Source organism: Trachemys scripta, chromosome 12, assembly GCF_013100865.1.
Source record: "Trachemys scripta elegans isolate TJP31775 chromosome 12, CAS_Tse_1.0, whole genome shotgun sequence".
NCBI classification, from domain to species: Eukaryota; Metazoa; Chordata; order Testudines; family Emydidae; genus Trachemys; species Trachemys scripta.
Genome location: NC_048309.1, coordinates 34,190,133 through 34,262,221, shown reverse-complemented (window position 1 = coordinate 34,262,221; position 72,089 = coordinate 34,190,133). Strand labels below are relative to the sequence as shown.

At 43.2% G+C, this 72,089-nt stretch overlaps 1 protein-coding gene across 2 annotated transcripts; it reads left to right on the top strand.

Annotated features, from left to right (window-relative positions):
* The first annotated feature begins 12,751 nt into the window (after window positions 1-12,751).
* On the top strand, window positions 12,752-69,559 carry LOC117886341 (cytosolic phospholipase A2 gamma-like). 2 transcript variants are annotated; one of them, XM_034788056.1, is made up of 16 exons: window positions 12,752-13,121; window positions 28,601-28,757; window positions 29,079-29,195; window positions 36,720-36,871; window positions 38,888-39,086; window positions 42,664-42,781; window positions 46,145-46,285; window positions 49,752-49,805; window positions 52,115-52,180; window positions 56,201-56,239; window positions 57,313-57,432; window positions 57,805-57,930; window positions 59,808-59,903; window positions 62,502-62,656; window positions 64,036-64,204; window positions 68,559-69,559. In XM_034788056.1, the coding sequence occupies exons 2-16, from the start codon at window positions 28,734-28,736 to the stop codon at window positions 68,723-68,725; spliced, it is 1,743 nt and encodes a 580-aa protein (XP_034643947.1). In that variant the 5' UTR covers window positions 12,752-13,121; window positions 28,601-28,733; the 3' UTR covers window positions 68,726-69,559. The 2 variants fall into 2 exon arrangements, with proteins under 2 accessions (XP_034643947.1, XP_034643948.1); XM_034788057.1 differs by lacking the exon at window positions 56,201-56,239.
* The last annotated feature ends 2,530 nt before the right edge of the window (window positions 69,560-72,089 follow it).

Genomic DNA, 72,089 nt, shown 5'->3' with positions numbered 1-72,089 from the left:
CCCATGAGAACCAGGGCCTGTGATCTAGTAACTTCTGTTAGTTGCCAGAAGAAAGCCTTGTCCACCTCACCCCCCTGGTCTGGTGGTCTATAGCATACTCCAACCATGACATCACACTTGTTGCTCACACTTCTAACTTAATCCAGAGACTTTCAGGTTTTTCTGCAGTTTCATACTGGAGCTCTGAGCAGTCATACTGCTCTCTTACATACAATGCAACTCCCCTCACTTTTTCTGCACTGCCTGTCCTTCATGAACAGTTTATATCCATCCATGACAGTACTCCAGTCATGTGAGTTATCCCACCAAGTCTCTGTTATTCCAATAACATCATAGTTCCTTGACTGTGCCAGAACTTCCAGTTCTCCCTGCTTGTTTCCCAGGCTTCTTGCATTTGTGTATAGGCCCTTAAGATAACTCGCTGATCATCCCGCTTTCTCAGTATGAGACAGAAGTCCTCCCCTCTTATGCTCTCCTGCTCGTGCTTCCTCCCGGTATCCCATTTCCCCACTTACCTCAGGGCTTTGGTCTTCTTCCCCCAATGATCCTAGTTTAAAGCCCTCCTCACTAAGTTAACCAGCCTGCTTGCGAAGATGCTCTTCCCTCTCTTCATTAGGTGAAGCCCGTCTCTGCCTAGCACTCCTCCTTCTCGGACCACCATCCCGTGGTCAAAGAATCTAAAGCCTTTTCCCTAACACCACTTGTGTAGCCATTCGTTGACTTCCATCATTCGACGATCTCTACCCGGGTCTTTTCCTTCCACAGGGAGGATGGACGAGAACACCACTTGTGCCTCAAACTCCTTTATCCTTCTTCCCAGGATGGTCTGAAATGTTAGCAATTATCTTCTTCATCACCATCCTCTTCCTCCTTATCACCAGGGGCCATCATTCTAGCCCCTTCCAAGAGTTACATCTTTTCTCTCCCCTACTGTCCATAGGCTGGGATGCAACTTTAATAATATGTTATGTTGACGCCACTATATCTAATGAATATTCAGTAGGTTTTTTTCCACTTTTACTTATATGTATTTTCTCATCCTACTAATGTTGAGGTTTATATCCATCCATGACAGTACTCTGCTGCCTATTACTTTCATTTGGTGGCCCCTAGTTCTTATATTATGGGAACAAGTAAATAACTTTTCCTTATTCACTTTCTCCATACCACTCATGATTTTATATACCTCTATCATATCCCCCCTTCGTCTCCTCTTTTCCAAGCTGAAAAGTCCTAGGCTCTTTAATCTCTCCTCATATGGCACCCGTTCCAAACCCTAATCATTTTAGTTGCCCTTTTCTGAACCTTTTCTAATGCCAGTATATCTTTTTTGAGATGACGAGACAACATCTGTACACAGTATTCAAGATGTGGGCGTATCATGGATTTATATACGGGCAATAAGATATTCTCCGTCTTATTCTCTATCTGTTTTTTAATGATTCCTAACATCCTGTTTGCTTTTTTGACTGCCGCTGCACACTGCGTGGATGTGTTCAGAGAACTATCCACGATGACTCCAAGATCTCTTTCCTGATTAGTTGTAGCTAAATTAGCCCCCATCATATTGTATGTATAGTTGGGGTTATTTTTTCCAATGTGTATTACTTTACATTTATCCACATTACATTTCATTTGCCATTTTGTTGCCCAATCACTTAGTTTTGTGAGATCTTTTTGAAGTTCTTCACAGTCTGTTTTGGTCTTAACTATCTTGAGCAGTTTAGTATCATCAGAAAACTTTGCCACCTCACTGTTTACCCCTTTCTTCAGATCATTTATGAATAAGTTGAATAGGATTGGTCCTAGGACTGACCCTTGGGGAACACCACTAGTTACCCCTCTCCATTCTTAAAATTTACCATTTATTCCTACCCTTTGTTCCCTGTCTTAATCAGTTCTCAATCCATGAAAGGATCTTCCCTCTTATTCCATAACAACTTAATTTACATAAGAGCCTTTGGTGAGGGACCTTGTCAAAGGCTTTTTGGAAATCTAAGTACACTATGTCCACTGGATCCCCCTTGTTCACATGTTTGTTGACCCCTTCAAAGAACTTTAATAGATTAGTAAGACATGATTTCCCTTTACAGAAGCGATGTTGACTTTTGCCCAACAATTTATGTTCTTCTATGTGTCTGACAATTTTATTCTTTACTATTGTTTCAACTAATTTGCCCGGTACTGATGTTAGATGTACTGGTATGTAATTGTCAGGATCACCTCTAGAGCCCTTTTTAGCCAATGTAACACCAATATTTATCTTCCAGTCATTGGGTACAGAAGCTGATTTAAAGGACAGGTTCCAACCATAGTTAATAGTTCCACAATTTCACATGTGAGTTCTTTCAGAAATCTTGGGTGAATTGCATCAGGTCCCGGTGACTTGTTACTGTTAACTTTATCAATTAATTCCAAAACCTCCTCTAATGACGCTTCAATCTGTGATAATTCCTCAGATTTGTCACCTACAAAGGATGGCTTAGGTTTGGGAATCTGCCTAACATCCTCAGCCATGAAAACTGAAGCAAAGAATTCATTTAGTTTCTCTGCAATGACTTTATCATCTTTAAGTGCTCTTTTTTATCTAGATCGTCCAGGGGACCCACTGGTCGTTTAGCAGACTTTCTGCTTCTGATGTACTTAAAAAATATTTTGTTCTTACCTTTTGAGTTTTTGGCTAGCTGTTCTTCAAACTCCTTTTTGGCTTTTCTTATTACATTTTTACACTTAATTTGGCAGTGTTTATGCTCCTTTCTATTTACCTCACTAGGATTTGACTTCCACTTTTTAAAAGTTGCCTTTTTATCTCTCACTGCTTCTTTTAAATGGTTGTTAAGCCACAGTGGCTCTTTTTTAGTTCTTTTATTGTTTTTTGTTTGTTTGTTTGTTTTTAATTTGGGGTATACAGTACATTTTAAGTTGAGCCTCTAGGATGGTGTCTTTGAAAAGTGTCCATGCAGCTTGCAGGGATTTCACTTTAGTCACTGTACCTTTTAATTTCTGTTTAACTAACCTCTTCATTTTTGCATAGTTCCCCTTTCTGAAATTAAATGCCACAGTGTTGGGCTGCTGAGGTGTTCTTCCCACCAAAGGAATGTTAAATGTTATTATATTATGGTCACTATTTCCAAGCAGTCCTGTTATAGTTACCTCTTGGACCAGATTCTGTGCTCCACTCAGGACTAAATCGAGAGTTGCCTCTCCCTCTGTCGGTTCCCATACCGGCTGCTCCAAGAAGCAGTCATTTAAAGTAATGACAAATTTTGTCTCTGCATTTCGTCCTGAGGTGACATGTACCCAGTCAATATGGGGATAATTGAAATCCCCCACTATTATTGAGTTCTTTATTTTGATAGCCTCTCTAATCTCCCTTAGCATTTCATAGTCACTATCACTGTCCTGGTCAGGTGGTCGATAATACATCCCTACTATTATATTCTTATTAGAGCATGGAAATACTATCCATAGAGATTCTATGGAACATGTGGATTCATTTAAGATTTTTACTTCATTTGATTCTACATTTTCTTTCACATATAGTGCCACTCCCCTCCCTCCCCCCGCATGATCTGTTCTGTCCTTCCAATATATTTTGTATCCCGGAATGATTGTGTCCCATTGATTGCCCTCACTCCACCAAGTTTCTGTGATGCCTATTATATCAATATCCTCCTTTAACATGAAGCACTCTAGTTCACCCATCTTATTATTTAGACTTCTAGCATTTATGTACACGCACTTTAAAAACTTGACACTTTTTATTTGTCTGCCCTTTCCGATGTGTCAGATTATTTTTTATGTGAATGTTTCTCATCTGATCTGGCCCATACTTTATCCTCTTCCATCCTCTCCTCCTGACTAAAACCTAGAGAATCTCTATCAATAGACTCTCCTCTAAGAGAAGTTTCTGTCCGATCCACGTGCTCCTCTGCAGCAATCAGATTTCCCCAATTTCTTAGTTTAAAAACTGCTCTGCAACCTTTTTAATGTTAAGCACAAGAACACCCCGGCCTAGCACATGATCAAATGGTTTGACAAAAGTGATTAGTAGTGATATTTTGTCTGAAACATCAGGAGTAAAAGTACAAAGAGAGGGTGTGAATAGGGATGTTTTGTCTGAAACATCAGGAAAAAAGTACAAGGGGAGGTAACAAACATGTCATGAAACACGTAAACCAACACGTTTAGTTGTTGTTTAACCCATAACAACATAAGTTGTTTAACCCATATTGTTTGTCTCAGTCTATAAATGTTGGGATAACTTGCCTTAACCCTTTGTCTCGCCTAGAGGAAAATGGAAAGTCCCACTATTAACTGAGCTGGTCCATTGTAATGGGCATACATGTGTTAGTGGTCCTGTAGAGTCTACGGGATACTAGGACCATGCTTCGTTAACAATAAACCTGGCCGTGCGCCTTCACTATAGAATCAGAATCTGGCGGTCTGCTTGGGCATTTCAGTTGAGGTCTGCTGTGTCGGTTATTTGCGCAGAGCCAGCACAGCACGGAGAGAGAACACACACACAACCAAATGACAAACAATATCCTTCACCCCTTGCTCAAGTGGACGTGTGGATACTACTTTCATGTTCCTTGTGGTATCCCTTACTGGAGCATTCTAACTCCTACAATTGAGCAAGTGCTCCTTAGTTCTTAACATCTAAAGGTAACCATTGACCTATGCCCAGGGTTACAGCTTACTTAACCACACCTATGCTAGTTTATGCTTCAGCTAATGTCTTACACAATATAGGACACTATAGGTTTCTTGTGGTACAGCTGAATATAATAAAAGCAGCTAAATATAATGATAATGAAGGCAAGCTAGTCCTTTGGGCTACAGACCCCCCTCCTCTTGATTGGGTGATTGTTAACGAACCCTATCACACACAATGTAATAGATAACAGATAAAGGGGAATTGGCACATGCCCAAATAGTATGTGTGTATAAGTGTCTTTGGGGTTTGACATAAAATTTGATCCTGTGACCTTGAACTCCAATTGACTATAAAATATCTTTGATATTTGGTTATTACAATACTGGAATACTGGCCATGTCCACTATATGTCACCCTTCTCATAAAAACCTCTTATTTAGTTATCCTGAGAGAATCAGACGATGATGGATTCTGTTGGAGCATTCCTTCCAGCCACCCCGTGGGGCGTCCACCTTAAACATATTATACCCACCAATATATTGACCCCCCTTTTCAGAGCAACAGGCCATCGGTGGAGTTTTCCAAGTTGGGTGATACACTACCAGAGGAGGTACATGGATGAAGTCATTGTAGACATTGTCTTCAACGTGATCTACTGAGTGGATAGCTGCCAAGTGACCAAACACATACTCATCTGGACTGAACATAGGCAAAGAGGTGCCATGATGTAATCTTTGTTAAATAAGAGTCTTAATTAGGGTGCAGTGTCACAGAACCCGTACCTGAATTGCTCCCAGTGGCACTCTCTGACCAGAATTAAGCAAGTGGCTCTGCCTGTTCCATGTTTTAAAACAGTTTAAACAATACAATTTAGCAAACTGTTAATCCTTGATTAAATGTGGGACCCTTTCCCATTCTAAAATTATAGGTTATTACCTAATACCTATTGTGAAGGTGCTTAACACATTTACTGTATGCAGAACTAATGTATGGCACACTGTACACACTACTACTCATTGTACAGGTGTAGCCATATCCAACCCTAGAGTTTTTGATTAGAGAACAGACCGTTTTCCAGGTTAGTAAGGGTGGCATGGTTACATCCACTAGCTCATAGCTGAGGGTTGCACTTTTACTTGGTATGCCCTTGTTAGATGCATCAGTTTAGGCCATAAACTCAAGGCTGTCCATGATTTAATTATTAGTCTTCGCAAAGTTTTGTATATTGCCATCTGAGGACAAGATCATATTGCTTCAAAGATGATACCAGTGCACAAAAGGGTGTATTTGCACTAGTGCACCAAAGGTATACTGATAGTCACCTGCTGCCCCTTGCTCCAGACCACAGTTACTCCAGCATTAGAGTTCACCAACTGGAGGTTTACCCCAAAGTCTGTTTTCTTAGCTTCCTTTACATGGTACGCACATTTTAGTTTGTGAGTCTGCCTTTAATTGGCCGGGTGCCTCCCCAAACCAACTGTCAAGACATAAAGGCTGCTGCAGAGGAGGAACAATGCTGTCAGCTACATGGTGCTGTGAGCTGGCTTTGGCTTAGGTCTCCTCTGAGGATATGGTATTGTTGCTGGATACCTGTAAGAACATGTTCCTTTGCTGTAAACAACTCGATAGGACTCATCACCATGTAATTCTGATAGGTTTCCATACCCATTTTATGTTTTATGTCCTGCCCCTCGTCCCGTTTCCGGTCATGGACACATTTGGTGTCATCGGCCATTTTGAAAAAAAAACTTATCTTTTTTTATTTTTGCATTGGGGAATGTTCGGAGTCCTTGCTTGCCTGTGTTTTGACAGGTTTGGCTGGGTTTTGCAGGAAATATTAAAGAAAAGAGAAATTAAAAAGGTTTTTTTTTTTTTAAAAATTAAGAATAGAGTTGAGAAAAGCAAGATAACATTTGTCATTAAGCACATGGCAGTAGGAGGAGCAAACAGGGTTTTATAAAGTGCTTTAGAGAAAAATCAGAGTTATTTTGAAATAAATTAAAGAAAAGCAAAAGCTCTGTTAAATAAAAGGAAAAAAAAGTAGGTTAATAAAAAGGAGAGGAAAATAAAAAAAGAGAAATTAAAAAGGATTATTTTGAAATTAAAGATGCAAATTAAAGAAAATAAAATTTCTTTCTTAGGTTGAGAGAAACATTAGTAAGCACATGGTAGAGAGAGAGAGAGAAGAGGAGAAAAGATAAGGAACACGGGGCAGAGGGAGGAGCAAAGAGGGTTTTACAAGTTTAGAAAAAAGGGTTATTTTGAAATAAAGTCTAGAGTTGAGAAATTAAAGAAAGGAAGGATTTTAAAGAAATTAAAGAATAGATAGAAAGCCTGGGTTAGGGAACACAGGGCAAAGAGATTTTAAAGGAGAGAGAGAGGGCAAAGCAGCGAGCGTATCTAAGCAGTTACCTCAAGTGAAATGATAACTTTTCAGGGGCAGGGACCCTAAGTGGCAAACCATGCTGGACCAGTCAGAACCTGTTCTACAGCTTTGTGTTAGAATGAATTCTTCCTGAGCAATCATATCATTCCAAGATTTTAAAACAAGAGCCACCACCTCCTCCTCCCCCTGTTTGGAAATGTAAGAAACTCTTTTCTTAATTCTTTTGCTAACAGCGAAATAAAGATGTTCTATTTCTCACATAAAAAGAAGTACACCGGATTGATTTTTAAAGTTTTGCCCATAGGAAAACTTCTGTAAAGAAATTATACAAAACATCAGCTAATTAAAAGGAAAAAGCAGCTTATGTGAAAGAATTAACTTTTTTCCCCCCTTTACAAGAGATAAGGAGCCTGCTTTTCCATACCTCACAACCTTCCCCCCCACACACACACACCCTTATTTAATTTCCTGGAAATTAACTTTAGCTGTAAGCTTTATAAAGGGAGAATGTCATATGCCCATTTTAATTCTTTTGCTAACATGAAATAACATAACTGCATGATAGGAATAAAGCTATATTAGCAGATTTTTGTACTGGATGACACTAAGAAAACAGCTTATAGAAAAAGAGGCTACTTTTTAAAAAAAATTAAAAGGAAAAGCTTATATTTTACAAGACCCTGTTTTTCCCCACCACTCAGAATTTTTCTTTCCTAACCCTTATTTCATTTACTGGAAATTGACCCTAGCCGTAAGCTGCATAAAGGGAGAATGTCATATCCCCAGCATTTACAATAACATTTTAAAGGAGAGAAATTATGAAGCAGCAGGTTCCTCCCTCCTTTTTTCCTAGAAGAAAACTGTGCAAAGGAGGTAGATAAAAACTGACCCCTCAACCTTGTTATTCAAAGAAACCGCCCTCCCCCGCCCCAGCACCTCCCCCGCTTTAACACTTTTGCTAAACATGCAGTGTTTAATTATATCAAATAAAGTTTGCCGTTAAAGTTTTCACAAATGCACCAATCTTTAAAGTTTTGCCTAAAGGCTTTAGATTTATACAACAGACAAATTAGCTCATGTAAAAGAGTTAACACTTTTTACCACAGATAAGGAGTCTGTTTTTCCCCACCACATACACTTTTTCTTTCTGAATGTTTTTTTAAATATAAACCAAGGACAAATAAATGTTTAAAATATTAATTAAAGGGAACAGGCATGTAGATTTCTTTGTTTTAGTTTTGTTAAAGATACTTGTGAAAGTTGTATTAAACTTCCTTATTTCATTTACTGGAAACCAACTTTAGCTTTGTAAGGCATGAATATCATTTACAGTAAAAGTTTAAGAGGAATGAATAACTGCATGAAGGAGTAAGAAAAATATCCCCCTCCCTTGTTATTTGAAGCTGATAACTACTGCAACAGAGATGATAATTACTTAATGATGAAAATTAAATAACCTTAGCATTGGCCTGCTAAACCCAGGGTTGTGAGTTCAATCCTTGAGGGGGCCACTTGGGGATCTGGGGCAAAAATCAGTACTTGGTCCTGCTAGTGAAGGCAGGGGGCTGGACTCGATGACCTTTCAAGGTCCCTTCCAGTTCTAGGAGATGGGATATCTCCATTAATTAATTTATTTATTTATTTAATTATCTCTTTAAGCTTTCATTATTTAATTTTAAGCCTATACTATCACTGTAGCTTTTAAAAAAGTTTGTTGCTTCAAATAGGCCTCACTGCATATGAAACATTCCTAAAAGAGGCCTTGTTATGTTACAGCTCATTCCATGCTGTATTTTCATGCTAAACATATAAAGAACTTTATCTGATATGATTAAACACTGCATGTTTAGCAAAAGTGTTAAATGGAAGGGATAAAAATCAGGAAGGTGGGTGCGGATAGGCTATATCTGAACTTCATGCAGTCACAAAACCTTCGCTTTTGTTGTTTTAAAAATTTCATAAAGATTTCTTCCTAATTAACATTATTTTGTTTCAGTAGTTATCAGCTTCAAATAACAAGGGAGGGGGATATTTATTTATTCATTCATTCCTCTCACACTTTTATTGTAAATGATATTCACCCTTTACAAAGCTAAAGTCAGTTTCCAGTAAATGAAATAAGGAAGTTTGAGATCACTTTCACAAGTGTCTTTAACAAAACTAAAACAAAGAAATCTACATGCCTGTTCCCTTTAATTAATGTTTTAAAAGTTTGTTTGTTCTTGTTTTCAACTTTGAAAAACATTCTCAAAGAAGGAAGTGTGTGTGGTGGGGGGAAAAAAATCCCTGGTAAAAAGTGTTAACTCTTTTACATGAGCTAATTTGTCTGTTGTATAAATCTAAAGCGTTTAGATGAAACATTAAAGACTGGTGCATTTGTGAAAACTTTAACAGCAAACTTTATTTGATATAATTAAACACTGCATGTTTAGCAAAAGTGTTAAATGGAGGGGGGGGAAGTCAGGGGTCGTTTTTTTGAATAAGGGTGAGGGGTCAGTTTTTATGTACCTCCTTTGAACAGTTTTCTTCTAGGAAAAACAAGAGGGAGGACCATTGCTACATAATTTATCTCCTTTAAAATTTTATTATAAAACAGTTAAAAAGAATGGATTAAATGCATTGTAAATGGTTATATTGCTATTTTTTTTACAATTGACATTCTTGTACACAGGATTTTTTTTCTAGACTAAAATCTTTGTGTCACAGAGTTGATAATTATTTAGTGATGAAAATTAAGTAAACTTAGCATCTCTTTAGGTTTTCATTATTTAATTTTAAGCCTTTGCTTTTGCTGCAAAAAGAAACACCTTTAAGAAACATGCTACTTCAAATTGGGCTCGCTGCATGCTTTTTTTTTATCAAAACACATATGTAAACACATATGTCATTTCACTAGGGGCAGCTGCTTGGGTAAGCTCACTCTCTCTATCTTTCTCTCTCTCTCCTCTTTAAAAATCTCTTTGCCCTGTGTTCAGTGACACAGGCTCTCTATCTATTCTTTAATTTCTTTGAAATCCTCTCTTTCTTGAATTTCTCAACTCTATGTTTTATTTCAAAATAAGCCTTTTTTAATAAACTTTTTAAACCCTCTTTGCTCCTCTCTCTCCATGTGTTCCCTATCTTTTCTCCTCCTCTCTTTGCCTATCACGTGCTTACTAAACTTTCTCTCAACCTAACATAGAAATCTCTATTTTCTTTAATTTGCCTTTTTTCTTTAATTTATTTCAAAATAACCCTTTTTAATTTCTCGCTCTATTCTTTATATTTGAAAAACTCTTTTCTTTCATAACCTTTTGAAACAACTTCCTCTCTATACTTTAATTTCTTTAAATCCTTTTTCTTTATTTTCCTCTTTCTTTATGAAACCTTATTTTTTTCTTTTATTTAATAAACCTTTTGCTTTTCTTTTTTTCAAAATGACCCTTTTTTCCCCTTCTTTAAAGCACTTTTAAAAACCCTCTTTGCTTCTCTTACTGACATGTGCTCAGTGACACAGGTTCTCTTGTTTTTCTCAACTCTATTATTTATTTTTAAAATCCCTTTAAAATTTCTATTTACTTTATCTTTTTCCCTCCCAAACTCAGCCTATCATGTCAAAACACAGGCACACAAGCACCCTTAACATTCCCCAATACAAAAATAAAAACATTTTTTTTCAAAATGGCCAACGGTGCCAAGAGTACACATGACCGGAATTAGAACCAGAGGGTGGAATAGAAACCATAAAAGTGGCAGGGAAACCTGATAAAATTACATGGTGATGAGTCCCACTTAGCAGTTTACTACTTCTCTTTCCCAGCACAACATTGTGGGACTTGATGTTATGGGTATTTACTAGCTTTAAAGTTGATAACTTCTGTACTTTCACTATCCCTGAAAACCTGAGGTGTTTATGACAGCCTATTTTCATTATACTCCTTCATTTGACAAATAACTTAGCTTAAAGGGTTCACTGCACCTTTATAATGAACTATTACTTTGTATAAAACCACCTAGTGATTTTACATACTTGAAGGGTAGATAATCTGAGCAGTGAACCCTCAAAACAAAATACCAGTATAACACAAATACTACAAGGGCAAAATTCAAAACAGATAGTTAACAAGACTCCATCCCATTATATTGAGCAGTTTGACACACAGACTAGAAATATGCTGCAAATATGTCCTGGAAATGTGTTTGGCACATAAGGTTGAATTCACCCCATCCTAGACAAAGCATTGTGGACCAGGGTGCTCGAATGTGTCTCCAATGTAAATGAAGCCAGGAGAAACAAAGAAAGTACATTTACATAAAAGGTAAACAACACCATTAAACTAGCAAGTGGGGGCAATAGCCACTTAGCTATCACAACAGAGATAGAATTATTAAAATGGCATCAGCTCTCTGGTGCACACTGAATACCAGAGGAGTTTCCTGACTTTGAAAACAAAAGACAAAACTTTGAGGTTATAAGCAGAGAGAAAAAGCCATTTTGGCACCCTTCACCTGAAGAGACAAAGAAACCAGCATTTTGAGGTCCATGTGTGGTCTCCTGGCTAAAGGACAGGCCAGCCACCCTGGAAGAAAGACTATAATGAGTAAGATTGCCAACCCTCAAGGATTGTCCTGGACTCTCCAGGAATTGAATATCAGAGGGGTAGCCATGTTAGTCTGAATCTGTAAAAAGCAACAGAGGGTCCTGTGGCACCTTTGAGACTAACAGAACTACTGGGAGCATAAGCTTTTGTGGGTAAGAACCTCACTTCTTTTGCTGGACAGTAGATAACCCCTGCTGGGGCAAACTAGTATTTCACACTTGGTAATGCTTCCTCCTGACTGGGTTTACCGTTCAAGAGCAAACACTTTTACAATTACAGGGCAGGGGTCAGCACCACCATGTTGTGTGACGGACATTTGACAAAATTACCGGACTTAGTGACGGACATTGGCAGGGAGTTATGTCATTCAGTTATTCAACCCGTAAAATAGGACACAATTTTCCACACCAAAAACAAAAAACCAGTAACCTAGCTAGCTAGCTAACAATAACAATAATAATAAATTCGACTTACTTTAGTGTTTTTAATGTACCTCGCTGTCACAGCTACATCGAAGTCCTTTGTGCTCATTGTTGAAGTTGCAATACTTAGACAGGCATCAACCCAACTGTTCTCAAGGCAATTCTTATATTAGGATATTCTTATATCCTTGCAAACATATGTGAACAAAAAACAAAGACATCATGTGTTGCTTCTGCCCAACCAGATGGGTTTGTCAGTATAATGAGAAAAGATAAGAAATAGAGCTAAAGTGTTGCTGGTTTTGGTGGGAGACTAGTATACGACTGCATTAAATCCTACCTCAAGACAAGGTCAAGCAACCAGTTGGAAGGGGTGAGGGGGATGGGGAAGGTTTAAGAAACACTAAAAGCCAAAGATAAGCCTGGCCTTAGCCAGTACACAACCTCACTCCCTACCCCTCCCATGGGGTACAAAAGAGGTGGTACCAAAGCCCCTAGACTCACAACCCTCCAAACCAGAACATGTCCATAAATTGTAAGGGGTGGGGCCAGGAGCCTGCACCACTAGTATGATAAAGCCTGCTAAGAAAGACAGGGGCGGGGTTAGGACAGGAAAAGCTCTAATGGGCTACATAGCTATGAATTATGTTTGCTTGGAAACCCCAATAAACTTCACATTGCTTGCACTTTCGACTCTGGCCTTCTTCTTTCTGTCTGCCTGACAGGAATGAAGAGAGTGTGAGGGGAAGCCTTAACAAAAAGTATGTGACCAAAAATGACCCTAGGCCACAAGATTATGGGGGAAAAAATGTACCAATGAGAGATCTTGCAAAATATTAACAGTAAGAGTCATTTTTTTTTTGCTTACAAGTCACATTTTTCTAACACATGCCCTAACCTCAAGTTGCACTATGTGCATAAATGCTAATGAGATATAATCAGAATCATATTATAAAAAGAGGGTGCCCAGATCAGGAAAATTGAGCTCCCTATGAAGAACTCCAGCTGGACTATCCCTCTACTGAGGATCAATCCGTGAAAGACCCATCAGACCCTAACATTGTCTAGGAGATGTGAGTATAACTATATTTGTAACTTGTGCATAGGTCTGTGTAGAATTTCTATAAGCTCAGGTAATCATAACTTTAATTGTAACTTTAATAAAACTTTTAAAACAGACTAGACCTTTTACTTGTAAATGTCTGTGTGGTCTCTAGCCTTGGTCTTTATGTGTTGCTAGAGACTCTAAATCTGAAGCAAGTAGCAGAGGTGACTTTCACTCTGTTAAGCTTGAAATTATAGCCACTGTAGAGCCAAAGCCACAGTGGTATAATACCACATTCCAAAATTCACTTTAAATAAAATAAAAGGCTACAAATTGGCTCATGGCTCCAGAGAATACAGAAAGTATGATGGAAAGAAAGGCCACTTTAGACCGTATGGGTGTAATTAATTGAAGATAAATTATTTCATGTAGGTAAAAAGGACTGTGTTCTGCTTACAGTGAGATTGGGCAGCAAATCCAAGATATCCCAAAGATAGAGAGTGAGAAAGATATATGTACAGAGATGCAGTTTCCTCCTGTATATGTTATTAATGTAATACCAGATAACCCCATTTCCCATATCCCAGAAGCCATGGTGGAACCTGGGAAAGAACAGCCAATATTAGGACATAGCTTTCCATTGGGTAAGTGGGGCTGAGGGTCTAAGAGCAGACAGGAATAACAGAATAAACACTCAGGCAAGTTAGAAAAAGAGGAAGTATCAGATACAGACACTGAGACAGGCACTTCGGGGGGGGAGTGAAAGGGGGAGTTGAAGAAGCTGTCTGCAGTGAAGAAAGGGAAGGTCTGTTACAAAAAAGTTTACCGAGGAAGAAAAAGTCAGGAGGTGCTTCAGTCTCATTCACAATTATGCCGCTTATTACAAGAAACCCAGGGAACTATAGAACTTGCTGTAAGTACATGAAAGGAAGCAATCTTAGATATAAATGCCTCCCATGAAAGATGAAAGTCTGTGCAATTTGTGACCCTAACAAATGAGTCTAATACCTTTAAGTCAATTGAGCCAGAAGCAATAAGGAAGAGAACAAGTGGCATACTTCATTCTGATTCCCATCTGCCCACTTTACACCAAAAGGCTTGGCCAAAAACAGAATCCCCACAGGACAACCTGCCAATGCCAGACCTTCACAAGGTGCAGGCACCTACCCCAACCAAAACAAAGTATAAAAGGTTAGAACAAAACTTCCCACCTACATTTTACACTGTAGAAGCTGCCTAAACTTGGGGGATACCAGTTCCTTTGAAAAAAAGAGGAAAAGGAAATCCCCAATATAACTATAAAGGAGGAACAAGAATCAACTTCTAAATTGGAATCTTCAGGATTGAATAGCCATGCCTTCCCAATAGCAATAGTAACAAATGCAAAAACACTACATGCCATTGAAAAGATGATAGGGCCAATGAAAAAAGGAGATAGAGTTGCAATACATGCAGCACTTTGTGGAATACATTGCCACCAGAATTTCAAGAAGGGGAAAAATCATTTACAGGCACTGTACATCTGTTAGAACAGAATATGAACCCAGGATAGGCAGGGGTCACCCTGATAGCTAATCTGAGACAACAGGAGGGAGAATCCCCATATGTGTTTCATAATAGATTATATGCAGCTTGGAAATCTAATGAAATGTCTGGAAAGGAAACGGACCCTCAATATATTGATTTGTTAATTAACAATGCTTCACCAGCAGTCTGAGGAAAGGTTATGATCAATGATTTAGATAATGGCATAAAGAGTACACTTATAAAGTTTGCGGACAATATCAAGCTGGGAGGGGTTGCAAGTGCTTTGGAGGATAGAATATAAAATTTAAAATGATCTGGACAAACTGGAGAAGTGGTCTAAAGTAAATAGGATGAAATTCAATAAAGACAAATGCAAAGCACTCCACTTAAGAAGGAACAATCAGTTGCTCACATACAAATTGGAAGTGACTGCCTAGGAAGGAGTACCGTGAAAGGGATCTGAGAGTCATGGAGGATCACAAGTTAAATATGAGTCAACAGTGTAACGCTGTTGCAAAAAAAGCAAACAACTTTCTGGGATGTATTAGCAGGAGTATTGTAAGCAAGACACAAGAAGTAATTCTTCCATTCTACTCCATGCTGATTAGGCCTCAACTGGAGTATCGTGTCCAGTTCTGGGTGCCACATTTCAGGAAAGATGTGGACAAATTGGAGAAAGTCCAGAGAAGAGCAACAAAAATTATTAAAGATCTAGAAAATATGAGCTATGAGGGAAGATTGAAAAAACTGTGTTAGTCTTCTCCTTTCCAGATTAAACAGAGGGGGGACATAATAACAGTTTTCAAGTACATAAAAGGTTGTTACAAGGAGGAGGGAGAAAAACTGCTCTTCTTAACCTCTGAGGATAGGACAAGAAGCAGTGGGCTTAAAATGAAGCAAGGGCGGTTTAGGTTGGACATTAGGAAAAACTTCTTAACTGTCAGAGTGGTTAAGCACTGGAATAAATTGCCTAGGGAGGTTGTGGAATCTCCATCATTGGGGATTTTTAAGATCAGGTTGGACAAACACCTGTCAGGGATGGTCTAGATAATACTTAGTCCTGCCTTGAGTGCAGAGGACTGGACTAGATGACCTCTGAGGTCCCTTCCAGTTTTATGATTCTATGATTATATAATGCATGTACACCCCAAGAGTACCCTTCCAGATATTTTGGATGAATTGTCTAAGCTTATAGTTATATTCAAACCCAACTGAAAAGTTCCAAGAGAATTCATCCTCCTATAGCAACTGTTCAAGGAGCCTCAGGTAGAACAAATATTAAAGTAGAAGGCCTACAACATGTGGCAGAAGGCCAACAAGATCACTCAAGAGGGTTGGGTAATAATATTAGAAACTGATCATATCCAAGAGGTGCCATACCATGCCGCCCCCAAACTCAAAATCCATGATATAACAATCACAGGCACCTAAATGAAGGAGCGCTTGCCACTTCACACTCATCACTATCTTCACCAACTACAGTATGAGACAATTCATACCTGACAATAATCATTATCATCACCTCCCAAAAATCCCAGCCTATCAACCTCCTAATCCTAAACTGGACATAATTAGAACTTCACCAGATTGGAACAACACTAGAACCTCAGAAGTGTGAAATGCAGGAAATGCACCAGCAGATGAACTCCATGATTTTGAATTGCTAGCCCAACACACCTCAACCCATTGCAGTAGCTACTGCAACATTATTCTGGATTTCAACTCCACTTATGCAGTATGAAAGCCAGGAAGGGGAGGGAGTGAATGAGGGTCCATAATGACAGATAGTATGAAGCCAATAGGCCCTGTGCAGTTTTTCCTCCCAAAGGCAAACATTGCAAAGAAAAGGGCAAATGTGCATGAATAAGTGACTTAATATAGAGATGCTTTTGCTAAACATGGGCATGTGTGTGAAAGAATGGCAGTGACTATTATAATCACAGGAGGAAATTTTCCTCCACAGAAGTTTTTTTCAGGTATTAGCTTGTCTCAAGGAGATGGAAAACGAGCTCAACAGAAGGTGAATTTAATTTGAGACTTGCCCATGCCCACTGATATAATTTCTTTATGATCTTTTCTAGGATTGGTGGGATACCATCGAAACTTCATTCCTAACTTTTCTTCCATTGCAGGTCCACTGTACAAACTTCTGAAAAAAGGGATTGCTTGGTCCTGGATAGACCAGCATGTGAATGGATTTGTAAAATTGAAGCAAGAAGTAATAAAAGCACCTGTGCTGACCACTCCAGATCCCAGCAAACCATAACACTTAGAGGTCTCTCTCAGTGCAACTGAACTTGCAATGGTAGCTTCTAAAGAGAAGCATGGAAATTTAGGCCAATAGTCTATGACTCTAGAAGAATGAGCGTAGTAGAACTTAAATATTCCACTTGTGAAAAATATGTATTGGTCACCAGCTGGGCTACCAAGCAGTTTGTGTTTTTAATTGGTTTAAACCCAATAGCTCTACATTCCACACACACCCTTCTCCAGTTCTTGTTTTATAATCGAATCAAGGATGGAGATCTGTCCAAGACTAAACTGACAAAATGGACTTTGTTGTTGCAGGGAAAAGATATAACAGTGATCCGAGTACAGACCTTATATCCATTGCCTGGTGCCCTGTTGTATTCTGGGAACTCTGATGTGTGCCCATATGTTGATCAAGGGAAAACCTTGACCCAGTTTTTCGCAGTAATATCTCCCAGAATAAAAATCATAGAAGCATATTGCTTTTTCATAAATGAGTTCATCTACTATGATCAGGAGAATCCAGTACCTTCTTGTTGTTATTGACCCATTCTCCAAATGGATGGAAGAATTTCCTCTTAAGGCAAATGTTGCTTTAGCCACAACAAAAATATTTGGAACAAGACTTCTCTCATTGGAAACTCCCCACTAGGGTAGAGTTAGATAGAGGGACACATTTTACTGGGTGAATGTTTCAAGGTGTTTACAGTTGTTGGGAGTGCAACAAAAAATGCGTATTCCATATAGACTGCAATCATCAGAGATGGTAGAGTGAACAAATTGCACCATCAAACTAACGCTGTGGAAACTGGTAGATGCCAATGGATGCAATTGGGATATGCTGACTCCAATCATTTTAATGACACTCAGGGCAACTCCAGCTGCCTCCACAGATCATACACCCATTGAGATGACTGGGTGAAGCATGTGGATGTCAGAGCATCTTTTGTAGCATTCCAATGGCACACAGCTAGAGGGAATCAAACTGGAAACCTATCTGCAAGCATTTACTAAAACATCTTAATCTGATTCACTTGCAGGTGGCTGTTAAATTGGGAAAATCCAAACAGAAGGCAAAAAAGTCTATTTTGATAAAGGCCAAAAAGAGAATACTTGAAAAATTGGAGATCAGGTGATGCTCCTATCATATGCTGTATCAGAACATAATTTATGTAAATTAATTAACTGGACCATGGATGTACTTATATACTGTCACCTCTCACTCTTCCTACAGGGGTATATCAGCGATGAGCAGGGAGGTGGTATTACTGATGTGTACAAGGCTGAATTCCTACTCTGTCACTCTGAGTGCAGAAGGTGGGAGCCCACAAGGATTCTAAAAATAATACTGGCCATTCCAGGCTTGTATTAAACTCCTAAGGTTACAGCTTTTCTCTGACCTTGGCTTGGTAAATGCTGCCACCACCCAAATTAAAAAAAAAAAAAAAACTTTGACCGAGGAAGGAGCACTTGGGAATTCCTCCCTGCAAGGTACCCTCAAACCCTTTCACCCCCCTCCCCCAGGGGAAAAGCTGAGAAAGAAAACAAAAGAGATTAGCTGTTGCCACCAGCTAATCAAACAGCATATGCACAAACCTCTTAGGACACCAAAAATCCAATCCTGTTCTTAAAAAAAGGTAAATTTTATTAAAAACTAAAAGAAAGAAAATACATCTGGAACTTAGGCTTTTGCTAGATTTTAAAAGAGCAACTCCAAAAATCAAGCACACAAAATAGCTTTCTTGGGGGTTCAGCTTAAAGGTTACAAGCAAACAAAAGCATCTGGGGTTAGAACAGAGGAGTCCACAAGCCAATAAGAAATAAAAGAAATAACCCAAATCATTTCTTTTTAGCCATTCCCTAATTTTACTTACATATCTGAGACTCCAGATAAGTAGGTTCAAGGTATGAATTGATAATCTATAATCATACCTGGCTTAAAGCTGCTTACAACATTACTGCTCCCTGTCCCTGCAGCCCAGAGAACAACAGACATAGGGAAAGTTTCTTTCCCCATTTTAAAAAATTCTAGCCTTCCCATTGGCTCTTTTGGTCAGGTGCCCACTTTTTTTTTCTTTACCTGGGGGACTTTTTAACCCTTTACAGGTAAAGCAAGTAAAGAACAGCTACCAAGAGGGATTTTACATCTAACTGGCTGTCTGGGTGTCCATCAAAGGGAGCTACCCCCCCACACTTTATTTATCACAGTCTATCTTAGGGGTATGATTTTGAACAATTAGACAGCTTTTTAATCTGAAACAAAAGCACAGAAGGAGACCCAGTGACTGGAAGCTGAATCCAGACTGATTCAGACTAGAAATAAAGTGGAAATTTTTAGGTGAGGGTAATTAACCATGGGGATAACTGAACTCAAGTCCATGTGCCTTCCCCATCACTGGGGTCTCTAAAGGGACACAGTTGTCTTTCTGAAAGATCTGCTTTAGTTCAAACAGGAGCTAAGGGTTAGAGGCAGGAATTGCTGGATCAGGTTGTGTGAGCTATACATTGCAGCAGATCACACAAGATGATCATAATAGGCCCCTAAGTCTTTAAGGCCTTGTCTACACTACGAGAGTAGTTCGATTTTACTTAAATCGAATATTTGGAATCGATATTGCAAAGTCGAACGTGTGTGTCCACACTAAGGACAGTAATTCGACTTTGTGAGTCCACACTAACGGGGAAAGCGTCGACATTGGAAGCGGTGCACTGAGGGCAGCTATCCCATAGTTCCCGGAGTCCCCGCCGCCCATTGGAATTCTGGGTGGAGCCGCAAATGCCTTCTGGGTAAAAAAAAAAAGGGGCCAGGGTGCTTTTGGGTAACTGTCGTCATCCGTCCATCACTCCCGCCCTCCCTCCCTCCCTGAAAGCGCCGGCGGGAAATCATTTCGCACACTTTTCAAGTCATTGACAGCGCGGACGCCACAGCACTGTGAGCATGGAGCCCGCTGCAACCATCGCTGCAGTTGTGGCCGCTCTCAACGCCTCGCAGCTTATCATACAGGTTGCCCTGAGGCAGATGCAGAAAAGTCAGGCGAGGAGGCTACGTCAACGCGGTGATGGCCTGAAGTGTGAGAGTAGCACAGACCTCTCAGAAAGCAGGGGACCCAGCGCCGAGGACATCACGGTGGCAATGGGTCATGTTGATGCCGTGGAACGGCGATTCTGGGCACGGGAAACAAGCACTGAGTGGTGGGACCGCATAGTGCTGCAGGTCTGGGATGAATCACAGTGGCTGCGAAACTTCCGCATGCGGAAGGGAACTTTCCTTGAACTTTGTGAGTTGCTGTCCCCTGCCCTGAAGCGCAATGACACCCGGATGCGACCAGCCCTGACTGTCCATAAGCGAGTGGCCATAGCCCTCTGGAAGCTTGCAACGCCTGACAGCTACCGGTCAGTCGCGAGCCAGTTTGGGGTGGGCAAATCTACCGTGGGGGTTGTTGTGATGCAAGTAGCCAAGGCAATCGTTGATGTACTGCTGCCAAAGGTAGTGACCCTGGGAAACGTGGAGGCGATCATAGATGGCTTCGCAGCGATGGGATTCCCAAACTGCGGTGGGGCCATAGATGGAACTCACATCCCTATCCTGGCACCGGACCACCAGGCCACCCAGTACATTAACAGAAAGGGCTACTTTTCCATGGTGCTGCAAGCACTGGTGGACCACAGGGGACGTTTTACCAACATCTACGTGGGATGGCCGGGCAAGGTTCATGACGCTCGTGTTTTCAGGAACTCTGGTCTGTTTAGACGGCTGCAGCAAGGTATTTACTTCCCGGACCACAAAATAACTGTTGGGGATGTGCAGATGCCTATAGTCATCCTCGGGGACCCAGCCTACCCGCTAATGCCCTGGCTCATGAAGCCCTATACAGGTGCCCTGGACACTGAAAAAGAACTCTTCAACTACCGGCTGAGCAAGTGCAGAATGGTGGTGGAGTGTGCTTTTGGACGTCTCAAGGGGAGATGGAGAAGCTTGATGACTCGCTGTGATCTCAGCGAAACCAATATCCCCATTGTTATAGCAGCTTGCTGTGTGCTCCACAATCTCTGTGAGAGCAAGGGGGAGACCTTTATGGCGGGGTGGGAGGTTGAGGAAATTAGCCTGGCTGCTGATTACTCACAGCCAGACAGCCGGGCGATTAGAAGAGACCAGCGGGAAGCGCTGTGCATCCGGGAGGCTTTGAAAGCAAAGTTCCTGAGTGAGCAGGGTAACCTGTGACTTTCTAATTTTGTGTACAGAGAAGCCTTCACCCCACTTCCAACACACGTTTCAAAATAAAAATAGTTCTACTTTGTTAAAGCACACCGTTTTCTTTAATACTGTTTTCGCGGGAATTTTTTAAAACTGGGACGCAGACTGTGGTGCGGAGCGGGTGTAGTGTAGTCGCGCGAATGCAGCTTCTAAACTGAAGGACTGACAGGCTCCGCTGCGGTGGGATGGTTCTTTCAACGGAGCCTGTCACCCCTCCTGATAGGGACTGTGTGTATGGGGGGTCTATGTGACTTTGTGGCAGGGGGGGGACGCTTACAGATCCCCTGCTGTGTGGCTCTGTGATCCTGCCTAAGGACCGCCGCTTCAGATCTCTAACTGCCCTCCCCTGCCACAAAGTCACAGAGCAACCCACCCCCCACCACATAACATGAAAAGAACCTCCCAGACTAACCAGGGTAAGTAGTCACTGCATCACTGCACTATGTATGTGCCCTGCTGCTGTGCCTGCCCCCGACTATGTACCCTGCCAAAGGTGACTGTCCTGTCCAATTACCAAACCCCTTTCCCCCCCTCCTCCAAAAGAACATGATGGAAACAGTAGTTAACAGAAACATATTTTTTATTAACAACTACACAGGGGACTGGGAAGTGAAACTTGGACGGGGGCTTGTGTCAGGCGGGAAGGAAAGAACTTGTCAAACTTTGGGGACTGAGAGCCTTCTGCTGCTCGAGCTCTCTGCAGGGGTGCAGTGAGAGTTAGCAGGGACTCTGCCGCCTCTCCTTCTGTGCACTTTGGGTGAAGGGAGTATGGGACTTGGTGGCGGGGGAGGGCGGTTAGAGATGGACTGCAGCGGGGCTCTGTCCTCCTGCCTCCGTTCCTGCAGAACATCCACAAGGCGCCGGAGCGTGTCCGTTTGCTCCCTCAGTAGTCCAAGCAGGGTTTGAGTCGCCTGCTGGTCTTCCTGACACCACCTCTCCTCCCGATCCATGTTGGCTTGGTGCATTTGGGACAAGTTCTCCCGCCACCGGGTCTGCTGTGCTGCCTGGGCTCTGGAGCAGGCTATAAGCTCGGAGAACATGTCCTCCCGTGTCCTCTTCTTCTTATGCCTAATCCTCCCTAGCCTCTGGGAGTGTGATGACAGGCTAGGTTGTGAGACAGTCGCAGATGGGGCTGTGGGAATGGGAAAAAGGGAGTGAATTCCTCAGAAAGATAAATGTAGTTGTGAACAAAGAACATAGTCTTTCTCTGTGAACAGGACCATGCACAGCACCTATCACATGCGCACTCAGCACAAGGTCGAATTCTCGGCCTTCGCATTCAGTGTCTGTGGTTTTGCAGAGCACTTTTGAGAACCCTGTCAGGACAACGGAATTGCTCTTGCACGCAGACATGGTAAGCCGTAGATTCGTGGCAGCTTAAAACTTTAATATTAGCAATGGCCTCATTTCACATTGAAATCAATGTCGGTCCCTGCTGCCAGCAATCCGGCAAGCAGGAAGTTTGCTCCTGTCCCACACCCTCGCGGCTGTCCCTGGGAACGATCCCTTTCGGCTGACCCTTTCCCGCCTCCACCACGTGGCTGCAAACCAGCCAACACTAACATTCCCCTACCTCATTCAAAGCAGGTCTTCATGAGCGACATCACCCTCATGAGGATCTCTGAGAGCGACAGACAGAGAATGCTCCGGGAAAGCCTTCAAAGACCAGGGCCGTATGCCGCCATGCTGTGCCAAGCAATGATTCCGGAGTACTTGCTAGTCTCGTGGCGCGGCAACGTGTCCTACTACGGAGGACCCAATAAGGCCGCTCTCCCCAAGAACCTAATGCAGCGGATTTCAAATTACCTGCAGGAGAGCTTCCTTGAGATGTCCCAGGAGGATTTCTGCTCCATCCCCGGACATATAGACCGCATCTTACTGTAGCTGCAGTAGCAGGGACTAAACAGTAGAGCGGCTTGGGCAGGACAATCATGCAAAACCGGACATTGCTAGATTTTTTTGAAATACTTGCACTGCCCATGACTGAACCGTTAAGTTATTCAAACTAATCATGAGAAACCCATTTTTTACATTGTTAATAATCATGTTCTGTTACAAATAAATGTTTAGATGTTTACAACACTTACTGGATGATCCTTCACCAGATTCTGTGTCCGGGGTAACGGCTGGGGAGGGTTGGTAGGGGATCTCTGTAAGGGTGATGAAGAGATCCTGGCTGTCGGGGAAATCAGCGTTGTGAGCGCTGTCGACTGCCTCGTCCTCCTCATCTCCTTCCTCATCTTCCCCGTCCGCTAACATGTCCGAGGATCCGGCCGTGGACACTATCCCATCCTCAGAGTCCACAGTCAGTGGTGGGGTAGTGGTGGCGGCCGCACCGAGGATGGAATGCAGTGCCTCGTAGAAACGGGATGTCTGGGGATGGGATCCGGAGCGTCCGTTTGCCTCTTTGGTCTTCTGGTAGCCTTGCCTCAGCTCCTTGATTTTCACGCGGCACTGCGTTACATCCCGGCTGTATCCTCTCTCTGCCATGTCTTTAGAGATCTTCTTATAGATCTTTGCATTCCGTCTTTTGGATCGCAGCTCGGAAAGCACGGACTCATCGCCCCACACAGCGATGAGATCCAAGACTTCCCGATCAGTCCATGCCCTCTTTCTATTCTGAGATTGCACTGCCATCAGTGCTGGAGAGCTCTGCATCGTTGCCAGTGCTGCTGAGCTCGCCACGATGTCCAGACAGGAAATGAGATTCAAACTGGCCAGACAGGAAAAGGAATTCAAATTCAAATTTTCCCGGGGCTTTTCCTGTGTGGCAGTTCAGAACATCCGAGCTCTTACTGCTGTCCAGAGCGTCAACAGAGTGGTGCACTGTGGGATAGCTCCTGGAGCTATTAGCGTTGATTTCCATCCACACCTAGCCTAATTCGACATGGCTACTCCCCTCGTCGGGGAGGAGTACAGAAGTCGAATTAAAGAGACCTCTATGTCGAACTAAATACCTTCGCGGTGTGGACGGGTGCAGGGTTAATTCGATGTAACGGCGCTAACTTCGACATAAACGCCTAGTGTAGACCAGGCCTAAGTTAACCAAAAGAGTAATCTAAAAACCCAAAAGCTTCATCTCTAAATAGTGACTTATATCAATTTGGAGTCATTAATGTGGATCACCCACTAGTGCCCCTGGTGCTCACTTTACAGTATAGCTGCTCCTTCCTCACCCCTCCTCCTTCTGCCATCACGCCAGCTCGGGTGCAAAGGGTAGCCGCCCACCCGCTCCCAGTCCAGCGGGGCCCATGGAGGAGATGGCAGCAGGGCCATTGCCAGGCATGGGAGAGGGACCACCCCAGGGGGAGATTTCCTTTCCCACTGCTGTTCCCCCTTGCTGCCCCATCCCATGGCACCATCGCCCTTGCCCCCTGGCCCTGCCCCTGCTGCCAGGACCTCCACCTTGGACGGCTGGGTACTCATGCAGAGGAAGTGTGGCAAAAGGAATTCTCAGGCTCCAAACCTCCCCCTTGATGTGGAGGGGGTGGAGGCCCCCAACAAGACCATGAGGGGGGCTACCACTGCAGAGACATCCAGGTCTCGAGACAGTTCAGCAGGTGAAGCCATCTGGGAATGCCATGGCAGCAGAGAGGGGCGGGATCGCCCCCCTCTCAGAGTCTCTCCCTTAGGAGGCCTCAGATGGAGCCCCCCCAGCCCTTTTGTTACCTGTGCCCCCCATCAGTGCCGAGGTGATTGTTGCCTCAGTTGCAGGCGGGGAGGACTCTGGGGTGGTGAGGGGAGACTTCACCTCCATCATTGAGGAGATCGAGGCCCTGGGTCTGACCCCGATCACCCAGGGGGAGGACGACCCTTTGCCAGCAGGCCTCGATCTGGGTGGTGGCTTGGTTATACCACCCCCCTCCTCCTCTTTCCCCTTTATCCCAGGCTACCACCCCCACTCTTGATATTGGCGAGCCCCTGGATTCATCCACCTGCCCAGCTGCAGATGGCACCCTGCTCGTGGCCGCCAAGACCCTGATGGCGACAGCCAGTGCCGAACGACCAGGCCCTGAGCCCTTGGGTGCGCCCCTCTCTGAGGCGGGGCAGCCGCCTCCCTTCCTGATTGGGGGCCCTGCCGCTGATGCCATCATGCCTGATGCTGTGGTTGAGGCCTCCTCAAGGCTTCAAGCCATTCAGTGGAGCGTGGGTCCACTGCTCTATCTCGGCATTTACCTTTCTGCCATGCATCTTCTCCACTGGAGAACTGGCAGGATTTGGAGGCCAGGGTGGGTGAGCGGCTGTGGAGATGGACAGGATTGCTCTGTTGCATCTCCCTGCGGGGGAGGGTCCTGGTACTGAACCAACTAGTCCTGTCCATACTCTGGTACCGGCTCAACATCCTGAGTCCAGTCCTGGGGATCCTGGCCTGGCTCCTGAAAGTCGCTCTGGAGTTCTTCTGGCCAGGACTGCACTGGGTCTCTGCAGGGGTCCTGAGTCTTCCTCTGGAGGAGGGAGGACAGAACCTGGTCTGCCTCTGCAGCCAGGTCCATGTCTTCCACCTCTAGGCCCTGCAGAGATTCCTTTATGGTGCAGATAGTCCGACGTGGAGCACGTTGGTGCACGCCTTCCTCCACCACCTCCGAGGGCTCCAATACGACTGGCAGCTCTTTTTTCTCCACCCGAGGGGTCTTCCGCAAGACCTCTCTGAGCTGCCAGTCTTCTACCAGGACCTCCTCCAGACCTGGAAGCTGTTCTTGGCGACCAGGTCTCTTGTGGCCACCGAGGGGGCGGACCTCCTCGCGGAGCCCCTGCTACACAACCCCAACATACATGTGCAGGTGGCAGAGTCCTCCCCCCACCCAGTGCACAGGAGGCTGGTCCTGGCAGAAACCACCAGAATCGGAGACCTTCTGAACTATGATGGGGGGACTGGGTGGATCCCTGAGCACTCGGTCGGTGCATGGGGCTCTCCACCCTCCTGACCCCCCTATGTGTGCTCCAGTAGGTGGGGGAAGCCTTGTCACCCACCTCTCGTGTTTTCCTTGAGCAGGTACTGCAAGAGGATGCTCCCCACCCACCCCTCACCCCGGGCCCTCCGGACCTTTTCATCGGGCCCCTGTCCCGTGAGCCTTCCCAGGCCCATCCCTTCCACAATCCGAGCCGGCTGCATGCCCTGCAGCCAGTCCACTTCCAAACCATGCCAAGGAAACAACTATACATGCTCGTGCTTCACACGTTTCACTTCCTCACACTCGTGTCCCGCCCTGATACCAAATGGCAGGACTATCTACCACCTGTGGAGGGTGAGGAACCCCGGTGGGCCAGCCTCTATTCTACCCTGGTCCCACGGTCCACTGGGGACATTGGTTGGTGGCTCCTCCATGGAGCCGTGAGCACTAGAGTGTACCTGGAACAGTTCACCCCATTCCCAACTCCTGCCCCTTTTGCAGCATGAGGGAGAACCTGGTGCACGGTTATCTCAAATGCATCAGGTTGCAGCCCCTATTCCAGCTCCTCCACTTTTCCACACACCTGTTTCTTTTCACACACCCTGTCCACGGCCCCACCAAGTCTCGAGACCTCCTCGTCAACCTCCTCCCGGCCCTGGCCAAAGCGGCCATCTACAACACCAGGAGGAGGATGCTTGACGACGGGGTGCTCTGCAACTGTGGGGCCTATTTCTGCTCCTCCCAGGTCTCACGCATCCAGGCAGAGTTCCTCTGGGTGGCGTCCGCTGGCTCCCTAGACAGCTTTGAGGAGCAGTGGGTGCTGTCCGGGGTTCTTTGCTCGGTGTCTCCCCCTGGATCCCTAGTTTTGAACCTGTGAGCTTTACTCCTGATCCTGTTATTCATTAGTTGTCCACCATCTTCAGTTGGTTCCCAGGTCCAGTGGTCCCTCCAGCAAGGCTAGGGGAGGGGCCTTTAGACATTGGTCGGCTTGTGCGCACCCACCTCCCAGGATTTCCAATAAGGCCTCACTACCTGGTCCTAGTACCCATTATACAGCAGAGCTGCCCCTTCCCACCTCAACCCTCAGCTGCCCCCAGTGGCCTTTATACAGTATATCTGCCCCTTTCCTACCCCATACCCTCTGCTGCATGCACTGGGCATAACACAGTATAGCCACCCTCTTCTGGGATGTTTTGCATATTAACACACTAATAGCAAGGGAAATCTATTTTCTCTGCATCTGTAAGTAACTTGAGTCTCAGTATAAATTCTGGCAGGCCAATACTATGTTTCTGGTCTGCGTGCTCTGTGAATCAATTCTGCCAGGAGTGATCTCTGCCAGCCTGGGAGGAGGGAAGTCCATATTTTGTCATTCATATCCTTGGGGGTCTGTGATGTGTGTGTGTCTGAGGCAGAGCTCAGAGCAGCTGGACAGGGAGGCTTTTCTTTGCTGGAGAGTAGGGTTTGTGAGGGGAGATATTTGTATTAGATTTTGATATTGCCCTTTGACTGAAAGGAGGGAAAGTTCTTGATTTAACTGCACAAAAGAACTTCACAGCAGTTGCAAATTGAGTGTGTTCCTGGAGGCCTTCTGTATGGGGTTCATGGAGCGTTGTCGGCCAAGTTGTGTCCTCTCCAGTAATCCCACCCCTTTCTCTCTCTCTCTCTCTCTCTCTCACACACACACACACACACAGTTTTAAAAGCAGAAAACCACCAGTGCAGATCCAGAGTTCACCTTCTTCAGGGTCTAGACACCCACACTCACATACCTGCCCACAGACAGGTAGAACATGTGTTCAGAAATGTAAGCACAGCAAACTGCGGGTGTGGGGACGGAGCTTCACAGAATGCAATTTAGGGCTGGAGTTATCAAAGGAGCGGAGGGAATTCCAATGAGATTTGTCCCCTTAACTTCCTAGAGTGCTTCCCAGAGCCTGCAAGGGCCCTAAATTGATTTCCATACAAATTGACTGCTGTCTGTCTACCAGTTACAATGCCCTCTGCCAAATTTTCACAGGGAAGTAACTTTAAAATTAAGTCAGGTTGACACCCTGGCACTTGGGCTGAATGGAACCAGAATAAACAGGGCCCCGAATGGGGAGTGGGGGCTGTGTCTATTTTCTCAGCTCTTTCTCTCACCTAAAGGTTTCTAACAGGGATTTGCTGTTTTCTGTGCTCACAGTGACACACCAAGATCAGAAATGTCTATCTGGCTATCTCCACACACCCCTCTCCCTCCCTCTCCCCCATATATACACTTTATAAGAAGGGCAGGCTTGGGAACATGAACCATCGTCAATTTCTGTTGTAGCAGGAGAGAAATGTTATTACTAGGGTCTGTGGGGGGGGGGTGTTTGTTTTTTGTTTTAAATCTGATCCTCATCACCACCACCCATTTTTTCTCTATTATTTGTATTTGGAAAGTGGAACTTCTAAACCAACCACACTCCATGTTAGCTTATTTTCTTTTACATTTCCAGGTGGAGACAGGATTTCAACTCCTAACTCCCTTAGACTCTTTGGAAATTCCACTCGACATCCCTATGGGATGATACTAAATGTTCCTTTTCTCTGAAACAGCCACAGAAAGAAGAAAACAACAGTTAGAGGTTGACTTGGTCCTCCCATCAAGACGTTCCCTGAAGAGTACATTTGCCACTGAAGAAAGAATTCCACATCACCAGGAGCTCTACGGGGAAATCTGGGAGAAGCTATGAAAAGATTTCAATGGAGAAAGGTAAATTATTTGTCCTACAGAAACTTGTTTTGTTCGACCAAGAGTAGATTTCTTTCAATTTGACAAAACTTTCGCAATTTTTGAACCAACTTTATTTCCCAATTTCTCAGAACTTCAGTGAAGCGAAAAATCAGTCATTTGCCCACCTCCACCTGTAACCTTGGCTGAGGTTTCCAGATACAGATACATAATACAAATGTAAAGAGTAAATCCTGAGGAAACTCCAGGGACTGGGTGTTATTTGTGCACAGGCCCGATGTCTCCACTCTATGGCAGCCTTTGGAGAGATGAAGATATTTTATTGTATTTTATTTTTGGCAGGATGATAGAACTATCCGACTTTCCCATGAGCTCTCGAAGGGTGAGAAAGAAGCCACTGAGAACAGAAAGGCAAAAGTTCTGGAGTGCCTCAAGAGCCTTGGCATTGCCCGTGATGAGGTAGGAGCCCATTGTGCCTCATAGCGCTAAGGAGAACAATATAGGATGTTAGTCATGTGGATGGTGATTGAGGTCCCTGGTACAGTGGGAGGAAATGCCTCCAAAATCCTGCTCTATGGAGATGTTCCCCTTGAAATACAACATTCCCAAAGCACCAGGGAGGCAACCCATGACCACAGACATACAAACCTTATGTCCTTTGGCAGGCTCAAACTTGGGGGCCTTCAGTGCTAAAAGAACAAGCCCCTACCCCTTTAGCAGCAGTAAGGGGCTTGCTGAGGCTAACCTCTGGAGAGCTGCATACTCACGTGAATTCAGTCAGTGCTTCCTAATTCAGTCAGTGCTTCCTAAAGCCTCTTTGCAGTGTGTGTATATATACCACTGTGATTTTGAGGCCAGACAGAGCCTGCAGCAGAGAACAGATGGGAAGGGGAGATTAGAGCCGTCACTGTAGTGCATAGACAGCATTAGAGGGACAGAGTTGGTTGAGCTACTAATACTTGTCTGACGTATTACTAATATTAGTAATGAATAGTGACTATGTAACATACTTTCTACATGTATCACAGCCCCCTCTGCTGGTTGAACCTTACAGAGGGTACAAGCCAACTACTGCTGCCCACCCCCCGTGGTTACTCTGTTAGCTGGCATGGTGGAGAAATTTGAGGAACATCCCAGGATTGTTACCCATCATTGAAAAGTGGTGGTCCTTAGGGGGATGTGAACTCCTGTGGACCTGACATATTTGGGAACATCTCCCCTCTGACGGCTTTGCAAATCTCAACCTAAGAGTCTTCCACTGCTTCTTCCTCACAGTATTCTTCCTTCATCTGAAGGGAGAGTGACCTGGGTTTTTTTTGGTGCTCAGGGTTCAGTAACCATTTGTAACGATGCTGCCTCTGGCAGGACACAACTGAGAGTTTCAATTCAGGACAAATTGCTTAGAGCAGGGCAATTACAGCTCAAGGCTGGGTTTCCTTTATTATTAAGGCACACCAAACCAACCAAACAGAGAAGACTTCGGTCTCACCCCACTGGCTAACCATAAGTCATACAAGCAATTCCCTTAGACACTCCAGTTTCCTAGTATCACCACCAGTGCCACTCGTTATGGGGATGAATGGTTATGAAAATCAGTACCTCAGTAAAAGAAAAAAGGTTCTCTCGATCCCGAAGGACCAAGCCCCAGACCCAAGTCAATGTACAAATCAGATCTTACCCACAAATCACGCTGTTGCCAATCCTTTAGAATCTAAAATCTAAAGGTTTATTCATAAAAGGAAAAAGATATAGATGAGAGCTAGAATTGGTTAAATGGAATCAATTACATACAGTAATGGGAAAGTTCTTGGTTCAGGCTTGTAGCAGTGATGGAATAAACTGCAGGCTTAAATCAAGTCTCTGGAGTACATCCACAGCTTGGATGGGTCATTCAGTCCTTTGTTCAGAGCTTTAGTTTATAGCAAAGTTTCTCCAGAGGTCAGAAACAGGATTGAAGACAAAATGGAGATGCTGCTGCTGCCTTTTATAGTCCTTTTGCCATGTGGCTTGTGCTTTCTTTGTTCCAACCACAAGTCACCCAGCACGTGGCATGGAAAAACCTTAGAGTTCGGTCAATAGGCATGTCCCTGCATGCCTTGCTGAGTCACAAGGTGATCTGCCTTCTCTCAATGGTTCAGTTGTATAGCTGATGGTCCATAATGGGCCATCAAGCAGGCTAGGCAGTGCTGAGACCACATTGTCTGGGATGTCACCCAGAAGCATAGCACAAGTTTGAAATACAGATAATATAGAGCCAATACTTATAACTCTAAACACAAAAATGATACATGCATACAGACAGCACAGTCATAACCAGCAAATCATAACCCGCTCATGGACACCTCACACGACAACCTTTGAATAATATTTGTTGCAAATATATAATAGTGGTTGCAGTTTATGTCAATAATGTCACATCCCCAATGCAAAATTGACGCAGGAAGGGATGACACAAACATCACTGACTGCATCCCAAGAGCTCCCCATCCTTGGTTCTCTCTTACTACAGCTAGTATTGGTGTATAACAGAAATGGTTTATTCAAGTCAGGTTCAATAACATGATTGAATCTCTTTACAAACTCAAGATAAAACTTGGTTAGAAAAATATTAATCATAAATGAATTAACTAGTAATTAATCATTCATTAATTAACCACCAATAAATATTAATTAATATTAACCATTAATTAATCATTAATGGTCTGGAGGATGGTGTGGATTGCATCCTCTGCAAGTTTGCAGATGACACTAAACTGGGAGGATTGGTAGATCGCTGAAGGGTAGGGATAAGATACAGAGGGACCTAGACAAATTAGAGGATTGGGCAAAAAGAAATCTGATGAGATTCAACAAGGACAAGTGCAGAGTCCTGCACTTAGGACAGAAGAAACCCATGCACTGCTACAGACTAGGGACCGAGTGGCTAGGCAGCAGTTTTGCAGAAAAGGACCTAGGGGTTACAGTGGACAAGAAGCTGGATATGAGTCAACAGTGTGCCCTTGTTGACAAGAAGGCTAAGAGCATTTTGGGCTGTATAAGTAGGAGCATTGCCAGCAGATCGAAGGATCTGATCATTCCCCTTTATTCGACATTGGTGAGGCCTCGTCTGGAATACTGTGTCCAGTTTTGGGCCCCACACTACAAGGAGGATGTGGAAAAATTGGAAAGAGTCCAGCAGAGGGCAACAAAAATGATGAGGGGACTGGAGCACATGACTTCTGAGGAGAGGCTGAGGGACCTGGGATTATTTAGTCTGCAGAAGAGAAGAACGAGGAGGGGATTTGTTAGGTGCTTTCAACTACCTGAAAGGGGGTTCCAAAGAGGATGGATCTAGACTGTTCTCAGTGGTAGCAGATGACAGAACAAGGAGTAATGGTCTCAAGTTGCAGTGGGGGAGGTTTAAATTGGATATTAGGAAAAAACTGTTTCTCTAGGAGGGTGGTGAAGCACTGGAATGGTTTACCTAGGGAAGTGGTGGAATCTCCTTCCTTAGAGGTTTTTAAGGTCAGGCTTGACAAAGCACTGACTGGGATGTATTAGTTGGTGTTGGTCCTGCTTTGAGCAGGGGGTTTCACTAGATGACCTCCTGAGGTCCCTTCCAATCCTGAAAATCTATGAATAGTAGATTGGATCTGCTCTTGCAGCATGGTTCCTGTATGTCTCATGTGATCTTGCCAAGGGATAAAGAACATAGCTACTTTATCCAAACAAGCTCTGGCAAATGTTTGGAACCCAATTAACATCAAGTATCAGAGGGGTAGCTGTGTTAGTCTGGATCTGTAAAAAGTGACAAAGAGTTCTGTGGCGCCTTATAGACTAACAGACGTATTGGAGCTTAAGCTTTCATGGGTGAATACCCTCTTCGTCAGATGCATGTAGTGGAAATTTTCAGAGGCAGGTATAAATATGCAGGCAAGAATCAGTCTAGAGATAATGAAGTTAGTTCAATCAGGGAAGATGAGGCCCTCTTCTAGCAGTTGAGATGTGAACACCAAGTTAACATCAAGTTACTGTAGATATTAATGTTGTCCATAGTATAGGAATCTTGTCATTTAGCAGTGAAAGCAGGTGATAGTGTGCCTCAGTTTCCCTTTTCCCCATACAGGACATTAGGTTTGGAATGTCTTTTCTCCTGTGAAAAGTTCCAAGACTGTTTACAAGCACTGATTGTGAAACATTAGTATAAGTCCTTTTAACATAAAGTGTGTTCTTATGTTTTACTCTTAACATGTTCAAGGGATTTTCCAAAACATAAGGCACATTGTATATTTTTACAGTTCTTGGTAATAGCAACACATTAGTTACAAAAATCACCATTAACCATAGGCTGTGCACCCACCGGCAGCTCCCCGCCTCCCCACCCAGCTCACCTCTGCCTCCTCCCCTGAGCGCGCCACGTGCCCACTTTCCCCCCCTAGCTCCCAGCACTTCCTGCCACAAAACAGCTGTTTTGCGCGGCTGGGAGGGAGGGGGGAGGAGGGGGAATGTGGCGCGCTTGGGGAAGAGGCGGGGCTGGGGCTGGGATTTGGGGAAGGGGTCCAATAGGGGCAGGGAGGGGCGGTGTTGGGAAGGGGACTTTGGGGAAGGGGTTGGAATGGGGTTGGGGCAGGGGCAGGGGCAGGGGAAGGGGCGGGGAAAGGATGGAGTTGGGGCGGGGCAGGGGAGGAGTGAGTTCCTACCAGCGCCAGGGAAAGTTGGCGCCTATGCCATTAGCAATAACAACAAATTAATTGCAAGTGCCTATATACAACTATTTTTGTCATGCCACACCTCTGGCCCAATACCATTTTTGGCATTTTAGGCTTACCCTGTGGCTTCTCTTTGCAAAAGTAAATTATCTTTTTCCTCCTTGTCCTGAAGGATCAAACCCTCATTTCTCTTGCTTAACAGAATTCACTGGCTGATGGGGTGTGCTCTCTTTGCTAACAGCTATTAGCAAGTCTTTCTTCTCCCTGTTAGTGAGGTGATTTGCATCAACACAGACAGGAGCCTGTTCAACAGTTTTCAGATCCTTAACTGCTACCAATTCCAAGGCTGGACTCTGTCTTAAAGAGATACCACACAAATCCAAAGAGTCTGAGGATGACAGTTTCCTTGTTCTCCCCTGCATCCTTAAGCATTCAGATGTAAAAAGCACAGACTGCTCACTTAAAGAATTAGCATGGAGACATTCCTGTTCCAACACCATTGTCTTCCCAACAAGCTGGCCAGACACAGCCACTTGGTCACAGGGCTGTTTAAATTCCCTGACACTTTTCATTTCATCTGAGACCTTTTCTAAGCAATCCACACTGGATCTTTCAAAAGGAAAATTAGTGGATCCATTCACAACAGAAAATTTCTGGCTGTTAGGAACTGAAACTTTCTTGATTAAATTACTTCCACACCCTTCAGTTGCAGCAAATTGCTTGCACAAATTACCATGAGGATTCCTTTCCCTAGGACCTTCTCTAAGCAACAATTTACCCCTCACAGAAATTTTGCCCTTACCCTCTTCACTTACAGCTTGTTCTAAAGGAACATTTTCCTGATCAACAACAGGCTCTTTCTGGGTCTCACTTACCTCCAGGATCACCTTTGGCTCATCAGGCGGATTTCTACACAATTCCCTTTCAGGCAAACTGACAGATTTCATAGTCAAAAGGTCAAAGGCATTCTCCTTCCCTTTGCCACACACAAGTTTAGGATTTTTTTCCTTCTTGCTACAAGTTTTCAAACTGTCACTAGGTAACACAATCAAATCACCTTTATGCTTTTCTGCAGAACTGCAATGCTCCTACTAATAAAGCCCAATATGCCATTAGCCTTCTTGGCAACAAGAGCACACTGCTGACTCATATCCAGCTTCTCATCCACTGTAATCCCCAGGTCCCTTTCTGCAGAACTGCCGCTTAGCCAGTCGGTCTCCAGCCTGTAGCGGTGTATGGGATTCTTCCTTCCTAAGTGCAGAACTCTGCACTTGTCCTTGTTGAACGTCATCAGATTTCTTTTGGCCCAGTCCTCCAATTTGTCTAGATCACTCTGGTCCCTATCCGTACCCTCCAGCGTATCTACCTCCCCCCCTCCCAGCTTAGTGTCATCTGCAAACTTGCTGAGGGTGCAATCCATCCCATCATTCAGATCATTAATAAAGATGTTGAAGAAAACAAGCCCTAGGGACGACCCCTGGGGCACTCCCCTTGATACCGGCTGCCAACTAGACATCGAGCCGTTGATCACTACCTGTTGAGCCCGACAATCTAGCCAGCTTTCTATCCACCTTATAGTCTATTCATCCAATCCATACTTTTTTAGCTTACTGGCAAGAATACTGTGGGAGACCATATCAAAAGCTTTGCTAAAGTCAAGATATATCACATCCACCACTTTCCCCATATCCACAGAGCCAGTTATCTCATCATAGAAGGCAATCAGGTTGGTCAGGCATGACTTGCCCTTGGTGAATCCATGTCGACTGTTCCTGATCACCTTCCTCTCCTCCAAGTGCTTCAAAATGGAAAAAAAACCAGTCCTATATTACAAGTTTGTCTAAACAAACAAACAGACAAACAAACAAACAAACAAACAAACAAAAACTCACTCCCATGAATTATTGAGAGCAAGGGACATCAACATGAAGGACAGTAAAGTTAGGCACTAGATTGCTTAGTTGCTTTTGAAATGCCTTCTAGGCACTTATCTGCATCCCTTTGAAAATTCTGGTCCCAGTCTGTTGATTGGTGCATAAGACATTAAACACAAAGGAAAAGGTTCAGAAAAGAGCAACAAACATGATATAGGGGTATGGAATAGCTTTAGTATGAGGAGAGATTAATAAGATTGTGACTTCCAGCTTGGAAAAGAGACGACTAAGGGGGGACATGATAGAGGTCTAGAAAATCATGACTGGTGTGGAGAAAGTAAATAAGGAATTGTTATTTACTTCTTCTGATAACACAAGAACTAGGGGTCATAAAATGAAATTAATAGGCCGAAGGTTTAAAACAAACAAAAGGAAGTATTTCGTCACACAATGGACTGTGAAACCTGTGGAACTCTTTGCCAGAGGATGTTGTGAAGGCCAAAACTATAACAGGATTCAAAAAAGAACTAAATGAATTTATGGAGGATAAGTCCATCATTGACTATCAGCCAGGATGGGCAGCAATGGTGTCCGTAGCCTGTTTTCAGAAGCTAGGAATGGGCGACAGGTGTCAAAGTCAGATTCAGGACTCACAATTTGTCAGACCACTCTGTTTATTAGCAAAGTGCTCTGCTAATACACCCAAATAATGTGAGCACCACGAAAGACTCAAACTATCTTATTTATACAGATAAAAGGGCACGAACTTAACAAGATAACAAAAGGAAGCAGAACTGATAAGTTTACCTGGGGCTAGACATACATATCTTATTTCCTTACTAACTATTACCGATCTCCTGTTAATGTCCCACCATTAGCTTAAGTGGACCCATTGTTTCATACCTTAATGTTTCTCTTCCTGACAACTATATTTCAACATTCCTTATTCCTGCTTAAAGGAACATACAGCATTTCTTTAATCCATTCTATTTTTACAATATAATTCATTCTACTTTCACACAGGGTATGGATGACTTGATGATTACCTCTTCTTTTCATTCCCTCTTGGGCACCTGACACTGGCCACTGTTGGATGATAGATACTGGGCTAGATGGACTTTTGGTCTGACCCAGTATGGCCGTTTTTATATTCTTATGAGTTTCAAAGGGCCCTAAGAGATACGGGGCTACCACTGTGTGATTATGGTTGAATATGCAGGATAAAATGGATTTGCTCTTGAGTCATCATGGGACAAAGGTCATTGGGCACTTGATAAGGATGCTTCCTAACATAAGGCAAACAAGTCTTGGAACTTGAGGTTCTGTGTGAATTTCTTGAAAGGATATGTACGAAGAGCTGAATAGCAGAGATGCCTCAGCATTTATAGTTCATTTGTCATTGCCTCTTTTCCCTCACCCAGGATACAAAGGATGACATGCCCAATATCGCTGTCCTAGGATCAGGCGGAGGTCTACGGGCCATGATAGCCCTTCAAGGATCCTTGGTGGAGATGAAGAAGCAGGGCCTGTTGGACGCTGTCCTGTATCTGTGTGGGGTATCGGGTTCCACCTGGTAGGTGCATATCAGCAGAAGTGAGAATGAGCCAGTTTTCCTGCACAGAGTTGGAGGCCACTGGGGCATTCTTATTATTATTTATCTCTGTAAATTTTCAATGCATGATGGGTGAGATTTTCAAAAGCACCTAAGGGTATGTCTACACTGAAAACAGGGGGTGTGATGTAGCATGCATAGACATACCTGAGCTAGCTTTAACCTTGCTAGCTCAGGCACCAATAGCAGTGAAGCTCTGGGGCTACAGCATGGGTTGTACAAGGCTGCCGAGGAACCTCAGCAAGCCCTCACAGAGATCCATGCTTCTTCAGCTTCACTGCAATTGGCACTCATGCTAGCTTGATCAAAACTAGCACAGGTGTGTCTACTCATGCTGTGGTCACACCTCTGATTGCAGAGCAGACATACCCTGTGACTGACCCTTTGACTTGCATTCCTAAGTCACTTTTGGAAATCCCACTTTTAAGCAGAGAAGTCTGGAAAAGCATGCAAAGTGAAACAGAGCTGTGTGACATGTGTAAGGTCACACAGCAGAGCTGGGACTAGATCATGGAACTCTTGAGCTTTAACCCAGCGTCCTACCCACTGGACAGCTGCCTCCTAGCCAGGCATAGGCGACAACTCTGTGGGTGCTCTGGGGCTGGGAAATGTTAGCGGGTGCTCCGCACCCACCAACAGCCAAACTCCCCCATCCTCACCTCCTTCTCCTCGCCAGTGTGCTGTATCCCCAATCCTCCCCCTCCCTCCCAGTGATTCCCGCCCTCCCTCCGCCTAACAGCTGTTTGGCGGCTCTTAGGACTTTCCAGGAGGGAGGGGGAGGAGTGGTGACCTGGCTCGCTCAGGGGAGGAGGTGGAGAAGAGGCAGGGCAGGGGCGGGGACTTGGGGGAAGGGGTGGAATGGGGGAGGGGCGAGGGTGGTGCAGAAGTGGGAAGAAGCAGGGCAGGGACTTGGGGGAAGGGGGTGGAATAGGGGTGGAGTGAGGGCAGTGCAGGGGTGGGAAGACGCGAGGTGGGGCGGGGGCAGGAGTGGGGGGGAGTTGAGCACCCACCGGGCAGAGGGGAAGTCAGTGCCTATGTAGCTGGGCATGGAGAGCTGATGTTGGGGATCCAAGGTGGTGGGTGACATGATTAGAAGACATAGAGGCATTCTTGGCAGACTGAAGAGCTGTAGAAGTGAGGATCAGTGGAGACCAGAGAAGTGATGTTTACAAAAACCAAGGTGACAGAGGATAGGGTTCCAGTAGTGAGGACAGTGAGAAAAGGGCAATGTGTGGGGATGGTTAAGGGTTTTGGGATTCACTGGGATTTACCAAGAGATTTAGAATACACAGAGGGAAGGAGGGGGAAGAGTCAGACAGGTCCCCAGTATTGAGGCTTGGAAGGAAGCAAAAAGAGTGGACTTGTCAACGAAGAAAGAGATGGGGAAAGGAAAATCTTCAGAAACCTCTCTCTCTCTCTCATGCTTGCTGAGTAGAACTTTACTCTGATAGTCACCCCATTGAAGTGAACTACAGTGGCAGAAAATGAGAAGGGTGATCAAGGGTGGCCTATTGAAATGGGGTGTGTGTGTGTGTGTTTGTGTGTGACCACTGCCTTCTGCTGGGAGGGATCAAAATTTCTCCTCCCTATGTCATACACCCTGAACTCCAATGTATTTTCCCCAGTAGCTCAAGAAGAGCCCTGGGCTCTGGGTCACACTCAGAATGGCCTGAGTAGTGTGCTCACCACTGCCCTCTGTTGGATAGAGTCACAATGGCTTATTCATACATCATAGGGGCCTTGGCATTCAGCAGAGGATCTTAACTCTATCCCTGTTATTGCCATACATTTCCCAGCGGCCATGATGACAGACAGCCATGAATAAAGTCCTTGTTAAGTCACATATTTGTTACAATGCCAGGATGATCACTAGAATTCCCTGTATGAAAAATAAAAGGTATAAAGATTAAAAGGGGGAGGGGAATTCCCCATCCTACTCCCTTAGTCTCAGCCATATCCCTTCTGGTTCATTAAAAGGTGCATGTCTACCCTCTACAAAGACAAGGACTGGACAGAGAAAGTACAGGACTTGGAAGAACGCCTGTGTGATACACTTTCCAAATCTTCATGGGATCTTCATAAGGCGTACTCTCTTGTGTGCCAGGCAGCTAAAGATGAACTCTTCTCTCTCACTGATATCTGGGCCTCTTTCGTTGTCTACAAAATATTGAATCAGGTGGGTTGCTACATAAATCCAGAGTGGTTCCACTGAAAAGTCAATGCATTTACTTAGTGTATTTCCCCCCTGCCCCCCATTCTCAACAGTACTTGGATACAGGAGCAAAATAGTAGAAGTATAATAATAACTCCTGACAATATTTTCAAAGCTATTTGAACCCACGGGTAACTTTGTAAATGTCAGCCTCTTCCCATGAGCTCTCAGAGATCACTGAGGTATCTGAGCATTTCTAAACAGAGGACTTCAAGGCTGTATAAGGGATTTGGATACCCATTTCCCATTAAAACTAGTGGGAGTTTGGCCTCTAAATCCTTTAGGTGGTTTTGAAAATCTCACCCTAGCATATGATCCCCAAATCCTTGACTTTCCAAAATATGAAGAGAGCTAGAAGGCATGAAAGTCTCAATCACAGTCTTGATTTTTTTTAATAGTAGGATCTTCAATCTAGCAGAGAAAATGTCTAATACAAATCAATGGCTGGAAGTTGAAACTAGAGAGATTCTGACTGGAGAAAATCTGTCTAGATTTTAGATAATGGGAATAATAACTATTGAAACAACTTACCAAGGATTGTGGTGGATTCTCCATCACTGACAATTTTAAATCAGCATTGGATGGTTTTCTAAAAGATTATTCAACCCCAAATTTTGTTTGTTTGTTTGTTTGTTTTTTGGTTGGTTTCTGGTCATTGTTGGAGGGTATGATAAATGAAGGGCGGAGGATAGCTTCCTATTATGGACACCCAGCCAGCCAGTTAGCTATAAAATCTCTCTTGGTAGTTGTTCTCTACTTGCTTTACCTGTAAAGGGTTAAAAAGTCTCACTGTGATGCATAGGTAAAAGGAAGTAAGTGGGCAGCTGGCCAAAAGAGCCAAGGGAAGGCTAGAACTTTTTAAAATTGAGAAAAAAATCCCCCTTTGTCTGTCTGTTGTTGTTCTCTCGGGAGCAGAGGCGGACAGGGCAGCAACTATGCTGTAAGAAGCTTGGGAACAGGTATGAAAAATCATCTAGGAAGATATGATTAGGTTTATCTCTTTTTATTTCTTTATGGCTTGTGGATTCCTCTGTGCTAACCCCATGTGCTTTTGTTTTGCTTGTAACCTTTAAACTGGACCTCAAGAAAGCTATTCTTGGTGCTTAATCCTTGTAATTGCTCTTTTAAAACCTAGAAATAGCCTAAGTTTCCAGATGTATTCTTTCTTTCTTTCTTTCTTTCTTTCTTTCTTTCTTTCTTTCTTTCTTTCTTTCTTTCTTTCTTTCTTTCTTTCTTTCTTTCTTTCTTTCATAAAATTTACATTTTTTAAGAACAGGATGGATTTCTGTGTGTTAAGAGGTTTGTGCATATGTTTTTTAGTTAGCTGGTGGCAACAGCTGATCTCTCTTTTTTTTTTCTTTTCCATTCTCAGCTTTTCCCCGGAGGTTGGTTATGAAAGCGCTTGAGGGTACCCAACAGGAAGGAATTCCCATGTGTACCTTCCTGGGCTCTCAAAAGGATTTTGCACTTGGGTGGTGGCAACATCTACCAATCCAAGGTCAGCGAAAAGCTGTAACTTTAATACAAGCCTAGGGTGGCCAGTATTAATTTTTAGAGTCCTTGCAGGCCCCCACCTTCTGCACTCAAAGTGCCAGAGTGGGGAATCAGCCTTGACAGAGGGGTTTTTTTATACACGTTTATTTTCAATTTACCTAATTTTTCAAGTGAAATACCATTTCAAAAGAAAACTTTAAACTGTTTAATTTCAAAACAGCCAAAATAAAGCATTTAAACTTTTTTACCATTTTTTCTCAGATGGAAGAATTCAACAAATTTGACCTCAATTCACAAATAATTTCAATGCTCTGAAAAACATTTTGTCTGACATTATTGTTCCCTAATTCCTATTCATTTTGATGAAACTCAGGCTATGTTTACACTGGAGCTGGAAATTTAATTCCCAATTCAAGGAAACATACCCATTTGAGCTGTGATTTAAAACTTAGGTACATTCTCAAGGTGGTTAGCCCCTCCCTCTGCTTCTGCTGCTTCAGCTACACCGATATTTTTATCATGTTAGTGCTGGTGTGTCTCCACCTGGTAATCAGACCTTCCTTCTCCAGGATAGACATATCCCAAGGCATTTACTTGAAAAGTCCACTACGTGCCTAATGGCATCTTTAGGTGTCTAAATATTTTTTTAAATCTGGGCCGAATTCCCTTAGGTCTATTTGAAAGTCACCACCATGGACTGTAAATACCCTGTTGTTTGTCCATACAATGCTGTGACGTTCCCTTCTGGTGTTATCTGGACCAGTGATCTGCTAGGTCACCCCAATCCTTGACTCTGGGAGGCAGCCTTACCCTGCTCAGCTGTGAGAACCCCCACTCCTGGGCTGTTCACGCACAGCCTCTGGCATGTAAGCTGCTCCTTGGATTCTGCCACTGAATAACACTAGCCAGTATCTCCAGTCCCAGAGACAACCCTAGGAACCTCAGTCTTGCACTGTCCAGTTATGCCCGTTGGACACTGCAAGCTTATATGAGTTTGTCAATTTATCAAAGAAATTGATATGTACCTGGCTTGTTATCCCAAGGGGAGTCTCTGACACGCTTCAGACCAAACACCGGACTCCTCATTGGTTTTGTGGGTACAGACTAATACGGCTATCCCCTGATACTAAGCTGATCTTAACACTTTCAATGCCCTTACAAACATATATGCTTCTCACCACAGGCTGGCTGATTGCCCTTCAGCCAGGCTCTCCCCTTGATCAGCACTTCAATTGCTTGGTGGTGGTGGTGTCTGTAGATGTAGGTGGAAGAGAGAGGAAGAGCATGGCAAACGTCTATCACTTTTATCATGTTCTTTCTTTCCTCTTGGCTTTGCCCCACCTTCAGAGCCAGGTGAGCATTACCTGGATGATTTAGTTGGTGTTGGTCCTGCTTTGAGCAGGGGGTTGGACTGGATGACCTCCTGAGGTCTCTTCCAAACCTAATCTTCTATGATTCTGTGATTCATCACACACCCAAATTGACCAAAGGAAGGGGGAGGGGGTAACTCACTTGAGAGTCCAACAGATCCTTTTGTTGCTGCCAAGGCCATCATCCTTTGTTCCTGTGAGGCTGGACTGGGTTTGTCCCATACCTGCCCTGATGAGGTGTGAACTGCCTCCCTGCTCTTGGAGAGTTTTTGGCTGGGCTTATTTTAAGCCATGAAGACACATTTTCAGCCTCATAACTATATACATGCAATTATAAATTATAACATTACTATAACGTTACTGTAACAACAATTACTATAACATCACTATGACAACAATGCTCAGTGCATCATGAGCCTTCCAAAGACACCCGACATGACAAACTTTGCATTAGATACCATACAATCAAATTATAAGGATGAACATGGGGGTGTAGGTTGTTTCCACGAGGTACAGAAAAAAGCACTAGAATGAGGGAACAATGATGAAGATGATGATGGTCTCAGCAAAAAGGGTCTTTCTAATTCCTAGCCTGAACTAATTAGACAGGAACAGAATTACAGGGAACATCACCAAAATGTGTGTATTTCTGTGCTCATCAATTTTTAACTTTCCAGTATGATCAGACCAAGTTATCTCAACAAGACGATGCCTCCACAAGTGGGACAAATCCTTACCCCATCTATGCAGCAGTGGAAGCAAAGATATTGCATAAAGCACATGAAAACAGCCCAGGTAAAACAATAACACACTGGTGATATTAATGAGAGAAACCACATCTAAATGTCAAGTACTCTATGGAAAAAATAAATATTGATGTTGCCTCTTGCCCTTTCTGCTACTGTAAACACTACTAGGTGGAGTCACTGTTTAATAGAGTTGAATGCAATCTAACAATGTATTTTTTTAGTCTAAAAATGGCCTTTTAAGAAAATGGGGGTTTTTTTGCATAAACCTCTTTACCAAAATGGTTATTGATGTTCCTCATTTAAAACAACAACAACAACAACAACAAACCTGGTTTTTCAGTAAATGAAAAATTCCCATAACACTGCTCTACAGCCAAAATGCTTCTGAAATAAATGTAGTCAAACTTTACTAATTCTGGGTCACTGAGAACGAAAATGATGCTTCAGATTGTTGATTGGCTCTAGTTTTCAAGATATGCTATTGGGTCAGTATATACGACCCTTGACTTGGGAATGGCAAAGGATAAGTGAGTTATAAAGGGAAGGGATCTCAATTTAAACCAGAAATGACTAAAATACATCTTTGACTGGATCTATGAATAAATCTATAACTGGCTTTGGACAGTACTTGCTTTTTAGGGAAAACAATGAATGATGCAATCTGAAGCTGGTACTGCGTCATACATGATATGAATTGCATCATGTTATTCCTAGAAGTCATGGATGATGCAATCATAACGAAGCTTACATCACTCTGCTGAACAAATTGCCCTATATCAGCTCTAGAAATCATACAGTGTTGTGCTCTCTTATTTGTCAGTGTTTGATTTTGCAAAGGGACACATTTCTGTTTAGCCAAAGTGAGCAGAGATGCCTCGTACTTGTGTGAACAGTGCAGATAACTTCTGCTATGTTTGTGGTGAAGTGACTTTTGCATCATAAAAGCGCAGTATAACCACTATGGTTAAGAAAGCCTATCACCCTTATTTTGGCTGCAAAATTGGAGATCAGGACAAGAGGTGGGCCCCACATATATGCTGCAACGCTTGTGCAACAAATCTTCGCCAGTAGTTGAACAGGAAAAGGAAATCTATGCCTTTTGCAGTGCCAATGATTTGGAGAGAGCCAACAGATCATACCAGCAATTGTTCCTTCTGCATGGTGCCTCCAGTTGGGAAAGGTGTGTCAAAGAAGAAAAAGTGGACTGTGCATTATCCAAACATTCCATCAGCTATACGCCCAGTACCCCACAGAGAAGGACTGCCGGTTCCTGATGCACCAGAATCATTCTCACTTGAGTCAGATGAGGAGGATGAAACTTCTGGTCCTGAACCATCAATGTCACAGGACCCACATTTTCTCCCATCCTCCTCCTCTGAACCACACCTCATAACACAAGGTGAACTGAATGACCTTGTCAGGGATTTGGAACTACCCAAGAGTAAGGCAGAGCTGTTGGGCTCCAGACTACAGCAGTGGAATCTCCTGGCAGGTGATGTTAGGGTTTCCATGTTCCGTGACCGTCAAAAGGATCTTGTCCCATTCTTCTTCATGGAAGGTGATCTTGTAGCCTGCAACAACATCGATGATGTGATGGCAGCCCTCAACGTCATTCATGATCCAGATGAGTGGAGACTGTTCATTGATTCATCAAAGACGAGTCTTGAAGCTGTTTTACTGCATAATGGCAATGTTTTGCCATCAATTCCAGTTGGTCATGCAGTCCATATGAGGGAAACCTATGACAACATCAAACAACTTTTGAGGTGCATAAACTATGACCAACATCAGTGGCAGCTTTGTGGCGATTTGAAGGTTGTTGCTCTCTTGCTTGGTCTGCAGACTGGATACACAAAGTACTGCTGTTTTCTCTGTGAATGGGATAGTCGTGCAAGAGATTCCCACTACATCAAGAAAGATTGGCCACTCCGACAGTCATTGGAGCCTGGGAAGAAAAGTGTTCAGCATCCACCACTTGTTGAATCAAGGAAGATTTTATTACCACCCTTACACATCAAGCTGGGTCTGATGAAGAACTTTGTCAAGGCCATTGACAAAACACAAGCAGCTTTCAAGTACCTCCGTGGAAAATTTCCAAGGTTAAGTGAAGCTAATATAAAGGAAGGTGTCTTTGTTGGTCCTCAGATTCGTGAACTTCTTCGAGATGATGCATTTGACCATGCACTGTGTGGCAAGGAAAAGACGGCATGGAAAGCCTTCCAGTTAGTGGCAATAAATTTTCTCGGAAACAACAAAGTAGACAACTACAGGTTGTTGGTGGAAAACCTCCTCAAGGCATACAAAAGCCTTGGTTGCAACATGTCACTAAAGATACATTTTTTGCACTCTCATCTAGATTTTTTTCCACCGAACTGCGGAGCAGTGAGCGACGAGCACGGCGAGCAATTTCACCAGGACATTGCAACAATGGAGAAACGCTATCAGGGCAAATGGAGCCCATCAATGCTTTCAGACTATTGCTGGACAGTGACAAGAGATGCTCCATTTAATGAATACAAGAGACAGGCCAAGAAGCTCCGAGAAGCCACTGAATAGGACTAAACTATGTACATAATAGTTTTTTTACTTTTGTTTCATAATAAATTTTATTTATATAACCCTTTTGCTGATTTTTAAAGTGTTACATAAACAGGACAGGTGAAATATTATCATGTAAAGCAACCATAAACACATGAAAAGACCTAGATTTAAAATTTATGATTAAAACTCTACTATCTACACAATATACATAGACATAAAATGTAAAAACTTAAATATCTTAGAAACAGTAGCCAATCAGTTGTTTTAATTGTCTATTTAATTTAATATTTGAATTCAGCACATCAAAATACATAATAAATAGCACATTTTATCTCTGAAGCAGACGACTTCTGAAAAATTGTAGACCAGTGTAATTGTTTCAATAGTGACTTTGTAAGTTTGTGATAAATTGCCCAATGAGGAACAGTTTCAGAAATGAAAAGAACTTGGAAAACTTCAGAAAATATGAAATGGATGTTTCTATTTTTTTATTAGCTCTACAGTTAAATATATCAGTTTTAGATTTGACTCATTTTGAGTATTTTTTTCTTTATACTTTTGGGTCAGAGTTAGAGATAGGTGGTTGGAGGGAGGGTGGAGAGAGGCTATGGTGGCCCCAAAGGCTTCTGGGATATCCAAGGACAGCACATGCTGGCCTAAGGAGGAAACACCAGATGGAGAAGGTCACCATAGAAAATGACTTGAAAATGATCATGGGGTGAACAGAGTGAAAAGAGAGGTAGGATTTCCTGCTAGAGCAAACAGAATGGTCAGGGAATTGAGAAATTATTGCAATCATCCAAGAAGGGGACAACAAGAAGCTGGCACTTGAAAGGGCCTTTTTGTAAACCCTATCTATGTTTCACAGGCACTTGGTTTGAATTCACCCCTCATGAGTCTGGCTTTCCTGGCCTGGGGGCATTTGTGTGCACCAAAGACTTGGGAAGCAAATTCGAGAATGGGAAGTTGAAAGATAACAGCGAAGAGAAAAGTATCTGCTACCTGCAAGGTAAGCAATCAAGTCCCTGATTCTCAGCCAATAGATAGATAGGTATTGCAGGTTTGTTACCCAGGGTTTTCAGAACCCAAAGCAGTGGTAACTTAACTGTTTCACTCCAGGCATTGTCAAGATGAAATCAATGGGAACACATCAATTTTCATCTGATAAATGATTGATACAAATAAGTGGTGCTTTTAACTAAAATGACAATTTATTAGATTTAAGCACATCCAGACATAAGCAATAGGTTTAGAACATCCCAAAGCATTACCTAGAATCTGAGATGGTATTGAGTACTTTGCAGCAGGGTGGTAATGGCCAGTTGCTTCCCTGGTGGGGAGTCTGGTGTCACGAAAAACATCTCTCTGGATAGCTGCAGAGAATTTCCCCAAAGTAAACTCTATTATCTAGTCCTGTTTGTAACTAACTTTTACAAAACACATGTATCATAGTGACCCCTACTGTGTCATCACTTCTCCCAATATAAATAAGCTAGTTGTCAATCAACTTTCCTAACAAACTTAGTCATAATAAACTTCTATATTAAAGGCAGAAGCTTCAAACCTACAACTAGCATTTGACCTTGCCTCCAGAAGCCCTGCTTGTTCAAATTAACCCTTAACTATGTAGTGTTCTATTTTTTTTTTAATTCATGATGCCTGAATGCACATAATATGGCTGCAATTGGCTTCATCAAATTCTGGAGTACACGCACCCCTCAAATCTGGGGCACCAAGTCCACTATGTTATTCTAATGCAGTGTGAGATCTACCTCATATTATAGACCTATTAGGAATGTTTCCAGCCACCCAATCCTGTAGGTCTCATCCCAATTTCAGAGCTCTCTTGCCAGTTGCTTGTATCTACTCAGCTTTCCTCCCCGCCCCATACTCCATTCAATCTTCCTTCTGTACCCACACTCTAATTTCCACCTCGCTCATGACATTCATTCACATGTAACCCCCTTTGCTCACCCTTCTTCCAGCATCTCACCTTTTTGTCAACCCACTTAGATCCTCCTGAAATGGTTAGCATTTATATAGATAGCACATCCCATCCATGGATATCAATATGCTTTCCAAAAATTAGTATCAAGATACCCATTTTACAGAGAAGGAAACTGAGTCACTGAGAGGGGAAGTGGCTTCTCCAAGGTCATGATGGTTGGAAATGGGGGGGGGGATAGAAGTCAGGTGTCCAAATGCCTAAGATGCTGCTCTGTCACTAGAGCTGGGAATTTCTAAGGTGTCTAGGGAAGTTTGGAAGCCCAACTTGCATTGAATGCCAGTGGAATTTGGGCACCTAACTCCCATGGTCTCCTTTGAAAATCCCTGCCAGGAACATTCATCTTCCTATTAGTTAATATCCAGTGTAAGTATGTCTTGTTCTTTTATATTTATTTATTTAGATAGGGAATTTCCAAAGGATCTAAAAGGATGAGGCAATTGTGCATGTGTGTGTATGTAGGGAGGAGATTTTTCGAAGGGATGAAGGACAGTTAGGCACTCAACTCTCATACAAATTCAATGGGCTTTGTGGTTGTGATTTCTGAAAGCACCTAAGTGATTTAGAAGCTTAATCATAGAATCACAGAAGATTGGGGTTGGAAGGGACCTCAGGAGGTCATTTAGTCTAACCCCCTACTCAAAGCAGGACCAATCCCCAACTAAATCATCTCAGCCACGGCTTTGTCAAGCCTAACCTTAAAAACCTCTAAGGAAGGAGATTCTATCACCTCCCTATGTAACCCGTTCCAGTGCTTCACCACCCTCCTAGTGAAAAAGTTTTCCTAATATCCAACTTAAACCTCCCCCACTGCAACTTGAGACCATTACTCCTTGTTCTGTCATCTGGTACCACTGAAAACAGTCTAGCTCCATCTTCTTTGGAAGCCCCTTTCAGGGAGCTGAAAGCAGCTAACAAATCCCCCCTCCCCATTCTTCTCTTCTGCAGACTAAATAATTCCAATTCCCTCAGCCTCTCCTCATAAGTCATGTGCTCCAGCCCCCTAACATTTGTGTTGCCCTCCGTTGGACTCTTTCCAATTTTTCCACATCCTTCTTGTAGTATGGGGCCCAAAACTGGACACAGTACTCCAGATGAGGCCTCACCCATGCCAAATAGAGGGCAATGATCACATCCCTTGATCTGCTGGCAATGCTCCTACTTATACACCCTAAAATGCGGTATAAGGATCATTTGACGTCAATGGAGATGTGTGCTCCTAAGCCAGTTAGTTGTTTTTGAAAATCCCACCCTGGGTATCAAACTGCCTTACTTCCTTTGAATATTCCAGCTTCATTCATTCATTCAAATTTGAACTATACCAATTAAACACAGTCCATCCTAGCTCTGGGTGCCTTTGACAATTCTTCAAAATACATCTCCTAATGTATGATAACTCAAGCAATTATTTATCCTTAAGGGGGAAAATAAACTTTCCAAGTGAAAAGGTAGGTAAACTCTGGATTAGGTTTCCAAGGAAGGATGTGGAATCCCCATCACTGGAGGTTTTTAAGAACAGGTTGGACAAACATCCATCAGGGATGGTCTAGATTTATTTGGTCCTGCCTCACTGTGGGGGGATACACAAGAAGACCTCTCAAGGTCCCTTCTAGACCTATATTTCCATGATCCTGTGATAAAAGTAATCCTGTTAGGATTATAAACATAATAAATACATTTAACACACCCATCTCTCAACTGACTATAGGGCAGAGATGTTCCAAAAGTTATCAAACTCTGGCCAGGGAATGTCTTTCTTTCTTTTGTCTGTACAGCAACAAATGCAATGGGGTCATTCTTCATTCCTGTGTCACATAGGCACTGTGATATTACAAATACTAATACTATTTATTAGGGCTGTTGAAAATTTGGTATTTACATTTATAGGAAATGTGGAAATTTGTTTATATTCCAAATCAGGACTAAAACACAAAATTCTGACCTTTCCCACAAAATGATTTCCATTTTGGGTCAATTGAAATGTTCTGTTTTTATAAAATTGAAACATTGCCTTCCTATTTCTGTAATAGTTTCATTTACACTGAATTATAAAAGCCAATAAATTTGGGAATGAAACGTAATTTCAAAATGAAAAAATTGAAAGATTCTGTTCCAATAGGTCAACATGTTTCCTTTCACATTTATTTTTCAAATGAAATTTTATCAAAATCAACAAGTTCCCATGGAAAGTTTAAATTTTGACAAAAGAGTATTTTCTGATGCAAAAATATTCCATTGGAAATTTGTTGACCGCCTCAACTTACAATACATTTTTTCAGTTATGGATGAATGTGTGAATCGAATTGCAAAAGCACATAACCCATTAGAGACTGGCCTGCCAGTGCCCCCTTGACTTTTCTACCAGTGGGGCTTTTATCCAGGCAACTCTTTATGTAGTATTAAAGGGAAAGGGCTTAATGAACTCTTACTTGTGCCATTGTAAATAAGGTATTTTCCTTCTTGTTTTCAGGTTTATGGGGAAGTGTCTTTGGATGCATAGAGGAAAACATTAAATATTTAAAAGGTACTGACATTTCTGCATATTGAAGTTATGGACAGGTCATCAGTGGAATCAGCACAGGTCCCCATTGGAGGAGCTACTGCACCATTCTGTAGCAATGATCCCAATGCCCTACTGTTTATCACAGTGATACTGTCATGTGTCCAACAATCTTAGTATTAGTAGCAGTAGCCTAAAGCAGCCCATGGGTGTCTGCCAGTTGTGGATGGGTTGGATTTTCAAGGGTGCCAAAGGGAGACAGAGCACCTAACTCTAATTTTTTGCCTTTCAAAATCTCCAGCATTCCAGATAATTTCCAGATTATTATATCTAAAGATGAGATTTTCAAAGCTGACTTGGGTGTTTGGAGCCTAATTTCCACTAATTTTAAAGAAGAGTTGGGCATAATCTAATCTCATGCTTCAGTCACCTGGAGGAATCAGGAAGGAATTTGTTCCCTGGTGCACATTTGTAAGCTGTTTCTTAATTATTATTAGCCTTCCTTTGAAGCATCCAAAATCAGCCACCTCTAGAGATGGGACAGCAGCTGGGGTAGGCTGATGCTCTAAGGTGGTACTGAGAATTCTGTTTCTAGATGCTTGGTTGGTGAGTCATGCTACAGGTCCAACAGATTTGGGATCAGGAAGGAATTTTCCCCCAGGTCACATTGGCATGAACTATGGGGATTTATTCCCCTTTCTTAGCAGCATTGTGTGCAGGTCACCTGCTGAGATTATATAGGCATGTCTCACCTAATCATTCCCTGCTATTGCAGGACCTCTGCCTCATGTGCACCTCAGTATCTCCTGTTCTCAGGCTGTGGCACACAACAGTTCAGCACTGCCTCAGTTTAAATGAGGTCACTGGGTTCCACCAGGGATATCTGTGTGAAATGTAATGGCCTTCTCATCTCAAATTCTACAAGTGCAATGAACAATGAAATTCAGTTCCTTTAGGTGGCTTTGAAATTCTCAGTTGAGATGAAATCCTGATCTTGAACTTCATTCTGATTTTGGAACTATCTACACTTGGGCAAATTCTGGCCTCACTTACACCTGCATAAATCAGGAGCAAATGATTAGCAATCAGTGGAATTCCCCTTACTTCATACCAGCATAAGTGACATCAGGCCCACAGAGGTGTCAGGGAAATCTGAAACTAGCTGATTAGTTACTGATGATTTTAAAGGGAAGCAAATGCTCAAGATTGGCCTTAATATTTGTGGTGGTGTTTTTTTTTTAAAATAATGATCAGATTATAAAACCTAGATAATGATAAAATCTAAGGTTTGATTCTGGTTTCAGGCTGATTTAACACTGGCGTAACTCCACAGTGACAAATTGTGTCTTCATTTACAGTACCACGAATCAGGAATAATTCCAGTGAAAACAGCAGAGTTACTTTTGAATAGAGCTAGTTCAAACATTTTGACTAAACCATTTTCCACCAGAAAAACCTGCTTTGTGATAATCAAAAGTTTTGTGGGAATGTGTCGATTCTGATTTTTGATGGAAAATTTTCAAAATGCTACAAAATCAAAATGGAGTATTTTGTTTTGACTTTATCATTTTGTGTCAATTTTATTATTTCATTTGGTTTCAATTTTTATTTATTTTTTAACTAGCTAGCTAAAATATATATTAACTTATATTTTATATTATATATTTATAGGTAATATTTTTGTTACCTTATAATGCTTCACTATTGTTCAAAGGAAACATTTAGTACGGTCATTTTGATAATTCTGAATTGAAATATTTCACAATTGCAATCCTCCAAGATATTTTGAAGTTTTTACTTTTTGAATCAATTTGAGATGAAAACAAATTTCAGAATGTCCAAAGTTTCCCACAGGCTAGAAGTTCTGTTCCTTACCCACTATCCTTCTGAGTTACACTAATGCAGATCAGATCAAAACCATGTCCCTGATGTCTAGAGTTAAGAAAACCTCAAACCTTAAAGAAAAAAAAATGACTCCCTTTAAAAACCCTGGGTGACAGATCTTCAATGCCTTGTAACTGAATTTTGATTTCCTAGCTCAGTGGTTATCAATCCTTTTTTTTTTTTTTTTTTTGGAATCTGCAGAGATCTAAAAATTTTCAAATAGAAGAGCTTTGGAAATTTTAGACATAATCTGCAGTCCCCAAGGGGTCCACAGACCATAGGTTGAAAACCACTATTTTATGGTAATGACAACCTTTTGCGGACCCCTTAGACATGGTCTGCAGATCCCTAGGGGTCCACAGGTTAAAACCCACAGTCCTAGATGATATGGTTAGTGTCCTTAACTATGTGAAATGACTCAATGTGCGTGTTTTCTTTTCTGTTTTCAGAGCTTGTTCTCCAAATATTTTCCGGAGGACTGAGAGGAAAACATGAGTATGCAGTAGGTGGAGCAGGTGAGTCATTCTATTTCTGGAACCATGGGCCAATTTTTCTTATAACTCACATTGGGTTTATCCTGCCATGACTCCACTGATATGAAAGGAGCTAGTTCTGATCTGCACCACTATGAGCAGTTATGGCTGCGCTACAGCCCCCCTATCATAGATGCGGCAAACAGCAACAGTTCTTCTGCCAGTATCAGACGTGAAAGTAAGCCAGTCTGGTCCGGTCCGGTCCGGTATGGCGTACCGGCAAAAGCCAGTACGCCGTGCCAGACCGCACTGACTGCGGCGGGGATTTAAAGGGCTCGGGGCTCCGCAGTGGCTGGAGCCCCGGACCCTTTAATTTGCCCCTGAGCCCCGGGGGCTCCCAGTCACCTCTGCAACTGGGAGCCCCAGGGTGATTTAAAGGCCCTGGGGCTCCCAGCCACAGCCGGTGCGCCAGGGCCTTTAAATCTTGAGAGGCCACGCCTCTTCCGGATGAGGCCACGCCTCTTCCAGATGAGGCCATGCCCTCCTCAGGACTCCGGCAGTACCGGTAAGTCCTGTAAGTTACTTTCACTACTGGCCAGTATATTATCATTACTTCCCCCAACAACATTAGCTACGTTGACAGAAGTACTCTTCCATCTTCATAGCTGCGTCTACACTGAGTTGGGGGAGGAGGGGTTGTCATAGCAATGTGTGTGTTTTTTTCACTCCTGTGACTAATTCACATATGCCTTATAAGTGTAGACCAAGTCAGAGCTAAATCAAGCCATTTGCATTAATGATATATGTGAGTTTCATGGATCTCATTCTCCCTTTCTAGTGAATGTTAACACACATAGTATCTTTTTGATAAATGCTTGCCCAGAACAAAATCACCCTGAAAGCAAATATGTGACTTCTCTACATGGGAAGTTTTACCAGTTATCCAAGTATAGTTATACCAGAATAATCCTCATGTGGACGCTCTTGTTCTGGCATAAGAGTGGCTTTCTTGCATTACCTTAAACCACTTTCAAAGAGATATAATCTAAACCTAAAAAGGCAGAAATTATTATCCACAAGAGAGTCACAGATTCCAAGGCCAGAAGGGACCAGTGTGACCATCTAGCCCAACCTGCTGTATAACACAGGCCAGAGAACTGTCCCAAAATAATTCATAGAGCAGTTGCTTTTAGTAAAAATACCCAATTTGGATGTAAAAATTGCCTGTGATGGAGAATTTACCATGATCTTTGGTAAGGTTTTCCAGTGGAAAATTATTCTCAAAGTTAAAAAAATTACACATTATTTCCAGTCTGAATTTGTCTAGATTCTATGTGTGGCCATTGGATCTTGTGATATCATTACAAGTACAAGTACATACATTGGATCTTGTTATATCATTACAAGTACAAGCAGTGGATGTGTTATTACTTGACTTTAGCAAAGCTTTTGATACCATCTCCCACAGTATTCTTGTCAGCAAGTTAAATAAGTATGGGCTGGATGAATGGACTATAAGGTAGATAGAAAGCGGGCTAGATCGTCGGGCTCAACGAGTAGTGATCAATGGCCCCTTGTCTAGTTGGCAGCCAGTATCAAGCGGAGTGCCCCAAGGGTCGGTCCTGGGGCTAGTTTTGTTCAATATCTTCATTAATGATCTAGAAAATGGCATGGATTGCACTCTCAGCAAGTTTTCCGATGACACTAAACTGGGAGGAGTGGTAGATACGCTGGAGGGTAGGAATAGGATACAGAGGGACCTAGACAAATTAGAGGATTGGTCCAAAAGAAATCTGATGAGATTCAACAAGGACAAGTGCAGAGTCCCGCACTTAGGATGGAAGAATCATATGCACTGATACAGACTAGAGTCCAAGTGGCTAGGCAGCAGTTCTGCAGAAAAGAACCTAGGGGTTACAGTGGACGAGAAGCTAGATATGAGTCAACAGTGTGCCCTTGTTGCCAAGAAGACTAAGAGCATTTTGGGCTGTATAAGTAGGAGCGTTGCCAGCAGATCAAGGGACATGATCATTCCCCTCTATTTGGCATTGGTGAGGCCTCATCTGGAGTACTGTGTCCAGTTCTGGGCCCCACACTACAGGAAAGATGTGGAAAAATTGGGAAGAGTCCAGCAGATGGCAACAAAAATGATTAGGGGGCTGGGGAACATGACTGAGGAGAGGTTGAGGGAACTGGGTTTATTTAGTCTGCAGAAGAGAAGAATGGGGAGGGGGGGATTTGATAGCTGCTTTCAAGTGCCTGTAAGGGGGTTCCAAAGAGGATGGATCTAGACTGTTCTCAGTGGTAGCAGATGACAGAACAAGGAGTAATGGTCTTAAGTTGCAGTGGGGGAGGTTTAGGTTGGATATTAGAAAAAAACTTTTTCACTAGGAGGGTGGTGAAGCACTGGAATGGTTTACCTAGGGAGATGGTGGAATCTTCTTCCTTAGAGGTTTTTAAGGTCAGGCTTGACAAAACCCTGTCTGGGATGATTTAGTTGGGGATTGGTCCTGTTTTGAGCAGGGGGTTGGAGTAGATGATCTCCTGAGGTCCCTTCCAACCCTGATATTCTATGATTCTATGATTACCAGTTCTGTTCATTCCCTCTGGGGCACCTGGCATTGGCCACTGTCGGAAGACAGAATACTGTCCTAGATGGTTTGATCCAGTATGGCTGTTCTTATGTTTTTATGCTGAACTAATTAGGTGGACGGGGAGGATGACTGATTTTTTTGACTGGCTGGAGGGTGTGTGAGTTAGGTGTCATGGAGGTTATAATTATAGAATACTAATGGGGTGTTGGTTTGCTTCTCATGGGAGGTCTACAAGAACCAGTATATTTTAGGCTTTTCAGTGGTACGTAGACTTATCCTAGTGGGTCCAAATGGCAAAGTCAGCATGAGGTGGCTCAAACCTTAAACTCATTGTCATTTGAGCCTGAGTAGGAAATGTCCCTAACCCTTATCTGATTGTACCTGTGGAAAATCTAGTGACTTCAGGTTTGGTAGTGTTGTCTGAAGAGGCATTTCTGTTGCTGTCCTTGTACCATTACAATCCCTCGCCACATGGGAATATCACCCGTTATAACCCTAAACCTCTGCTAAGAATTAGCTGGGTGGAGTTGTTCCAGGTGCAGAAGGTGTTTGAAGTTGATGCAAGAAGGACATTTAGAGAGGTATGAAAGTGTGCATTGAGGGGGTCAGGCTGACAAGTGAGGAAGATAATTTTAGTGCTTGAATTTGGAGCAGACTGGACAGAGCCAGCTGCGGATGGTTGGAAGCCGGAGAGGAGCTAACTATATAATCCTAATGAGTTTTTGCATTATTTCTTCTAAGACAGCTGTCAGACATGCCTACACATGGAAGATGTGGGTATTATATTCCTCGGATCACTGGCCTGATTCACCTCTCCCATACCAGGCTTAACCCAGTTCAACCCAGTTAAATTGGACAAACCCCCTGCAAGGAATAGAGTTTCTTGTAGTTACTTCTCTGTCTCAACTGCCTGACAGATGGAGGTGAACTTTCCTTTACCTCTGTAGGTCCAGGACCAGCTGGGTGATGCTAAGCAGTGGTAGTTGCATTTATCCTAGAATGCCCAAAAGGCATCCTCAGAGTTTAGTCAGCAAGAAGCAGCTCAAAGCTGAAACTGGTTGATATTTCAGTATGTGTGGGGAATATTCCCCTGTCCTTCTCTGTTTGCACCTCTGGAGAAACCCATGATTGTGGGTTTGGCAGCATGGCTGAAAGGAGTTTCTTGTGGGCTCCTTGTTCCATCGCAGTCCTGCACCACATGGGAATGTCAACCATTGTGACCCCAACATTCTGTTAAGAGTTGGCCTGGGTGGAGTTGTGCTAGGTACTGAGGATGTTTCAGATTGATGCAAGAAGATGCTGCAGGGTGGGACCAAAGAGGGGGCTGATGGAGTCAGGTTGACAGGTGAGGAAAATGCTGCTAATGTTTGAATTTCGGACAGGCTGGCAGGGGCAGGCTTTGGGTGTTAGGAGGCCAGAGAATCAGTAACTACATAATTCTAACTGGTGGTTTGATTGTTTCTTGCAGAAAACACATCAGAAATGGCCATGCCTCCTCTTGGAGGAGGTAAGTCATTATATAGCTGGATATACAGGTTGTCATTCACAGCCTTTATTAACTACCACCCCTCCCCCGCCCCAGCTCTGCCATGCCACATGACAGTCTATTCTTTAATGATGGGATTTTCAGAAGAATGTAAAATTTAATGGAAGTTGAATTCCTACCTCCGTGAGGTTTGCTTGATAATTGTAGCCCCAGTCCTTCAAGATGCTGATGAATAACTTTAGCATCAATGGTAGGATTTTTTAAAATGAGCCTAATGCAATTAGGTGCCTGACTTCCATTAAATTTCAATAGAAGTTGGGTACCTAAATCCTAGATCTATAGGGTGAAATCCATAGGGAATACACTTCTACCTGGCATGTGCATTTATCTCTACAGGGCTCAAGTTGTTTTCACATCAGCACTAGAACGCATTGAAAAGTGTTTTCTGCAAGAAGTTGGGGAAGGTTCAGACAATAAACCAAAACTGAGGCTGATTTTTTCTGGTTATGGTAAAACATTTCAGTTTTTGGTAAAATGTATGAGAGAAAAAATGCTCATTTTCAAAGTAAAAAAAAAAAAATAAAACAAAATAATTTATGTGAAACCAAACCAGTGAATACAGTTTATTGTGTTACACAAGAGGTCAGACTAGTTGACTGCAGTGTTCTCTTCTGGCGTTGGAATATATCAATGGATTATTTTAATCAAAATTTGTGTTTTCAGTTTTTCATCTGAAAACTAATTCTTTTTAACCAAAATTCCAATTTGGTTGAACAGTCATTTTTAATAAAATAAATAAATACATAAAATTTGAGGAGTCCTGGTCAGCCCCAGGTAGCTCACACCATAAGCTAGGTGCCATTGGAAGGTGAGTTCTAACCATTACACTCCTTCTACTGAAGTGCGGCCTGATGTTCTAGGACACCAGGTACAAACAGATTCAGCAGCCAGGTGTCTGACCCTACACTGGCTGTTTCATCCCTGCTCTCAAGAGACTTGGGCACTGAGGACATGAGTCTTTCCTCTCTCCACATCTGGGTGCTCACAGGATAAACAGCTGCCTGTTGGCCACATTATGTTCTCTTTCCTCCCAGGTACTCATTGCACTTGTACACATTGTCGGAGTGCCCTCCTCCTCCTGGAGTTTCACGGTCATGCCTCAGCTGGGGAAGACTGCGAGGGAGTCTTTGGGAAGCTGAAGGAAGTCCTGAAAGGCAAGTGGACCAGCGAGACTAGATTTACTAGATGTCCCTGTGTCTAATAATTTAAAATGGGATTTTCAAAAGGGTCTAAAGTTGACTTCCTTAGGCACCTTAGGTAATCCCAATTATCAGGTGAATGAATTGCTGCCTGCTTGGTTCCATGACCACATAACAATATTTTCCACAAATGCCCAGAGCTGTTCCAGTACACACAGGCTGAGGTTTTCAAAAGGGCCTAAGGGAGTTAACAGCCCAAATCCTGTTGCCTTTCCATGGGAGCTGGGCACGGAAACTGCCTTCACACCCCTTTGAAAATCCCTGTGCCCCTGAACACATCTGAAGCTTGTCCCAAATCTAACCTAATTTCACCCATTATTTAAGCAGAACACAAGGGCAAGAATTCCTACCAGAAGTGTTGTGAAATGAGTGAGACCTGGAATTCAAAGACCTTGGCAGCAAGAATGGAGGAGTGTGCTGAATTTGGCAGGATTTTTGAAACAGAACATGGAGGCAAGTTTTATAGAAATCTTTTGTCACTTAGACGGGGCTTTTCAAAGAAAGCCAGCCTCTTGACTTTCCGAATTATTGCTCCAGAGGTGGGAACAAAGAACCAGATGTGTCCTAAAAGGAAGAATATTCGTAATTTAACAATTTCTCTGCATAATTCATCATTCTGAGTGTTTCAGCTCTTTCTTCTACTGTTCCCTCCACTCCCCGTCACTTTAAGGGGAAAACCGAGAGAGTTCTGATAGTTCTTCTGGTAAAAATAACTAGGAGTACTTGTGGCACATTAGAGACTAACACATTTATTTAAGCATAAGCTTTTGTGGGCTAGAACCCATTTCATTGGATGCATGCAGTGGAAAATACAATAGGAAGATATATATATATATATATATATATATATATACACAGAAAACATGAAAAAATGGGTGTTGCCATACCAACTATTACAAGTGTAATCAGTTAAGGTGGGCTATTGTCAGCAGGAGATTAAAAAAAAAATGTAGTGATAATCAGGATGGCCCATTTCCAACAATTGACAAGAAGGTGTGACTAACAGTAGGGGGAATAGTTCTACTTTGTGTAATGACCCATCCACTCCCAGTCTTTATTCAAGCCTAATTTAATGGTGTCTATTCCCAGTGATTTAGATTTTTGAATTTGGCTTCATACAATTTGGTTTTTAATTTTTTCCGATTTTTAATTGCTTTAAATTTTCACAGCTGTGGGAAATTGTGGGGAGAGAGACTATAATTTAATGGCAGCAGATGCAGAGAGTCAGCAAATAAAAGCTTTATAAATAGTTAAAATGCAAACTGTCGACATCACATTAAAAATATACAAAGTTAATATCCTCAAATCAACAAATCTCACCTGTTTTTACAATTCACTTGCTACTCCTAACTTTCCTAGGCACTTTTGAAAATCCAACTCGGCACCAATCTGCATCTTTAGGTGCCTAAATACTTTCAAAACTCTTACCCTTAGATTTCAGAGAAGAACATAAGAACTGCCTAATGGTCTGAACGATGGTTCATCTGGCCCATTATCCTGTCTCCGACAGTGGCCAGTCCCAGACCTTAGAACAGGCCAATTTTGGAGAGATCCACCCCTGATTTTCCCTCCAGGCTTCTGGCAGGTAGAGGTTTAGAGTTACACCAAGCACGGGCTTACACCCCTGATCATTTTAGCGAATATCATTTGACCTATCTTCCATGAATTTATCTAGTTGGGGTTTTTTTAAGCCATTTGTATTTTGACCATCACAACATTCCATGGCAATGAGTTCCACAGGTTAATTGTGCATTGTGTGCAAAAACTATTTCCTTTTGTTTGTATTAAACCTGCTGCCTACTAATTTCAGCCACTCTTCACCCCTGCCCACTCACTCCATAACCCCCTTGTTCCATGCACATGTGCTACTCTCGCCTCACACTCCATCCTCATTCCATGTCCTGTCATACTAGAGATGTTCCTGAATTATGTCTATGTAAATGCAAAGAAACTTCCATTTTCAGTGAGGGCTACAGCCACTCCTAATGGGCCAGCACATAGGAGAACCTGCATCATGATGTTCTGGCAGCACAGGCTCTGTCAGTCAGTCTGGGAGCTAGAAAACCAGACAGGCACACCCTGTTCTTCTGAGTCCAGCAGCCCCAGGGGAAGAATCCCCTTTGTGTTTATTGAAATTATTCTACAAGGGGCACTACGCTACCTCAGTGCCTTTGGATCAACAAATACCCATCTCTGTCCCTACTCACACATACTAAAAACTGAGGGGGGAAAAAGGAAGAACATGTCTACAGATTTCCTCTAGTTATTTGTTTTTACTTATTTTCAGCTTTGATTTTTATTTTTATTAATTTATTTATTTTCCTTAACAGGAAGTGTATCGAGTGCATGTCAATTGTTTTGGAAAATCTGTATCTGTATCTTCCACTGGAGATGGGGGAGCATCTATAACTTTCTGTACAAATGTCGTAAGCAAAATGCATTTGAATTGTACTTTCCACATGTATGTACATCCATGGGGTGAATTGCTCTCTTTTTCAAGGTTCTGTTTTGGCAGTGAATAGATTAAACAGAAAGGAATGAGAAAAGGGCAGTTGTGTTGTATAATAGGCTGCAGGGGGCAGCAGCAGGTGAGAACATAAGAATGGCCATACTGGCTCAGACAAATGGCCTTCAAGTATAATGGGCACTAAGGGCAGCAGAGGTTGGGGGTGGGGAAGGGGTGCTATACTGTATAATGGGCACTAGGGACAGCAGAGGGTGGGGGTGGGGAAGGGGCAGCTGTATAGTATAATGGGCATTAGGGGGTGGCAGAGGTTGGGTGTTGGGAAGGGAAGGTGATACGGTATAATGAGCAATAGGGGCAGCAGAGGGGTGGGCATGGGAGGGGATGACTATACTATAGCCAATAAAGAGCTTTGAAGATAGTGTCATGAAAATTATCACAAATTCTGTATTTGGTAATCCCTATTGCCATATTACCCTAGTACCCCATGACAGGTAAAAATTTCCTTCTAGACAGAGACCTCTTATTATTCCCTTTGAACCAATGGAGAACAGAGGTACAAAAATGATAAATGACTTTTTCAAGGTCACAGAGGGAGGATGTTGAGGACTATGACAATTATCACAAACATTCTTGTGCACGAGAGAGCATAAAAGTAGCAGTAAAAAGGGAATTTCTGTTTTTTGTTCCAACAAACTTTTTTGAATATTTTTTAATTTGCATTATCCACTCACGGCTATTTGACAGCCAGTGTGGAAACATACTTTACAAGGCTTTATTAGAAGGATATTACAAAGAGTCCACGTTTATCTGTAAGGCATGAGCTCTCTGGAGCTCGTCAACATTTCTCAAATGATATATTCATTGTGAGTAGAAAATGGCCATTTTCCAAACTCAACTTTTTCACAGAAAAAAATGTATCAAAATTTTCTGGGGAATTATTGTATTGAAATCTCTGTTGTTGTTCATGAAAAACAGAAAATGAATCTGCTTCCATCCCTGTGGAATGAAACAACTTTGAAATTTCAACAGTTTTGGGGAGGTGGAAGAAATTACTTGTTTTCAGTTTTTGACCAGCTCTAATTGACTTTTTGAGTGTTCATGAGAAGTAAATAAAAGGGACTAAATGCAACTGAAGGGAATGTGGGGCTTTTTTTGAATCCATGATTGTCAATGCATTGTTGCTGTGGTTGCCCCACTCTGTTGTGAGCTAGTGTCAAAGCAAACGTTAGTCGTGCCTGGTTCTAGTATGATTCTGAATTTCCCTGACTCAGAACTTCTTAATAAGTCATCCAGGATTCTCCTAAAATGGATACTTATCAAATGCTGGTTTGAATATATGTTAATAGATGATGCCCATGTGCTACTGAGCCGGTTTAGAGGCTAATTTCTCAAAATTAAAGCTGAGGTTTTCAAAGTGGCTAAGGGCAAGATTTTGATGCCTAAAGATACGGACAGACATCTGAGGTTAATGGGAGTTAGACACCCAGACTCAGATTGTTGAAGGTATTTAGATGTTGCTGTACTCAGTGTTGCAACATATGACTGATCTGTCAATGGGGTTTTGGCTCCTAAGTGCCTAAATCCCTTTTTAAATTTGAGATGTAGTCTCCTAAATCTGTTAGGCACCACGCACAGCAGCACCTAAATATCTTTAACATTCTGGGACCTGGGCACTTTTGAAAATCCCATTGGGCGTCTCTGTATCCTTCAGAGTAGCAGCCGTGTTAGTCTGTATCCACAAAAAGAACAGGAGTACTTGTGGCACCTTAGAGACTAACAAATTTATTAGAGCATAAGCTTTCGTGGACTACAGCCCACTTCTGTATGCATCCGAAGAAGTGGGCTGTAGTCCACGAAAGCTTATGCTTATGCTCTAATAAATTTGTTAGTCTCTAAGGTGCCACAAGTACTCCTGTTCTTTTTTCTGTATCCTTCGGCACCAACCCACCTTTGCAAGTCTGCCCCTAGTGGTAATTACAGAAGCACCCAGCAGATTAGGCACCTAACTCCCACTAATTTCAATTGGAATTATGTACCTATCAGTGAGGAGGATGGGGGCGGTCATGCATAACAGTTAGAACAGGAGTCGGGCCTAGGGGTTACAGCAGGCACCAGTAGCTGGAATCAGAGCTGAAGGTCAAAGCCAAAGTCAGAGGCCAGGAATCAGAGCCAGTTACCTGCAGCAAGGCAAGGTGGGCGCAAGGCTGAGGACAGGGTAGGAGCAGGAACTCTCACAGCCATGGGTCATAAGAACAGGTCTGCAGATCCTCACAGCCAGTCGGGTGCTTGGGCTAATCAGGTGACTCAGTGGGGGCCCAGTTGTGCTCATTAGACTGCCAAGAGGTTAAGTTAGCATGTAAGCAGACTAGCTGCAGGTCCTTACTCCTGACAATCCCTAACCTGGTTAGGTTCCTTTGGAAATCCCACTAGGAGTTTATCTGCCAGTTTAGGCACCTTTGAAAATTCACATGGCATTCAGGAGGATTTGGGCACCTACCTCACTGTGACCCATTGGAAAAATCACAGCCTAAAACAATACTTGGATGCACATTCGCAGGTGATGCTAAATCCACTGGCTTGGATAAGGATGAAGTCATCAACCTGATCGATGCCGGCATTGGCATAAATTCCGCCTACCCCCTTGTTCTGCGTCCAGAGAGGAAAGTGAAACTGATCCTTTCCTTTGACTTCAGCAGTAAGGATCCTTTCAAGGTAACTATTGTTATTTATTGTGATGTCACTCAAAGCCCCATTCAGGATTAAGAATCCATTGCCCAGGGCACTGCACAAATAGTCAGGACTGACCCATGATACAATGAGGTTACACTGTAGTTAGCAGCAGTAATTTGGATTCCCTGAAGGTGCTGTGTGGATCACAATTTGAAATGTGTGGATGTATAGGATATACTGGGAATATCTACATTTTTCTCTGCCAAGGTCGCTTGTGTTTGAGATAAGGGAGTGTGATCGACCATGAGCGACTCAGTGTGACCTCTCTTTCCCTTTGGATGTTATGGATGAAGAGGAAATTCCTTGAAGTTCAGTTTTACTCAGTGTACAAAATGGAAACTGCTTACTCCAAAGGTGTGCCTTTGTGTGTATCACAGTCCTATCTGATGACCGGAATGGTAATCAATAGGTTTGAGCACTTTTTATTTGTTTAGTACCTACAGAAACAAGTTTCAAAGTAGCAGCCGTGTTAGTCTGTATCCGCAAAAAGAACAGGAGTACCTGTGGCACCTTACAGACTAACAAATTTATTTCAGCATAAGCTTTCATGGGCTGCAGAAGTGTTAGTCTCTAAGGTGCCACAAGTACTCCTGTTCTTTTTGCGGATACAGACTAACATGGCTGCTACTTTGAAACCTGTCATTATGCAAGGCATTGCATTTAGCCGTATGGAGTGGAAATCCATCAACTTCATGAAAACTGAAGAAGTCAGCTGCAGCCCACAAAAGCTTATGCTGAAATAAATTTGTTAGTCTCTAAGGTGCCACAAGTACTCCTGTTCTTTTTACAGAAACAAGAGCACTCTAGCAGGAGGAGATGGGGTCAATAGAAATGTGAACTGAGTTCCAAAAGTCAATTAGAACTTGCAAGCTCACTAAACTCAGCCTCACATATCGCCATAAGTGATATTGTCTCCCTCTAGTGGCCACAGCTAGAGATTTTGTTTGAATTTGTAAAAACAAACAAACAAAATAACAACACTGGTGCTTTTGGAGCTGAATGTCTGGGTTGGATTCCTGCTTGTTACTTTGAGCTGAAGTTTTCAAGGCCACCTAATGGACTAATTTCAATGCAAACTGGGCATTCATACCCCATCGGAGGTTTTGAAAAGCTCAGCCACAGACTATTAATTGTTACACAAAGATTTTGGCTACACAGATATAGGAACAGGGTCATGTGTGGTTTCCATTGGAGACCTTCTATTTGTCAGTTCCTTAAGGGCTCTTTGGAATGTTTCCATACCATAGGTTAGGCATATTTTTAACTCTCTAGCCTGGACATATTAGTGGAATCACATTTTATTAGTGGAGATGGTAATTTTTTATTTATTTATTTTAAAATCACTTTTGCCTCCTTCTCAGACCATCAAGAAAACTGCCAAGTACTGTGAGGCAAATAACATCCCATTTCCCAAGATAGACCCAGAAAAGCTGAAGAACACAGATACTCCTTCCAGTTGCTACATCTTCAGAGGGAAGGACATTCCCACTGTCATGCACTTCCCGCTCTTCAACAAGGAAAATTGTCCAGGTAACTTAATTGTACACCTCTTCTAAAAGTCTATAGGCTAGATTCACAAAGAGACTTAGGCACTTCATTGCCGGTTTATCCAATGAAATGTTAGGATAAGGCCTCACTGGGAATCACAAAACCCCTGCTCCACTGCCACCAGACACCGTAGGTGCCTAAATTTGCTCAGTGCTTAAGTTTTTGCAGGAAAGTTCTCTCAGTGCCTATGTGTCAGTCTCTGGTCATGTCCACTGCAGCCCAATCCCGCCCTCCAGAAGCCTCTGGTGCCTGCTGGATCAGGCCCCACACATGTGCTCTGACAAATGCAGGGGAGGGAGGCCCTCTCTCATGACTATTAGCGCAGGGGTTACAGCAGTCACCGAGGATGTGGAGGGTCCTGGTTCAAGTTCCCGCTTTGCCTGAGGGTGAGAAGGGATTTCATCTGCTACTTGTTAGCTGAGCTCCCACTGAGCTGTGGGATATTCTGATGTAAGGCTGCATCAGCCTCCCCTCTTGAAGCTGTTACACTTTGGATAAATAATTGGAGAGTCAGCAGAGTAGAGGGACTGGGCCCCTCACAGCCTGTGTAAGAACTGTAACCACCAGGTTAAAGAGTCTTTGTCTCCACAGCTGAGAACCCCAAGTAAAGACAGGCGCCTCCTTCCAGCCCTGACTTGAATCATAGAATCATAGAATATCAGGGTTGGAAGGGACCTCAGGAGGTCATCTAGTCCATCCCCCTGCTCAAAGCAGGACCAATCCCCAACTAAATCATCCCAGACAAGGCTTTGTCAAGCCTGACCTTAAAAACCTCTAAGGAAGGAGATTCCACCACCTCCCTAGGTAACCCATTGCAGTGCTTCACCACCCCACTAGTGAAAAGGTTTTTCCTAATGTCCAACCTAAACCTCCCCCACTGCAACTTGAGACCATTACTCCTTGTTCTGTCATCTGCTACCATTGAGAACAGTATAGATCCATCCTCTTTGGAACCCCCTTTCAGGTAGTTGAAAGCAGCTATCAAATCCCCCCTCATTCTTCTCTTCTGCAGACTAAACAATCCCAGTTCCCTCAGACTTTCCTCATAAGTCATGTGCCCCAGTCCCCTAATCATTTTTGTTGCCCTCTGCTGAACTCTTTCCAATTTTTCCACATCCTTCTTGTAGTGTGGGGCCCAAAATTGGACACAGTGATCTAGATGAGGCCTCACCAATGCTGAATAGAGGGGAAAGATCACATTCCTCGATCTGCTGGCAGAACTGCTGCCTAGCCACTCGGTTCCTAGTCTGTAGCAGTGCATGGGATTCTTCCAACCTAAGTGCAGGACTCTGCGTTTGTCCTTGTTCAACAAGGACTTGGCTGCTGAACTCCCTCGGTGGTTAGCACATACCCCTCTCCTGGTCTTCTCTCATGGATTAGTTTAGGCCGCTCCCAGTCTAGTGCGCTGGCTTTCATGGATCACTTTCCAAGGAACCTGTCTCTCTTCATTCATGCACAGGGAGCCTGGGCACCTAACTCAGCCTTTGTGAATCCCAGTGATTTTCTAGGGGACTAAAACTTAGGCACCATAACTCTCAGTGTCCCAACACCTGAAGTCCGCTGTGAATCTAGCCCCATGTGTCTGTATCACTGATTTAAAGGGAGCTACTCCTGTTTGACATTGGTGAAAATGAGCAGAGGAGCTCAAATATTGCCACCATCCACCATCTAGCCCTCTTTCCTGACTCTGACAGTGGCCAGCACCATATGATTCAGAAGGAGGGGCACGAAGCACTGTAATAAATAATTATGAATAAAACTTTCCCAGAAAATTAGCTTATGTATGGGCTGATGCAGGGAGGTTTATATCTTTTACATTATATTTTAATTCAGTCTGATATAATCATGGATTTATAAATAATATCCAACCCTTCCTACAATCCTATTGAGAACCAGGCCCTGTTAGTTCTCTGCAGTATTGAGTTCCACGGATCACTCGTGTGCTCTGCAAAATAGTTCCCCATCACCAGTTTTAAATTTGATGCTTTTCAGTTCATTGAGAGTCACCCCAGGACAGAAATTAGCCCATTTGATTCATGCTTTTAAAGCCAAAAGTGCAAATCTTTATTTATCAATGTTTTAAATTGTTTTATTTATATTTTATCAAAATCAAATGAATTTCTCTGGATTTACACCTTGTGTAATTGAGAGGAGATCATAGAATCATAGAAGATTAGGTTGGAAAAGACGTCAGGAGGTCATCTAGTCCAATCCCCTGCTCAAAGTAGGACCAACCCCAACTAAATCAGATGGAGATTCCACCACCTCCCTAGGTAACTCATTCCAGTGCTTCACCACCCTCCTAGTGAAATAGCTTTTCCTAATATCGAACCTAGACCTCCCCCACTGCAACTTGAGACCATTGTTCCTTGTTCTGTCATCTGCCACCACTGAGAACAGCCTAGCTCCATCCTCTTCAGTTAGTTGAAAGCTGCTATCGAATCCCCCTCACTCTTCTCTTCTGCTGACTAAATAAGCCCAGTTCCTTCAGCCTCTCCTCATAAGTCATGTGCCCCAGCCCCCTAATCATTTTCGTTGCCCTCCGCTGGACTCTCTCCAATTTGTTCACATCCATTCTGTTGTGGGGCCCCCAAAACTGGACGCAGTACTCCAGATGTGTCCTCACCCAGTGCGAAATAATCACTTCCCTCAATCTGCTGGCAATGCTCTTACTAACGCAGCCCAATATGCCGTTAGCCTTCTTGGCAACAAGGACACACTGTTGACTCATGTTCAGCTTCTTGTCCACTGTAATCCCCAGGTCCCTTTCTGCAGAACTGCCGCTTAGCCAGTCGGTCCCCAGCCTGTAGCAGTGCAAGGGATTCTTCCGTCCTAAGTTCAGGACTCTGCACTTGTCCTTGTTGAACCTCATCAGATATCTTTTAGCCCAATCCTCCAATTTGTCAAGGTCACTCTGGACCCTATCACTACTCTCCAGCATATCTACCTCTCCCCCTAGCTTAGTGTCATCCACAAACTTGCTGTGGGTGCAGTCGACCCACCATCCAGATCATTAATGGCATGAGTAGGCCACCTTCAGCAGGTAGTGGAAAGGGGGCATAACTCATGTCACTTACACTTCCTTTTAGCCTGTCAACATGTGAATTACATGAGATACAGACTTGTTTGGACTCAGGGGACAGATTCAGCTTTGACCTGCTGCACTGTAAATGCAAATGCAGATCCTCAAAAGGATTTAACTCCCATCAACCTTACAGCTGCCCAGCAAACAAAGGTAGCTGGCAGATTACTCTGCATTTTCCCTAGTTTTCAAAGGGAAGGGAAATAAAGTAGATAAACTGAAAGAGTTGGGAAGGGGGAACTCACCAGTAAAGCACCTCCTTGTGGCCAGGGGTGGCATAGCAGCTCTTTCCCCATCTACAGCCCCCAGCTGATGGCCGCTCTGGTGGACATAGGCACCGACTTCCCCTCTGCCCAGTGGGGGCTTGACCCTTGCCCCACCCCGCCCCCTTCCTCCAAGTCCGCGCCCCCCATTCCACCCCCTTCTCCCAAGTCCCCACCCCCCACCTCTTCTACACCTCCTCCCCTGAGTGTGCCGCATCCCCTCTCCTCTCCCTTCTTCCCAGAAAGTCCTAAGCGCCGCCAAACAGCTGTTAGGCAGTGGGGGAGGGAGCACTGGAGGGAGTGGGAGGAGTGGGAACGCGGCGTGCTCGGTGGGGGAGGAGAAGGAGGCGAGGAGGGGGGAGCTTGGCTGCCAGTGGCTGTGGAGCACCCGATACATTTTTCCCCGTGAGTGCTCCAGTCCCGAAGCACCCATGGAGTTGGCACCTATGCTGGAGAATCACCTTTTCCCAGGACATGTCCCTTCAGCCAGGTCACAATGTAAATCCACCCCTTTCAGGTACCAGGGTCCCACAAATAAAAGTCCATTGTTCTTATATCAAGTCTATGGCACCAAATCTGAGTCCTAGGGACCGTGCACAACTTTGCCCCATGGCTTCCAGGCAACCTTGTCCCCTTCCCAATCACTTCATGCCACTTTCTCCAGTGTCTAAGGTTAGTTACACTCTGGAATGGCTTCCAAAGGATGTAGTGGAATTACCATAGCAGATTTTAGGAACAGCTTGGACAAACACCTGTTAGGGATGGTGTAGGTTCACTTGCTCGTGTGTCAGCACAGGAAGCTGGACTTAGTGACCTCTTGAGGTCCTTTCAGCCTGACATTTCTATGATTCTATGAAAACCTCAGGAGTTGGCCATGTTGTTCCCCTGCCTCTTTAGATACCTGGATTCTATGCTTCTGGAATTTGTAAACGTGTAAGACAGTACCACTGTTTTCCTCTCTTTGGCACTTACTCACCCCTTTTATTTTTAGATAAAATACATGACTTCAGAGAGAGGTATTCCACCTTTCATTTTTCCTACAAAGAGGATGATGTCAAAGAACTCCTCAAAAGAGCGAAGATGAACATATCCAACAACAAGGAGAGGATTTGGGAGGAGATCCAGCAGATTGTGTCCTCCTCCACCAAGAAGTTTTAAAACCATGTCTCTGTTTTGCTCGTGTTCAAGAAGGACAGAAAATCTGAGCCTGGATCTGAGCGGCAATGTGACTATTTCAAACCTAACTGCAGTAGAATGAGTTAGTTTCCCTGGGTTAGATTCACAAAGGGATTTAGGAACCTATTTGCCACTTTAGGTGCCTCAGTCCCACATTTAGGCACCCCTGGGATTCACAAAACTCTTGTTCAGCTGCTGCAAAATCCTGTAGTGCCTAAACTCCCTTGGCACCTAAGTTGTTGCAATGAAATATCCTTAGATGCCTATGTTTCAGCCTCAGGGCATGTGCACTGCAGCCACCATCTTGGTGTCCAGGTTCCTAAACCCCAGAGTGATTCCTGACCTGTGAAAGACAGGCATTCCTCTGCCTACCTCACCAATGGAGCCTGAGCCGTGATGTGAGAAGGAGGAAGATGGCCTCCCTCATAACTGTTAGCCCAGTCGGTAGCATACTCACCTGGGATGGAGAAGACCGCGTGTCAATTTCTCTCTTTGCCTCATGGGGGAAGGGATTTGAAGCATATATGCTACTTATGAGGTGGGTGCCCTCATCACTGGGCAGTGGGGTAGTCTGATGGCGGGGTAGTCTTAAATCCCCCTGTTCAAGGCGTTCCACTGTGGATTAAAGACAATTTTGGCCAGACAGAGAGAAAGCAAGCATGAGAAGGAAAGGTCCTTTCATGAATTGGTAACTGGTAAAAGATAGGAAACAAAGGGTAGGAATAAATGGTCAGTTTTCAGAAAGCAGAGAGGTAAATAGTGGTGTCCCCCAAGGGTCTGTACTGGGCCCAGTCCTAGTCAACATATTCATAAATGATCTGAAAAAAGGAGTAAACAGTGAGGTGGCAAAATTTGAAGATGATACAAAACTAATCAAAATAGTTAATTCCAGGCAGACTGTGAAGAGCTACAAAAGGATCTCTTAAAACTGGTTGACAGGGAAACAAAATGGCAGATGAAATTCAATGTTGATAAATGCAAAGTAATACACATTGGAAAACATAATCCCAACTATACATATAAAATGATGGGGTCTAAATTATCTGTTACCATTCAAGAAAGAGATCTTGGAGTCATTGTCGATAGTTCTCTGAATGCATCCATTCAATGTGCAGTGGCAGTCCAAAAAGTGAACAATATGTTGGGAATCATTAAGAAAGGGATAGATAATAAGACAGAGAATATCATACTGCCTCTATATAAATCTATAGTACACCCACATCTTGAATACTGCATGCAGATGTGGTCGCCCCATCTTAAAAAAGATATATTGGAATTGGAAAAGGTTCAGAAAAGTGCAACAAAAATTATTAGGGTTTTCAGCTTGGAAAAGAGATGACTAAGGGTGGATATGATAGAAGTCTATAAAATCATGACTGGTGTGAAGAAAGTAAATAGGGAAGTGTTATTTACTCCTTCTCATAACACAAGAATTAGGGGTCACCAAATGAAATTAATAGGCAGTAGATTTAAAACAAATAAAAGGAAGTATTTTTTCACACAACGCACAGTCAACCTGTGGAACTCCTTGCCAGAGCATGTTGTGAAGGCCAAGACTATAACAGGGTTCAATATAGAACTAGCTATGTTCTTGGCGGATAGGTCCATCAATAGCTATTAGCCAGGATGGGCAGGGATGGTGTCCCTAGCCTCTTTTTGCCAGACACTGAGAAAGGAATGGATCATTCAATGATCTGTTCATTCCCTCTGGGCACCTGGCATTCAGCACTATCAGAAGAAGGGATACTGGGCTAGCTGGACCTTTGGTCTGACCCAGTCTGGCCATTCTTATGTTCTTATGTTCTTATGAGAAGCCTGATGGCTCTCAGTTCCCCAGTTCTACAGCCTACAAAAGTGGGCCTGCAGGTGAGCTATGTGGAGGAACGCCTGTCTTCTCCCAGTTCCCACACTGCTGTGGGGATTAAGCATCAGTATGCCTAGAGCAGGGCAGCCATGCGTATGTTCAGAGCATCTAGGGAACTCTTACTGCCAAAACTTAGGTGTCGACTGAGAAAAGATGTCTACAGGGTCCAGTGACAACTGAGTAGAGGTTTGGTGAATCCAAGTGAGGCCTGATGCTGTGCTTTAGGTACATAATATGGTAGCTGGGAGCCAAGTCCTTTTTAGATAGATTGATAGATAGATAGATTTTGTAAGACACACAAACATGCATGTTAGTTTGTCAGTGATCAAATGGCACCACACTAACACAGAAATTTACACTCTTCGGAATCATAATATTACAGTTGCCCAGCAAACAAATGTGTCTGCAAGATTTCACTGTGGGATTTCCTAGTTTACAAAGGGAAAGGAAGAACGGAAGTTTGCGCCCAGCTGTGAGCAATCTTCCAATTTTATATACATGCCTGGTAAATGATGAGTAACTTTACTGGAGCTTTAGAGTGGTAGCCGTATTAGTCTATATCAGCTAAAACAACGAGGAGTCCTTGTGGCACCTTAGAGACTAACACATTTATTTAGGATTAGGCCTGAATAAAGACTGGGAGTGGTTGGGTCATTACAAAACCTAAACCTAATTTCCGCAATACTAATTTCCCCCTGTTGTTACTCACACCTTCTTGTCAGCTGTCTGGAATGGGCCACTCTCATTACCACTTCAAAAATTATTTTTCTTCCCTTGGTATCCTGCTGTCAATTGAATTGTCTCCTTAGACTGACCTGACACTTGGTAAGGCAAATCGAATATTTTCATGTATTTATACCTGCTCCTGTATTTTCCACTCCATGCATCTGATGAAGTGGGGTTTAGCCCATGAAAGCTTATGCCAAAATAAATTTGTTAGTCTCTAAGATGCCACAAAGATTCCTCATTGTTTTTACTGAAGCTGATGATGTTACTTCACATTTACTCTGTTAGAATCTGGCCTGTTATTTATAATGGTAAAATTTATTGCTTGTTAATTTCCAAATAGTTGTTCTTGTGCTGTGTGTGACAATAACATTTTACAACGCTCTTTCCTTCTGCATGATGAATATTAAATAAATAAACTATAACGTCCTATAATTTTTCACCCTGTGTGTCTCAGTGCTAGAAATAGTCTCACTTTTTTCCACCACTGTCTGATTCTTCCATAGTAAGTGGGAGCACAAAGAACTAAATTCACAAAGGGACATAGGCTATGTCTATGCTTAAAATGCTACAGTGGCACAGCTGTAGCACTTCAGTGTAGACGCTCACTACAGCGATGAGAGGGGTCCTGTAGGTCATTCTGCTCTAGAGGCAGAAGCTAGGAAGAATTCTTCCGTCAACCTAGTGCTGTCTACACCAGGCATTAGGTCAGAATACCTACATCTCTGTTGATGTACCTTTTCAGTGTAGACCAGC

Bases quoted from the DNA above. Each gene is read 5' to 3' on its own strand.
- LOC117886341 (XM_034788056.1), top strand. From the start codon at position 28,734: ATGAAAAGATTTCAATGGAGAAAG. The intron at 28,758-29,078 runs GTAAATTATTTG...TATTTTTGGCAG, and splicing joins AAAGATTTCAATGGAGAAAG to GATGATAGAACTATCCGACT. The intron at 57,931-59,807 runs GCAAGTTTTATA...TTTCCTTAACAG, and splicing joins TTTTGAAACAGAACATGGAG to GAAGTGTATCGAGTGCATGT.